The following is a 72089-nucleotide window of genomic DNA, read 5'->3' as shown; positions in this document are numbered from 1 at the left end:
TTTTCAGGGTTAAACTCCATCTGCCACTTTTCAGCCCAGCACTGCAACCTATCCAAGTCCCTTTGCAGACGACAATAGCCCTCCTCGGTATCCACAACTCCACCAACCTTTGTATCATCTGCAAATTTACTGACCCACCCTTCGACTTCCTCATCCAAGTCGTTAATAAAAATCACAAACAGGAGAGGACCCAGAACTGATCCCTGCGGCACGCCACTGGTAACTGGGCTCCAGGCTGAGTATTTACCATCTAAGACCACTCTCTGCCTTCTATCAGTTAGCCAATTCTTAATCCAACTGGCCACATTCCCCACTATCCCATGCCTCCTGACTTTCTCCATAAGTCTACCATGGGGGACCTTATCAAATGCCTTACTAAAATCCATGTACACCACATCCACTGGTTTACCCTCATCCACTTGCTTGGTCACCTGCTCAAAGAATTCAATCAGGCTTGTGAGGCAAGACCTACCCCTCACAAAACCGTGCTGACTGTCCCGAATCAAGCAGTGTCTTTCCAGATGCTCAGAAATCCTATCCCTCAGCACCTTTTCCATCAACTTGCCTACCACCGAAGTAAGACTAACTGGCCTGTAATTCCCAGGGTTGTTCCTATTCCCTTTCTTGAACAGGGGCACAACATTTGCCACCCTCCAATCACCTGGTACCACCCCCGTCAGCAGAGAAGATGAAAAGATCATTGCCAACGGCTCTGCAATTTCATCCCTTGCTTCCCATAACATCCTTGGATATACCCCGTCAGGCCCGGGAGACTTGTCTATCTTCAAGTTATTCAAAAACCCCAACACATCTTCCCTCCTAACGAGCACTTCCTCGAGCTTACCAGTCTGTTTCACACCGTCCTCTTCAGTAATACACCCCTTCTCATTCGTAAATACCGAAGAGAAGTACTCATTCAAAACCTCACTTATCTCTTCCGGCTCAACACACAGTCTCCCGCTATTGTCCTTGACCGGACCTATGGTCCCCCTGGTCATCCTCATATTTCTGACATACGCGTAAAAGGCCTTGGGGTTTTCTTTTATCCTACCCGCCAAGCATTTTTCATGCCCTCTCTTAGCTCTCCTAATCCCTTTCTTCAGATCCTTCCTGGCCATCTTGTATCCCTCCAGAGCTATGCCTGTGCCCTTTTTCCTCAACTTTATATACGCATCCTTCTTCTTCCTAACAAGACTCTCAACCTCTCTTGTCAACCACGGTTCCCTCACATGACCATCCCTTCCCTGTCTGACAGGGACATGCTTATCAATGGCCCCTACTATCTGCTCCTTGAAAAAGTTCCACATTTCGACCGTGCCCTTCCCTGCCAGCATATGCTCCCAACTTATGCTCCTCAGTTCCTGCCTGACAGCATCATATCTACCCTTCCCCCAATTGTAAACCTTGCCCTGTTGCACATACCTATCCCTCTCCATTACCACAGTGAATGCTACAGAATTGTGATCACTATCTCCAAAGTGCTCGCCCACCAACAGCTCTATCACTTGCCCTGGTTCATTACCTAGTACCAAATCCAATATTGCCTCCCCTCTGGTCGGGCAGTCTACATACTGAGTCAGAAAAGCTTCCTGGACATACTGCACAAACACTACCCCATCCAAACTATTCGATCTAAAGAGTTGCCAATCAATATTTGGGAAGTTGAAATCCCCCATAATTACTACCCTGTGACTTCTGCTCCTTTCCAAAATCTGTTTCCCAATCTGCTCTTCCACCTCCCTGCTGCTATTGGGGGGCCTATAGAAAACTCCCATCAAGGTGACTGCTCCTTTCCTGTTCCTGACCTCAACCCACAGTGCCTCAGTCGGCAGATCCTCCTCGAAAATTCTTTCAGCAGTTGTTACACTATTTCTAACTAACAATGCCACCCCCCCACCTCTTTTACCACCATTCCTAATCTTATGAAAACATCTATAACCAGGTACCTCCAAAAACCATTCCATTGTGGGTGCTGAAGCTGGAATCACTGGCCGAGGGGCTGCTGAGCCAGTGTCCACACTCCGAGTGCCCCGAGGGAAGCCAACAGATATGAGTAGCGGCCTCTCCGACTCCCTTTGAAGGCTCTCTTTACCCCCTCTGCTCACCAGAGAAGGAACAGGATCTTCAGAAGCCTCCAGGCCCCCGTTCCTTCTCTTGGCTTGCCACTGCTGCATTGAGCTCAAGGCCAGGTTGATAGTCCACAGGTGCACACGCGTCTGTGGGATCTGGCTCTTCTTGATGCTCGCCAACCTCTCAATGGAGGAATCAATGTACTGATAGGCCCGAGTCATGGCAGCAATCATATCATGAATAGACGCCTCCATCGTCTGCCCATGGCTGCGCATGACCTCTGGCATCTCCACCAGTTGTTGTCTTACCTCGCTCTGGAACTTCAGCATGCCCTGTGCCGTCAATACCAGAGCCTTGTCATCATCCTGGGGCTCGGTATGAGCCGGGCCAACCACAATACTCCAACAGTTGGAGATCTTGCCTGTTGCAGCTTCAGCTAGTGTGTGGTGCTCGCACCAGCTTGTGACCCTGACTTCAATGCCAACTGGGTACCCATTGAAGGGAAAGTATCTGTGGTGAGTGGTCCTGCTCCTCAGAGGTGGACATCTGCCCCTCTGTGGCCGTGAACCCCTGTGAATAGCTACCTACATAAGAGAAAACAAACATACGTGTGTTAAGCTGTGCAGATCTCCTGATGCCAACCAAGCATTATGTGGGTCTCCAGCATTGATGTTCATGCCAATGGGAGAATATCCTCACTCTCTTGTCCAGAGACTCCAATCCCCCCATCCAATATTGCACGGCTTCCCTGCATGCCCGCCAGCTCCAAGGCCTCTTCTTTGGCGGAGGTGAGTGAACATAGATCTGGGAGTGCGGCTTCTGTCCGGATCATCTCCCTCCTATTATTGAACCTCTTTTCCTGCAAAAGGAAGGATGGAGATGGTTGAGAATGGCACAGAATTTAACATGACAGTTCTCCTGATTTCAGTCCCTTATCCCCTACTGAGAAGTTGATGTCTCTCAAGCCGACACTGGCTGGCAGGGATCATAAGGGGGGTGAGCTACGAAGGAAGGTGGCCTGTAGCGATAGACAGCCAGTCATCTGTCAGCAAGAGGCGAAACACGAGCCACTCAGCCAATGCTGCATTCCTTTTACCCTCCCATGTCGTACAACCTCACGCACAGTCACATGTGAAGGGGAGAAAGGTGATTGGAATGGAACACTCACCTTGGCAGAACGCAGGAGGTCATTGAACCTCTTCCTGCACTGGACACAGTTGGACTGGGTGACCGCCACGGCTGGTCACCTCCACTGCGATCTCCTCCCAGGCTTGCTTGGCCAGGTGGGAGGACCCCTTCTTCCCATCCTGGTGGGAAGTGAACAGCCCGTCTTTCCTTTTCGGCTTGAAGGTGAATCTGCAGAGTAGCATCACTGAACCGTGGGGCCACCCTGAGCCTTGGCTCGTCCATTGTCTTCTGCCCTCCTCGTTGGGCGGGTGCACAGGAACCTGTCAGACAAATTTGTAGAATGCACCAAGCTGTCAATGAATCCAGGGCAGGAGTGAATGCAAGTATGACATGCCTTCAAATATGGCACCAGAACCTTCTCTAGAGTCATCTGAGGCTGGAAACAATGACTCGCCTCCCACCCCACCACGTGGTTTGGGGGGGGTGGGGACCCGCACCTCCCCTATGCAAATTGGCAGTCCACCGTGCAATCGTGGTGTGGCTGGCACCAACGTGACAGACGGGAAAGACGCCCTTTCCCAATCCACACTGGTCCCGGCCTTCGGGTCAGTAAATTCAGCCCAAAGCGTATCCAATGGGATATGGATCGGTTTAGTGACGAGGTACTATTTGGCAGATGGAGTGTAATGGGGGGAAATGTGAGTTTGTCGACTTTCAGGGGAGGGTGAAAAAACAGACAATTATTTAAATGGGGAGAAACTGCAGAATGCTGCGAGACAGAGGAATCTGTGTGTCCTTGTACATCACAACAAGTCAGCATGCAGGCACAGCAAGAAATTAGGAAGGCAAATAGAATGTTGTCATTTATTGCAAGGGGAATGGAGTTGAAAAGTAGAGAAGTCTTGCTACAACTGTACAGGGTGTTGGTGTGACCACACCTGGAGTACTATGAACAGTTTTGTTCTTCTTTCTGAAGGAGGGATCTACTTACATTGGAGGCAGTTCAGGGAAGGTTCACGAGTCGGATTCCTGGGACAAAGGGGTTGTCTTATGAGGAAAGGTTGAGCCGGTTGGACATGTGCGTATTGGAGTTTCGAAGAATGAGAGGTGATCTTATTGAAACATTAAAGATTCCGAAGGGGCTTGACAGGGCGAATGCTGAGAGAATGTTTCCCCTTGTGGAAGAATCTAGAACTAGGGTGCACAGTTTCAAATTAAGGGGTCTCCCATTTAAGAGAGAGATGAGCAATTTCTTCTCTCAGAGGGTGTCACTCTTTGGAACTCTCTTCCCCAAAGTAGTGGAGGCTGGGTCATTGAATATATTCAAGGCCGATTTAGACAGATTTTTGATTGAGAAAGGAGTCAAGAGTTATGGGGAGCAGGCAGGAAGGTGGAGATAGGCCACAATCTGATCAGCTATTGGATAGCGAAGCAAGCTTGAAGGGCCGAATGGCCTAAAGCTGCTCCTATTTCTTATTATTTTTATGAATGATAAAATAAATATAATCTTGTGTTGTCCTCATGTCTGATATTTTGATGGTGTCTTGTCCAGTTTGTTGGTTGACTTTTCATGCAATCCTGTTCAACAGAGCCCTGAGTACGGGATTGAAATGGTGCTGAATGAAGGCATCACGTTAGCTCATTGAAATATTAAATTTGCAAATACATTGGTTATCACTTCACATCATTCTTGTCAGACCGAGTGATTCGTATAATCTGTTATTCCCAATAGTTATTAAAATGTTAATTTTCTCTTGTTTGTGCAGTTAGTAATGTTGATCCTGTTAATACCGGAATTGAATGCTTGATGTTAGCAAATGTAGAACTGCAAAATATTGAAAATATACTGCATTACATTAAACATTGGGAAGAATACTGTGTGAACATGTTGGACTGGATTCTATGTTGCCACCGCCAAGTTGGGCCACCGCTGTAAAAGTTGGCGGCTTGTACAGGCCAGTTTCACTGCGTGGTGCGACCGTGATCTGAGATGCAGCACCTTATTAACATGGCCGGGCTGACTGCCCACCCGGTGCGGTGGAGGGGGCGAGAGAGCTGCCTTGGCAAACGTGTCCAGCGCCACTCCATAGGCTCAGGCGCCATGCTAAAGGGCTCAGAGAGACTATTATTATTCAGACTTGTGCTGTGTTCCAATTGTAACATTGTACAGGCCACTGACACACAGCAACCGGGCAACTGGAGAAGCAAAGAGTAAACAGTTTAACAACCTGCTCGCCAGAGTGTCTGTGAGCTGCAGCTGTGAAACCAGTGGAGATTTTAGCAGCTCTCTCTCCAAAGAAGGAAGCCATGCTGACTGTCAGACAGTCGTGGATGGAATAAATCCCCCTGCCAGCTGTTTAACAATGCCGTTCAGACCAGGGCCAGCATATTTCACCATTACCATTGCCAGGAGGACAAACCCCCTTGTGGGACTTGCAGAGATCCATCATCAGGTCCCATCCTGCGCTTTAGGCCATGTTATTGTGCATGGACTCATTATTTGTTCGAGCGAACAGTTCCTTTCGTCCCTCCTCACAGTTCACACACACACTGATGCTTTCAGATGTCTGAGCATCAACTGTCAAATCTCCATGCTCTGATTGGGCATAAGGACCAAAATCATTGAGCAGAAGAAGATTAACACAGGAGCTCAGTTGAATGAGGAAAACACTAAATAAATGTGGGCATAATGTAGTCACTGCCCTTGCTGACTTGGGGTGAGCTTTCAGCTGTTGCAGCCCACAGACTGTGTCCAAGGATTGAAGAATTGAATCCTGTGTCATGTTCTCTCTGACAGGACAGGTTCTGCAGATCCCAGCTGGTAACTGTTTGTTCAGCGTTTCCATCAGCTCTCCCATTGAACTCAGAGCACATTCTGTGTCCTTGGCCAGTGATCGCCAGACGTCACTGACATACTTGTCCAAAGGGACTGGGGAAGTGAGGAGACAGGACACAACTGTTGCTGTGTGTTTGTGAGGCCAGTTTGGAGACACACTGCAGAAGTGAAATTATCACCTGCTCGTGAGGAACTGATTGAAAATGAACCATCGGCACCTCAAGTATGTCCGAGTCTTGGCCCTCAAGTTCACTGCCATGTCATTTAAAGATGCTTGGCATGAGCACAGTGGCTGCACTGTAACAGCCGGGTTGCTGGTCAGACAGGCATTTGAAGAGCAGAAAGAACAAGTTGTCCAGCTGATTGTGGGGTAAACACTTGGATTTGACCTCTGTAATGTGGCAGCAGGTTTGAAAGAGAACTGAAATGTCAGGGATGGACAGTTACTGTAGAAGTGAGGTGAGTGATATATCTGGATGGGTAGTTACAGTACAGATGAATTCAGTGATATCTGAATTTGTCCTGACTGCAGATGTGAAGTCAATTATATGTTCAAATAATATATCAAACACAGCTTTTTCTGTGACAAGCAATGTTTTCTATTGCTTCAATTGAAACCTGCACAGAGACTCTCAGATTACATTATCCTATTAGTGCCAGTCAGTTGCACACAGCAAGAATAGGCCTTATTTGCCCCATGTTTATTGTGTATCACAATTTTTAAAAATATCTATATTTAGGAATGACAATCAGGAAAATCCTATTCTCCCAAAGATCAGTTTCTGAACATTCCAATTTTCCTATAACAAATTGTTGAGTCGGTCTTGCTGCACCAGGGAATTTTAAATGTAAGGAAAGCTTTCGCAGTTTGGGCCATTACACTTTGGCGTTAGAAGGAATGAGAGGTAATTTTCCTGAAAGATAACATTCTGAGGAGGTTTCACATGGTAGACACTGAGAGGATGTTTCCCCTGGTTGGGTAATCTGAACTATGGGGCAAGGTTCAGGCTAGAGGGTCACCCATTTCAGCCAGAGATGAGGAGGAATTTCTTCTCTCAAAGGGTTGTGAATATTAAAATTCCAAACCCCAGAGAGTTCCAATGAGTATAGGCCCAACCTGCTCAACCTTTCCTCATAGGAAAACCCCTTCATCCCAGGAATCAACCTAGTGATCCTTCTCTGAGTTGCTTCCAATGCCTGAGGAGGGTAGAAGACAATGTCAGAACGAAGACACAGGGTGACCTCACTGGCAGATTCTCCTCCAGCCTGCTTGGGAAAGGCAGGAGGCTCTTTTCTCCTGTGATGGCAAGAAAAGGCCTTCCAGCCTGACCATGCAAGCCTGGGTGGACATCACATCGGTGGTAAGTAGCTGTGAGGTCACCCAGTGCAACTGGTTCCAGTGCAGGAAGAGGGTCTGCCAAGGCGAGTGCTGCATTCCAATCAGCTTCCTGAAATTTGCATGTGACTCTGCGGGAGGTTGCACAACATGGGGAGGATAGCAGCGCGGAGCTGGCTGAGTGCCTCGGGTCTTGCCTCTTCCTGACAGATGCATGGCAGTCTCCCGGCCACAGGCCACCTTCATTCATAGCTGACCCACCTTAATCCCCCTGAAAATGAGTGTCGGTATGAAAGATATCATATTCCCCAGCAGGGGATGAGGGGTTGAAATGAGCAGAACTGTCATGTTGATTTCTGTGCCATTCTCAACCATCTCCATCCTGCCTATTGCAGGACAAGAGGCCCATGATAGGAGGGAGATGTCCCGGACAGGAGGAGAAGTCCCAGGTCTTTGTGCACTCACCTCCGCTGAGGAAGAGGTCTTGGAGCTGGTGGCCATCCAGGGTGTCCGGGGCAATATCGAACGGGGAGATTGGAGTTTCTGCACAAGAGAGTGAGGATTGCCTCCCGTCTGCAATGTGTATTAATATTGGAGAACCAGACAACACGGTTATGTATCAGCAGATGTGTGCATTCAAATCTACATACGTTCGTCTTCTCTCCTGCAGGTAGCCATTCGCAGGTGTTAACAGCCATAGATGGACAGTCGTTCCCCACCGATTGCACCGTCCAATCAGCCTCTTGCAGCCTCCACCAGTGCAGATACTTGCACCTCAGTGTGTACCACTTGGTATCACAATCAGGGTCACAAGCTGGTGAGAGGACCACAAATGCACCCGTGCCGAGTCCTCCAATAGTTGGAGGCCTGTGGGTGGCCAGGCCCATGACGAGACCCAGGCTGATGACGACTCTCTGGTGTGGACAGCACAGGACGTGCTGGAATTCCAGAGAGAGGTAAGGCAACATCTGGCAGAGATGCCAGATCTCATGTGCAGCCATGAGCAGACTATGGAGGAGTTTATCCATGCCATGACTGCTGCCATGCCTCAGGCCTATGAGGGCTGGGCTTGCTCGTTGAGTGGTCGGCGACCTTCATGGAGAGCCAGATCCCAGAGATGCGCGCAGACCTGCACAGCATCAACGTGACCATGATCTCAATGCAGTCGTGGCAAGATGAGGGAAGGAAAAGGAGCCCCGAGGCATTTGCAGGTCCTGGTCCTTCTGTAGTGAGCAGAGAGATACAAGAGTGACTTCAAAGGGAGGAGGAGAAGCTGTCATCCACATCTTGTGGCTCCTGCTGGGCGTTCCAAGTGTGTACACTGGCTCCTCAAGGCCTGAGGAGAGTCCTGCATCAGTCCAGGAGACATTGGTTCTCACGGGTGAATCTTACAAGTTTGTGTTAAATAATTAACAGATCCTTTGTTCAAACAAATCAGCTTTATTGTCTGAAATCTCTGCACCATTATACATTAATGGTGAGCTGCTGACTTCATCTTCCCCCTTAGTGTGATACCAGTGTGACCACAGCCCTCATTAACATGCCAATGTGATGAGAGTCTTCATTGACAGATGATCTACTCTGGTCACTCGCGGCATGCCAGCCGCTCACAAGGGACCACAATGGAAAGGAAATGACAGAGTTGAGGCATTAAGATAAGTCTTTATTTCACTCTGTGAATGGACACCAGGATGGCTGCAAATGAGTCGTTATGAGGTTGTCTATTGCCTCCTTCGCACATTACTGAACACCTCCGGCCTCCTGACTTGGCACCTGAGACAGATCTATTCTGTCGGTGCAGTCAGTGATGGTCCTCAGAGCACAACCTTGATGATGGTCCATCCTCTTTTCCAGCAGTGTGAGCAAACAGACCCATCACACAGCAGTTACCAACCCGATAGTGACCCCCCACTACTGCACACCCAAACACACACTTATCCTCTTGCAAAGGCCTTGGGGCTATTTTACGAGCCATTTTCCAACGTGGCAGGTTGGAAGCTGATTGGAGGGATTCAAATCAAGACGTCCAGGAACCACAAGCATGGATTTCTGATATGGCAATATATTCAAAGACTCTAAAGAGGAAAGAATTTGGAGATAGGGTGATTCCATGGACAGAGGGATGAAGGGTTGTTTTATTGAGGAGAGGTGTGATGACAACAAATTTTCAGGGAGAGACTGACAGTAGTTGAGGAGAGAGAACTGTTATCAGCAAACATGGGGACCAGGTCGGGACTCGGAATCCTCCATCTGAGCATCCACCAAGCTGAGGCACCAGGGCTGTCGGCTCCTGTACATTCCTGCACTCGGAATTCTGTGACCCGCCTCTGGGCTACGCTCAGATGCGTTGTTTATTAATTAGTTGAATAATTGATATAACCGGATATTTCACCATGCACTTAATCTGCTCTCTGAACTTCGACTGTGTTGTCACATAATTGAATGTGTTTTTCAGCAACTTAGAACCTGCAACATGTAACAATTTTGGCAACTTTCGGGAAGCCTGGATAACACGGGATATTGTGAACCTAGTCAAAAAGAAAAAGGAAGCATTTGTAAGGGCTGGAAGGCTGGGAACAGATGAAGCACTTGAGGAATATAAAGACAGCAGGAAGGAGCTTAAGCAAGGAGTTAGAAGGGCTAAAAGGGTCATGAAAAGTCATTGGCAAACAGGATTAAGAAAATCTAACACTTTTTGCACTTCCGGGGCCCATATCCCTCTATTTCCTTCCTGTTCATATATTTTTCAAGATGTCTCTTAAACGTCGCTATCGTATATGCTTCCACCATCTCCCCTGGCAGCAAGTTCCAGGCACTCACCACCCTCTGAGTAAAAAACTTGCCTGGTACACCCCCTCTAAACTTTGGCCCTTGCATCTTAAACCTATGTCCCCGAGTAACTGACTCTTTCACTGTGGGAAAAAGCTTCTGACTATCCACTCTGTCCACGCCGCTCATAACTTTGTAAACCTCTATCATGTCGCCCCTCCACCTCCGTCTTTCCAGTGAAAACAATCCAAGCTTTTCCAACCTTTCCGCATAGCTAATGCCCTCCAGACCAGGCAACATCCTGGTAAACCTCTTCTGTACCCTCTCCAAAGCCTCCATGTCCTTCTGGTAGTGTGGCGACCAGAATTGCATGCAATATTCTAAGTGTGGCCAAAGTAAGGTTCTGTACAGCTGCAACATGACTTGCCAATTTTTATACTCTATGCCCCGAAAGATGAAGGCAAGCATGCCGTATGCCTTCTGGACTACCTTATCCACTTGCGTTGCCACTTTCAGTGATATGCGGACATGTACACCCAGATCTCTCTGCCTGTCAATACTCCTAAGAGTTCTGCCAATTACTGTATATCTCCCACCTGCATTAGACCTTCCAAAATGCATTATCTCACATTTGTCCGATTAAACTCCATCTGCCATTTCTCCGCCCAATTCTCCAACCGATCTATATCCTGCTGCATCCTCTGACAATCGTCATCATGATCCACAACTCCACCAACCTTTGTGTCGTCTGCAAACTTACTAATCAGACCAGCTACATTTTCCTCCAAATTACTTATATAAACTACAAACAGCAAAGGTCCCAGCAATGATCCCTGCTGAACACCACTAGTCACATCCCTCCATTCAGCCAAACACCCATCCACTGATACCTTCTGTCTTCTATGACCGAGCCAGTTCTGTATCCATCTTGCCTGCTCACCTCTGATCCCGTGTGACTTCACCTTTTCTTCCAGTCTGCCATGCGGGACCTTGTCAAAGGCTTTACTAAAGTCCATATAGATAACATCCACAGCCCTTTCTTCATCAATCATCTTCGTCACTTCCTCAAAAAACTCAATCAAATTTGTAAGACACGACCTCCCCTTCAGAAAACCATGCAGTCTCTCGCTAATAAGTTCGTTAGTTTCCAAATGGGAGTAAATCCTGCCCCGAAGCATCGTCTCTAATAGTTTCCCTACCACGGACGTAAGGCACAGCGGCCTATAATTTCCTGGATTATCCTTGCCACCCTTCTGAAACAAAGGCACAACATTGGCTATCCTCCAGTCCTCTGGGACCTCACCTGCAGCCAATGAGGATGCAAAGATTTCTGTAAAGGCCCCAGTAATTTCTTCCCTTGCCTCCCTCAGTACTCTCGGGCAGATCCCATCAGGCCCTGGGGACTTATCTACGTCAATGCTTTGCAAGACACCCAACACCTCCTCCGTTTTGATAATGAGATGACTGAGACTATCTGCACTCCCTTCCCAAGCTCATCATCCACCAACTTCTTGTCTTTGGTGAATACTGATGCAAAATACTCATTTAGCACCTCGCCCATTTCCTCTGGCTAAACACATAGATTCCCATCTCTGTCTTTGAGTGGGCCAACCCTTGCCTGGTTAACCGCTTGCTCTTTATATATGTGTTAAAAGCCTTGGGATTTTCCTTAATCCTGTTTGCAAATGACTTTTCATGACCCCTTTTAGCCCTCCTAACTCCTTGCTTAAGTTCCTTCCGACTGTCTTTATATTCAAAGAACAAAGAACAAAGATAATTACAGCACAGGAACAGGCCCTTCGGCCCTCCAAGCCTGCGCCGATCCAGATCCTCTCTCTAAACATGTCGCCTATTTTCTAAGGTTCTGTATCTCTTTTCTTCTTGCCCATTCATGTATCTGTCTAGATACATCTTAAAAGAATCCATCGTGCCCGCATCTACCACCTCCGCTGGCAATGCGTTCCAGGTGCCCACCACCCTCTGTGTAAAGAACTTTCCACGCATATCCCCCCTAAATTTTTCCCCTTTCACTTTGAACTCGTGTCCTCTAGTAATTGAAACCCCCACTCTGGGAAAAAGCCTCTTGCTATCCACCCTGTCTATACCTCTCATGATTTTGTACACCTCAATCAGGTCCCCCCTCAACCTCCGTCTTTCTAATGAAAATAATCCTAATCTGCTCAACCTCTCTTCATAGCTAGCGCCCTCCATACCAGGCAACATCCTTGTGAACCTCCTCTGCACCCTCTCCAAAGCATCCACATCCTTTTGATAATGTGGCGACCAGAACTGTACGCAGTATTCCAAATGTGGCCGAACCAAAGTCCTATACAACTGTAACATGACCTGCCAACTTTTGTACTCAATGCCCCGTCCGATGAAGGAAAGCATGCCGTATGCCTTCTTGACCACTCTATTTACCTGCGTTGCCACCTTCCGGGAACAGTGGACCTGAACACCCAAATCTCTCTGGACATCAATTTTCCCCAGGACTTTTCCATTTACTGTATAGTTCCTCAAGTGCTTCATCCGTTCCAAGCCTTCCAGCCCTTACAAATGCTTCCTTTTTCTTTTTGACTAGGCTCACAATATCCTGTGTTATCCAAGCTTCCCGAAACTTGCCAAACTTGTCTTTGTTTCTCACAGGAACATGCTGGTCCTGGATTCTAATCAGCTGACGTTTGAAAGACTCCCACATGTCTGATGTTGATTTCCCCATCAAACAGTCGCCCCCAATCTAAATTCTTCAGTTCTTTCCTAATATTGTTAAATTAGCCTTCCCACAATTAAGCACCTTCACCCGAGGACTACTCTTATCCTTATCCACAAATACCTTAAAACTTATGGAAACTACTCCAGCAGTTCGAAATAAAACAAATTCTCAAATTAATACAGCTACTTAAACCAATATATTATCTTCTACCAATAGTGTCTCTCAAATTAATGCAGCACCTCAAAGTAATACAGCTGATCAGAATAATGCAGTCTCGGTAAAACGAGAACGTAGAGAAGTGTGAAGTTATTCACTTTGGTCATAAAAATAGAAAAGCAGAATATTTTTGAAAGGTGTGAAACTTGTATGTAGCGTTGTTCAAAGCGACTTCGGTGTGATCGTGCAAGGAAAGTAAAAGGTTAGCCTGCAGGTGCATCACGCAATTAAAAAGGCAAAAGGCATGTTGGTCTTTATTGCAAGGGGATTGCAGCAAATGAATAAAGAGGTCTTGCTACAATTGTAGAGGGTTTTGGTGAGACAACATCTGGAGTACTGTGTGCAGTTTTGGTCTCCACATTTAAGCCAAAATATACTTGCACTGGAGGCAGTAAAGCGAACATTCACTAAATTGGTGCCTGGGATGAGCGGATTGTCCTCTGATGAGAGGCTGAGTAAATTAGAACCATATTCTCTGGAGTTTAGAAGAATGAGTGCGATCTCACTGAAACATACACAATTCTGAACGGGCTGGATAGGGTAGATACTGAGAGATTGTTTCTGCTGGTCATGGAATCTAAAACACGGGGTCACAGTCTCAGGATTAGGGGCCGCTCATTTAGGACCGAGATGTGGAAAAATTACTTCAATCAAATGGTTGGGAATCTTTGGACTTCTCTACCCCAGAGGGTTGTGGTTGCTCCATCGTTGAATAGATTTAAGGATGGTATTGACATATCTTTAATCTCTCAGTGAATCAAGGGATATGGGGAGGGGCCACGAAAGTGGAGTTGAAGCCAAAGATCAGCCATGATCGCACTGAATGGTAGAGCAGGTTTAATGGGCCATATGGTTTACTCCTACTCCTATTTCTTGTGTTCTTGTGGAGGCAGCGTCGTGCAGTGGAGAGATCAGTCACTTGAAAGAATGATTTAAATGTAGAACACTTTGTTCCACTCCAGTTAGTGACCCAAACTCAGTAAATTTCTAGAGTGACCAATACTCCCAGTAATACAGGTCACTGGGATCAGGTGCTCTACTCCAGTTGGTGACCCACAATCAATACAATTCTACAGTGATCAATACTCCCAGTAATACATGGTCACTGGGATCAGGTGTTCCACTCCAGTTAGTGACCTGCACTTAATACAGTTCTGCAGTGATAGATATGCTCAGTAATACATTCCCTTGGAGATTTACTTGCGCTGAGGTCTTATTTAACAAAATTCAAGTGAAGGCAATAACGTTATAGTACAGCACAACTGTGAGCTACAAACAGAGGCTTAATTACAGTTGAGGTAATGTGATAAAACTGTGGAGATAATTCAACAAATCTGACGAAGTAAAATGATATCACTGATCGGTTGTCTGTATAACAGTTACCAGTAGACCAACATGTGACATTATCAATCACAGACCAAAACCATAGACCAGCTCTCACACTGATGTACACAACTTCAATGGTTATAGTCACTTACCAGGAACACCAACGATGGCGCGGTTGATAAAGTATATTTTCTGGATATTGTTAATTGGTTGATGCATTCTCTGTGTGACGTGATCTGTCACCTTCGTGCTGCAGGCAATCTCTCTGTATTAAATCCTGAGACAATACAGTCTCAGTGCCTTTAATTTATACTTCGCAGGAATAAATATATTATAAAATGTATATATTACATTTTAAACAAACAGATTACACTCGGCAAATGAAGTGTATCCTGTGATGGAATAGATTTAGGTCTGAGATTGCATAAAAACTTAGAAAATAGGAGCAGGAGTAGGCCATTCGGCCCTTCGAGCCTGCTCCGCCATTCATTATGATCATGGCTGATCATGCAACTAAGTAACCTGCTTCCGCCTTCTCCCCATACCCTTTCATACCTCTAGACCCAAGAGCTATATCTAACTCCTTCTTGAAATCATACAACGTTTTGCCCTCAACTGCTTTATGTGGTAGTGAATTCCACAGGCTCACCACTCTCTGAATGAAGAGTTTTCTCCTCATCTCAGTACTGAAAGGTTTACCCAACATCCTTAGACTATGACCCCTGGTTCTGGACTCCCCCACCATCGGGAACATCCTTCCTGCATCCACTCTGTCAAGTCCTGTTAGAATTTTATAGGTTTCCATGAGATCCCCCCTCACTCTTCTAAACTCCAGTGAATATAATCATAACCAACTCAATCCCTCCTCATACGTTAGTCCCGCCATCCCAGGAATCAGTCTGGTAATCAGTTTGCTGCACTCCCTCCAGAGCAAGAACATCCTTCCTCAGATAAGGAGACCAAAACTGCACACAATATTCCACGTGTGGCCTCACCAAGACCCTGTAAAGTTGCAGCAAGACATCCCTGCACCTGTACTCAAATCCTCTCGCTATGAAGGCCAACATACCATTTGCCTTTTTTACCACCTGTTGCACCTGCATGCTTACTTTCAGCGACTTGTGTACAAGAACACCCAGGTCTCGTTGCAAATTCCCCTCTCTCGGTTTATAGCCGTTCAGATAATAATCTGCCTTTCTGTTTATGCATTTGCCCACTCACTCAACTTATCCAAATCACCCTGAAACCTCTCTGCATCCTCCTCATAACTCAATCTCCCACCCACTTCTGTGCCATCCACAAATTTGGAGATATTACATTTAGTTCCCTCATCTAACTCTTTAATATACATTTTGAATAGCTGGGGTCCGAGCACTGATCCCTGCGGTACCCCACTAGTCACTGGCTGCCATTTAGAGAAAAGTCCCAAATATTCCTACTCTTTGCTTCCTGTTTGTCAATTGCTTCCTGTTTGTCAACGAATTTTCTATTCTTCGCAATGCACTACCCTCAATCCCATGCGCTTTAATTTTACATGGGACTTTGTCGAAAGCCTTCTGAAAGTCCAAATAAACCACATCTAATGGCTTCCGCTCATCAATTCTACTGGTTACATCCTCGAAGAATTAAAGTAGCTTTGTCAAGCATGATTTCCGTTTCGTAAGTCCATGCTGACTCTGGACAATTCGAGCACAGTTCTCCAAGTCTCTGTTACAAAATCTTTGATAATGGATTCTAAAAGTTTCCTTACCATTGACGTCAGATGACTTAAAACACTGCTTACTATATATGAAAATAAACTGTCGACCTTTCTTACCTTTGTTACTAATTTACTATTTAGAGCTATTCCCTCACAGCAGTTACTCGCCAACCATTCACCTTGCTGCTTTCCTGTGATGTCACTGTTGATTTTTTTTCCAAAGAGTAGATATGTAGACAAATCTCTGAGAAGTGCAAGAAGAATAGGGCAGTAATAGGAGAAAAATTTAACTACCCCGATATTTACTTGGATAATTTCAGTGTGATAGGAATTGAGGAAGCAGAATTCTTAAGTTGCATTCTGGAGAGCTTATTTGGCCTGTATTTAGCAAATGCAAGTGGAGAGAGTGCAGTTTTTTACTTAGTGTTAGGAAATGAAGATAGGCAGGTGCAAGAATTGGCAGTGTGAGCGCATTTTGCTGGTAGTGATCATAATTCAGTCGTTTCTAACATAATTATGGAAAAGGACAGAGATAGAACCAGAGTTAGAGTTCTTAATGGGAACAAGGCTAATTTTACTAAACTGAGGAGTGATTTTACGCAAGTGGACTGGGAACAGCTATTTGAAGGTAAATCAGTGTCATAACAGTGGGAATCATTCAAAGGGGAGATTCAAGGAGTTCAGAGTAAACATGTTCCCACAAAGTAATAGGGTGAAACAGCCAAATCTAGAGCCCTATGGATATCAAGGAGTTTACAGTGTAAGATAAAGCAGAAAGGGAAATCGCATGTCCAACATGGAGAACTCAATACTACAGAAAGCTGAGAGGAGTATGGAAAGTGGAGGGGTGAAATCAAAACGGAAATGAGGAAAGCAAAGAGAGGGCATGAAAGAATATTGGCAAGCAAAATCAAGGTGAATCCGCAGATGTTTTATCAATATATTAAGAGTAAGAGGATAACTACGGAGAGAATAGGGCCCACGAAAAGGCTAAAACGGTAACATGCATGCAGAGGCAGAAGATGTTGATATTGTTCTCAATGAATACTAGCATCTGACTTCACAAATGAGTGGGTTGACACAGGTATTGTAGTTAAAGAGGAGGAGTGTGAAGTATTGGGAGAGAGGAAGAGTTAACAGGATTAGCATCCTTGAAATTTGATAAATCACCAGGGCCGGATGAACTATACACCAGGCTGTTTAAAGAAGCAAGAGACGAAATAGTGGAATGTCTGACCATCATTTTCCAGTCCTCACTGGATATAGGTGCGATGCTGGTGGATTGGAGAACTGCTAATGATGTACCTCTGCTTAAAAAGCGATTGTGGGATGGACTGAATAATTACAGGCCAGTCCGTCTAACTTCAGTAGTAGGAAAATTATTGCAATCTATTCTGAGAGACAGGTAAGCTGTCACTTAGAAAGGCACAGGTTAATCAAGGATAGTCAGCATGGATTTGTTAAGGAAAGATCTTGTTTGGCTAACTTGATCGAACTTTTTGAAGACGTAACAAGGAAGATGGATGAGGGTAGTGCAGTTGATGTGGTCGACATGGATTTCAGCAAGGTTTTTGACAAAGTCCCACATGGCAGACTGGTTAAAAAATAAAATCCCTTGGGATCTAGGGAAATGCAGCAAGATGGATACAAAATTGGCTCAGTGGCAGCAAACAAAGGGTAATTGTTGATGGGTGATTTAGTGACTGGAGGACTGTTTCCAGTAGCGTTCCATAGGCTGAGTACTAGGTCCCCTGTTTTCGGTGGTATATATTAATGATTTGGACGTAAATGTAGGGGGCATGATCAAGAAGTTTGTAGACGATAAAAATATTGGCCAAGTGGTAGATAGCGAGGATGATACCTGTAGGTTGCAGGAAGATATTGATGGTCTGGACAGAAGAGCAGAAAGGTGGAAAATGGAATTCAACCCGGAGAAGTGTGAGGTGATGCGTGTGGGGAGGTCAAACAAGGCAAAGTAATACACAATGAATGGGAAAATATTGAGAAGTGTAGAGGAAGTGAGGGACCTTGGATTGAATGTCCACAGATCCCATGAAGGTAGCAGGACAGGTCAATCAGGTGGTTAAGAAGGCATATGGAATCCTTTCCTTTATTTTCCGAGGTACAGAATACAAGAGCAGGGAGGCAATGCTGGAACTGTATAACTCATTGGTTCGGCCACAACTTGAGCACGGTGTGCAGTTCTGATCACTTCATTACATAAAGGACCGAATTGCACTAGAGAGGGTACAGAGGAGATTTACAAGGATGTTACCAGGACTGGATAAATGCAGCTATGGAAAGGATTGGAGAGTCTGGGGTGGTTCTCCTTGAAACAGAAAAGGCTGAGCAGAGATCTGATTGAAATGTACAACATTTTGAGGGGCCTGGATTGAGTGGAGGTGAAGGGCCTATTCACCTTAGCAGAGAGGTCAGTGACTCGGGGGCAGAGATTTAAAGTGATGAGTACAAAAATTAGTGGGGAGATGTGGAAAAACTTTTTCACCCAGAGGGTGGTGACGGTCTGAAACTCACTGCCAAAAAGGGGAGTGAAGGCAAAGACCCTCAACTCATTCTGAATGAATCTGGATATGCACCTCAAGTGCTGTAGGAGGACGCAGTGGCAAAGTGGTATCATCGCTGGGCTAGTAACGTAGAGACCCAGCATATTGCTCTGGGGACATGGGTTCAAATTTCACCACAGCAGAATGTGGAATTTGAATTCAATTAATACAATCTGGAATTAAAAGTTCGTCTAAAGATGGCCTTGAAATGGTCAGAACTGCACACCGTGCTCAAGTTGTGGCCGAACCAATGAGTTAAATAGTTCCACCATGAGACGATTGTTGTAAAAACCCGTCTGGTTCACTAATATCCTTTCGGGAAGGAAATTTGCTGTCCTTACCTAGTCTGACCTACATGTGATGCCAGACTCACCATAATGTGGTTGACTCTTAAATGTCCTCTGTAATGGCCGAGCAAACCACTGAGTAGTATCTAACCGCTATGAAGTTAATAAAAAAAGCACTAAACCAGACGGGCCACTGGGCATCGACCAAGGCACCGGAAACGAAAACGGCAAATGCAGCCCTGTTGACCATGCAAAGTCCTCCTTACAAACGTTTGGGGGCTTGTCCCACAGAAGGAAGAGCTGTCCCATAGACTAGTCAAGAAACAGCCTGATATAGTCATACTCACCGAATGATGCCTTAAAGATAATATCCCAAACACCACCATCGCCATCCTTGAGATTGTCCTGTCCCACCGGCAGGACAGATTCAGCAGATGTGGTGGCACAGTTGTATGTACTCGAAGGGGCATGCCCTGGGATTCCTCAACACCAACTCCAGACCCCATGAAGTCTCATGGCATCAGGACAACCAGGGCAAGGAAACCTCCTAATGATTGCACCTACCGCCGTCCTCAGCTGATGAATCAGTACTCCTCCATGTTGAACACTCCATGGAGGAAGCACTGAGGGAGAGAAGGGAACAGAATGTACTCTGGGTCGGGGACTTCAATGTCCATCTCCGATAGAGTCGAGGTAGCACCACTACTGTCCGGCTTGCCAAATGCTAAAGTGTTGGTTTCCCAGCTTGATGGTAATGGTGGAGTGGGGGATATGGTGGGTTATGAGGTTACAGATTGTGGTTGAGTACAATTCTGCTGCTGATGATGGCCCACAGCGCATCATGGATATCCGGATTTGCATTAGCAGATCGCTTCGAAATCTATCCAATTTAGCACGGTGATAGTGCCACACAACACGATGGAAGGTATCCTCATTGTGAAGCTGGGACTTCGTCTCCACAAGGACTGCTGCTAGGCTGGGTATGCAGAAGGTGGGAGAGAACCAACAAGAGGGAAAACATACTTGACCTTGTCCTTCCCAATCTGCTTGCCGCAGGTACATCTGTCCAAGACCGTTTTGGTAGGGCTGACACCCGTACAGTCCTTGTGGAGACGAAGTCCCACCTTCACCATGAGGGTACCCTCCATCGTGTTCTGTGGCACTATCACCGTGCTAAATTAGATAGATTTCGAACCGATCTGCTAATGTTTCCACTGTTCGTGTCATCTGAACTATGGGGCAAAGTTCAGGGTATAGGGTCACCCATTTCAGCCAGAGATGAGGAGGAGTTTCTTCTCACAAAGGGTTGTGAATTTTGAAATTCCAAACCCCAGAGAGATCCAATGATTATTGGCCCAACCTGTTCAACCTTTCCTCATACGAAAACCCCTTTATACCAGGAATCAGCCGAGTGAACCTTCTCTGAACTGCTTCCAATGCCCGAGGAGCGCAGAAGACGATGTCAGAACGAAGACACAGGATGGCCTCACTGGCAGATTCTCCTCCAGCCTGCCAGGGAAAGGCAGGAGGCTATTTTCCCCTGTGATGGCAAGAAAAGACTATCCTGCCTGACCAAGCAAGCCTGGGTGGACATCACAGAGGAGGTTAGCAGCTGTGAGGTCACCCAGTGCAACTGGGTCCAGTGCAAGAAGAGGGACTGCTCAGGCGAGTGCTGCATTCCAATCAGCTTCCTGATCTTTGCCTATGACTATGCAGGAGGTTGCACAACATGGGGAGGGTAGCAGCGCGGAGCTGGCTGAGTGCCTCGGATCTTGCCTCTTCCTGACGGATGAATGGCTGTCTCCCGGCCACAGGCCACCTTCATTCATGGCTCACCCACCTTAATCTCCCTGAAAGTGAGTGTCGGCATGAAAGATATCACATTCCCCAGTAGGTGATGAGGGGTTGAAATGAGCAGAACTGCCATGTTGATCCCTGTGCCTTTCTCAACCATCTCCATCCTTCCTCTTGCAGTGCAAGTGGCCCATGATAGGAGGGAGATGTCCCGGACATGAGGAGAAATCCCAGGTCTATGTGCACTCACCTCCACCGAGGAAGAGGTCTTGGAGGTTGTGGTCATCCAGGGTGACAGGGGTCATATCGAACGGGGAGATTGGAGTTTCTGCACAATAGAGTGAGGATGGCCTCCCGTCAACATGTGTATTAATATTGGAGAGCTGGACAACACGGTTGTGAATCAGCAGATCTGCTTATTCAAACCTACATATGTTTGTCTTCTCTCATGCAGGTAGCCATTCGCAGGGGTTCACAGCCACAGAGGGACAGTCGATCACTACTGAGGCGCAGGATGCACTGTCCAATCAGCCTCTTGCAGCCTCCACCAGCAGATACTTTCACCTCGGTTTGCACCCACTTGGTATCACAATCAGGGCCACAAGCTTGTGAGAGGACCATAAATGCACCCGTGCCGAGTACTCCAATACTTGGAGGCCTGTGGGTGGCCAGGCCCATGACAAGACCCAGGATGACGACGACTTTCTGGTGTGGACAGCACAGGGCGTGCTTGAGTTCCAGAGAGAGGTAAGGCAACATCTGGCGGAGATGCCAGAGTTCATGTGTAGCCATGAGCAGACGATGGATCAGTCTATCCATGCCATGACTGCTGCCATGTCCCAGGCCTATTAGGGCAGGGCTTCGTCATTGAAAGGATGGCGACCTTCATGACGAGCCAGATCCCAGAGATGCACGCAGTCCTGCACACCATCAATTGACCATGATCTCAATGCAGTAGTGGCAAGGTGAGGGAAGGAAAAGGAGCCCCGAGGCTTCTGCAGGTCCTGGTCCTTCTGCAGCGAGCAGAGCGACACAAGAGTGACTTCAAAGGGAGGAGGAGAAGCTGTCATCCGCATCTGGCGGCTCCGTCCCACTGCTACACACCCAAACACACATTATCCTATTGCAGAGGCCTTGGGACAAGAATACGTTACAAGTGTGGACAGGGGCTCCTCACGGCCTGAGGAGTGTCCTGCACCAGTGCAGGAGACATTGGGTCCCACGGGTGAATCTTACAAGCTTTGTGTTAAATAATTATCAGATCCTTTGTTCAAACAATTCTGCTTCTGAAAGCTTGTCTGAAAGCTCTGCGCCATTCTTCATTAATGGTGAGCTGCTGAGCTCTCCCTTCCCCCTTAGTGTGATACCAGTGTGACCACAGCCCTTATTAACATGCCAATGAGATGAGAGCCCTCATTAACATATGATCTACTCTGGTTACTGGCGGCCTTGCAGCCGCTCACAAGTGACCACAAATGGAAAGGACGTGAAAGAGTTGAGGCATTAAGATAAGTCTTTATTTCACTCTGTGAATGGACACCTGGATGGCTTTAAATGAGTCGTTATGAAGTTGTCTATTGCCTCCTTCGCACATTGCTGAACACATCCGGCCTCCTGACTTGGCACCTGAGGACAGACCAATCCTGTCGGTGGAGTCACTGATGGTCCTCAGACCCCACCCTTGATGATGGCCCATCCTCTTTTACAGCGGTGTGAGCAAACAGACCCATCACACAGCAGTTACCAACCCGATAATGACCCCCCACTGCTACACACCCAAACACACACTTATCCTCTTGCAGAGGCCTTGGGGCTATAATACGAGCCATTTTCCAACGTGGCAGGTTGGAAGCTGATTGGAGGAATTCAAATATAGACGTCCAGGAACAACAAGCATGGATTTGTGAGATGGCAATATCCTCAAAGACTTTAAAGAGGAAAGAAGTTGGAGATAGGGTGATTCCACGGACGGAGGGATTAAGAGTTGTTCTGAGGAGAGATGTGATGACAGCAGATTTTAAAGGAGAGAATGAAAGAAGCTGAGGAGAGAGAACTGTTATCAGCCAACATGGGTAGGGACTCGGCCTCCTCCATCCAAGCAGCCATCAAGCTGAGGCACCAGGACTGTCGGCACCTGTACGTTCATGGACTGGAAATACTGTGACCCACCTCTGGGCTGCACTCAGTTGCGTTGTTTATTAATTAGTTGAATAATTGATATAACCGGATATTTCACCATGCACTTGATCTACTGTCTGAACTTGGACTGTGTTGTCACATAAATGAATGTGTTTATGCAGCAACTTAGAACCTGCAACATGAAACCAATTTGTCCAAAGATATAGGAAGGATCAGTGTCATCCTCAAGATTTTCCCCTGCTATGTTACAAATTGAGAAATATATAAATTATGTCAACCACAGAAGTATGAAGCTGCCGGATATTGTGAAGAGTAAAATCACAGACTTCCTTCTGCTCTCCATCTCTGGGTCATTGCGATTCTCTCCCTTGCTCTGACCCCTCAGTCCCTTCCGGACTCGACTGGCCACTAAAATGTGCCTGACTGTCAGAGCGTTGAGAAACAGAATTAAAGTGAATGGGACAAATGGGGTTAAAATCACATCAAACCAGTCAAATGCCATCCATCCGGGCTCAGTATAATAGCTTGGCTTTACATAACACCCCCATGGTACATTGTCAATTACCTCTCCAGGCTCACATGTAAAGTAGAAAGGGGATGTTTTGTAAACAGAGCAGAATGCAGGTTGTTGCGAGAACCACAGCCGCAGTTTTCTCGGTGCAATATTTAGTTTTCAGCTTCTGGCAACAAATGGCCACAAATCGATCAAAGGAGAAAGTGACGGTGAACCAGGCAGACCAGTCTGATGCTACATTACGGAGGGCAGCGATAACACTATACACAGGAGTGATGTTCAGGAAAGATCCCGGGAAAAAAATAATAACTGCTGCTCCACAGTATGACATCAGTGATAATGGCCAATAGATCCGCCATTGCCATGGCCATCAGGTAGCGAGTGGTGCAGGTGGAGAGTCCGCACTTTCCCCGGCACAGGATCACACTCGCCAGCAAATTAACTGTAAAAGAGAAAGGAAAAGAGACTGGAAATTATTGATCAAACATTCTCCGTGCCTGAGCTCAACACCTCCAAACTGTTAATTGCCAGGATTAAAAGGGTTAGGACAGGAGACGAACGCCAATCATACCCAGGAGGCAGGTCAGCTGGTTAAATATGAGGTTTCCCATTGACGGGGCAGGTTTATCCATCAGACACTACCCTCCTCACAAAGACACTCTGAATTGACAACCACCTACCTCCTCCCAGGATTTGAATCCCTCTGTGATCTGACAGTGAATCGAAAGACCGGATCGACACTGCAACATTTTCTTCATGGATCGGACACGACAAGGATGTGTCTGATGGGGAAGCCCAGCAGATTAGTTCAAAAGGTAAGGCTAAAGCATTTGCAACAATCTTCAGCCAGAATTGCCGAGTTGATGATCCATCTCGGCCTCCTACTGATGCCAGATGCCAGACTTCAGCCAATTCGATTCACTCCATTGTGATATCACCAAGGGACTGAAGGCACTGGATCCTGCAAAGGCTGTGGACCCTCATAACATTCCAGCAATAGTACTGAAGGCCTGTGCTCCAGAACTTGCTGCGCCCTTAGCCCAAGCTGTTCCAGTGCAGCCACAACTCTGGCATCTGACTGACAATGTGGAAAATTGCCCAGGTATGTCCTGTAAACAAAAAACAGAACAAATACAACCCGGCCAATTACCATCAGTCTACTCTGGTTCATCAATAAGTGGTGGAAGGTGTCATTGACAGTGCGATCAAGCAGCACTTGCTTAGCAATAACCTGCACGGTGACACTCAGTTTGGGCTCTGCCAGGGCCACTCAGCTCCTGACAAATGAGCTGAACTCAAGAAGTGAGGTGAGAGTGATTGTCCTTGATTGAATATGGCACCAAGGAGCCCGAGCAAAACTGGAGTCAATGGGAATCAGGGGAAAAGCTCTCCACTGGTTGGAATCGTACTTAGCCCAAAGGAAGATGGCTGTGGTTGTTGGAGCTCTAGGACATCTGTACTCTAGGACATCACCGCAGGAGTTCCTCAGGTTAGTGTCCTAGGCCCAACCATCTTCAGATGCTTCATCAACGAATTTCCTTCAATCGTTAGGTCACAAGTGGAGATGTTCACTGATCTTTGAACAATGCTCAGCACCATTCATGACTCCTCACATACTGAAGCAGTCTGTGTAGAAATGCAGCAAGATCTGGACAATATCCAGGCTTGTGCTGATAAGTGGCAAGTAACATTCGCACCACACAAGTGCCAGGCAATGAACAAGATGCACATCAGCAATGCACCGTACCTCAATCAACAGCACTGTCCAAAACCGCGACCTCTACCACCTAGAAAGACAAGGGCAGCAAATACAAGGGAACACCACCACAATCCTGACTTGGAACTATATCACTGTTCCTTAACTGTCGTTGGGTCAAATTCCTGGAACTCCCTTCCGAACAGCACAGTGGGTGTACCTACCCCGCATGGACTGCAGCGGTTCAAGAGGACAGCTCACCACCAACTTCTCAAATGAAATTAAGGATTCTATAAATGCTGTCATGGCCAGGGACAACCACATCCCATGAAATGAGAAAAGAAAAGGATTGGACCAAGGTACGTGCTGCCAGGGATTTACACCATCCCAGTATCTGTGTACTTCAGAGCGAGTAAGGGAGAGAGGAATTCCAATGGAAAAGACAAGCAAACAGAGGTAAATTAATAAATTCCAAAATGGCACCCTCTGTATGTACCCACCGGAGACGGTCAAGGGAAAGTGGTCAGGAAATGACCTACTGCTGTGAGGCAGGAAAGATCCCGTCTGCTGTGAGCTAAAGGGCAGTTCGGGTTACCGGACTTTGGAGCAGAGAGGGGCGGAGTGACATGGAGAGAAATATAAATGGACGTCTGGAGAGCAGCTCCGAGCTCAAAAGGAAGGAAGACATACGTGTTGTGGGACAGTCGGGGCAGAATGGAGCAGTTGGTGAGGATTCAGAGACTGAAGAAGTGAGAGGAACATGAGAGGGGAGGAAATAACTGAAATAATTGAAAGATTTCAACAACCAACTCCACGAAATGTAATGTAGAAAGGCAACAGATATTTGATAAATTAATCAAAGGGACTACAGATTCACAAATTATTTAATTTAGAATGGAAGGTTACAAGATTATGGAAATAGGATCAAAACACAGGGAATTATTTCTAAAGTAAGAGAAATACAAGCACAATATCATTCCTCTACATAAGAGAAGGCTGAAGGATGTTCGAATAGAGGCCATTAAAATGATTATTAGTTTTCAGAGAGGATACATGGAATGATTTTGTGATATGTCTTTATAAATCCTATTCATTAATTCATTAATAAAGTTACAGATATTGAAGTGGTTTATTTATTGATACAGCACACTATTTATTTCATTATTAACAGTTCACTAATGATATTATTTACTGCAGACGGATAGATCAGTGTGTTATGAAAACCAAAAATGCATGTTCCTCAGTTACAGGTGTCTCTCCTCACAGGAACACACCTCACTGAGCTCAGGTTAGCGAGCACTGCAGGTCACATGTGTAAAGACTCTGAATCATAGATAAGATCTGGTTCATCAAACCTGACACCATTCCAGAATTGGAATAGCCACGAACCAAAGCCAAACATTCATCCTGTGTAACAGCAAGATAATAACATTTAACACCCATGACCCATAGATTCTCAGGACCGTGCTGGGAAGGAGATTAATCGGCACCAGACAGTGTTTACAGTGACTATACTGACAGTAAGAATAAGTAATTATCTAGAGGATTAGAATACTGTAACAGTGCTGTGCTGCTGTTTACCTGTCAGTTAATAGTTAACATCTGTTTCAGTTGATGCAGTTCAAGAGGAAACCGAGCAACATCAATGCATTTCACATCGCACAACATCTTCAACCAACAGAGAAAAACATCCCCTTCATCACCGATTCCATTCACAAAACAAACACGGAGACATTAAACAAATATTTTGCGCCTGTTTTTCGGCAGAAGATATAGGTGTAATATCAGAAATAGACGGCAAACTCGGGCTTAAAAAGTGAGGAAATTAAGAAATTTATTATCAGCAGCGAAGAAGTAATGGAGAAATTTACGGGAATAAAATCTGACAAATCCCCAGGACCTGATGGCCTACACCCTCAGGATCTAAAAGAGATAGCTGCACAGAGAGTGGATGTAGCAGCTATGAACTTCAAAAATGCCTGAGATTTGGGAACGGTCCCATCAGATTGGAAGTTTACAAATGTTACACTTCTTTTCAAGAAAAGAGGAAGAGAGAAAACAGTGAACCACAAGCCAGTTCACCTGACATCATCTTTGGAAAAATGTTGGAAACTATTATGAAGGCAGTCTTAACAAGGCACTTAGAAAGCCGTGTATGATCAGAACAAGTCAACATGGTTTTACAAAAGCAAAATCCTGCTTGACAAACTTATTAGGTATTTTTGAGCATGTACCGAGTCCGGTAGATCAAGGGGAACCTGCAGATGTAGTATTCCTGGATTTTCAAAAAGGCAGTCGATAAGGTGCCACACAAACGTTTAATAGACAAGATTAGGGCTCATGGATTCGGGGGTAATATATGAGCTTGGATAAAGGAGTGTTTAATGGGCAGGAAGGAAAGAGTGGACATTAACGGGGCATTTGCCAGTTGGCAGGCAGTGAATAGTGCAGTGCTGCAAGGGCATCAGCCACTTACAATGTATGTCAATGAATAAGATGAAGAGACAGAGAGCATTTTATCTCAGTTTGCTAATGATCAAATCTAAGTGGAAGGGGAAGCTGTGGGGATGACACAGAAAAGCTACAACGCGATCGTGACAGGTTAAAGATAAAGCTGGTGTGGACGTTCTAAATTGGGGGAGCGCAGCCCTTACAAATCTGAGAGGTGATCTGGCGAAAGCAGACCACACACAGCTGGAAGGAAAATCAGTCGCATACCATTAGCAGGAATTCCAAAGTGAGATTCTACAGGCACAATGTTGACTTGTCACCATAAAGATAAAGGGTGGTCCGGCCAAATCTAGAGCCCCAGTTATCTAGAAGCATACAGGATAAGATAAAGCAGAAAACGAAAGCTTTTGGCAGTCACAAAAGACTGAATACTTTATGAAGTGGTAAGGAGCAGCTCAAATTAATACAGTCTCTCAAATGAACAGAACATCGGAAGTTAATACAGTCCCTCAACCTAATACATCCCCTAAATTAACACATTCGCTCCAATAAAAACATAACCTCAAACTAATAAATTCTCTCAAACAAATACATTGCCTCAATTTAATATTGCAGCTCCAACTAACAAATCACCTCGAACTAAGACAGTCCCTCAGACTAATACAGGATCTTAAACAAATAAAATCTGTCCAGCCAGCACAGCACCTCAAACTAATACAGCAGCTCAAATTAATTCAGAACCTCAAACTAATACAGCAAGTCAAACTACTCGAGCAGTTCGAAATAAAACAGATTCTCAAATGAATGCAGCAACTTAAACCAGTTCACACTCTTTTGCCAATAGTGTCTCTCAAATTAATACAGCACCTCAAAGTAATACAGTTGATCAGAATAATACAGTCTCAGTAACACTACAATGTAGGGAAGTGTGAAGTTATTCACTTTTGTCATAAAAATAGAAAAGCAAGATATTTTTGAAAGCTGTGAAAATTGAATGTCGTGTTGTTCAAAGAGACTTCGGTGTGCTCCTATAAGGAAAGTAAAAGTTCAGCCTGCAGTTGTATCAAGCAATTAAAAAGGCCAATGGCATGTTGGTCTTCATTGCAAGGGGATTGGAGCAGATGAATAAAGAAGTCTTGCCACAATAGTACAATGTTTTGGTGAGACAACATCTGGAGTACTGTGTGCAGTTTTGGTCTCCACATTTAAGCCAAAATATACTTGCACTGGAGACAGTAAAGCAAACGTTCACTAAATTGGTGCCTGGGATGAGGGGGTTGTCCGATGATGAGAGGATGAGTAAATTGGGACTAAATTCTCTGGAATTTACAAGAATGAATGCGATCTCACTGAAACATACACCATTCTGAAGGGGCTGGATAGGGTAAATGCTGAGAGGTTGTTTCTGCTGGTCAGGGAATCTAAAACACGGGGGCACAGTCTCAGGATTAGGGGCCGCTCATTTATGACTGAGATGCAGAGAAATTACTTCAATCAAATGGTAGCGAATCTTTGGAATTCTCCACCCCAGAGGGTTGAGGAGGCTTCATCGTTGAATACATTGAAGGCTGGGATTGATATATCTTTAATCTCACAGTGAAACAAGAGATATGGGGAGGGGCCAAGAAAGTGGAGTTGAAGCCAAAGATCAGCCATGATGGCATTGAATGGCAGAGCAGGTTTGATAGGCCATTTGGTCTAGTCCTGCTCCTATTTCTTCTGTTCTTGTGGAGGCAGCTTCGTGCAGTGGAGAGATCAGTCACTTGAAGAATGATTTAAAAGTAGAACACTTTGTTCCACTCTGGTAGTGACCCAAACTTAGTACAGTTCTACACTGACAGATACTCCCAGTAATACATGGTCACTGGGATCAGGTGTTCCACACCAGTTAGTGACCCACACTCAATACAGTTTTGCAGTGACAGATGCTCCCAGTAATGCATGGTCACGGGGATCAGGTGCTCCACTCCAGTTGGTGACCCACACTCAATACAATTCTACAGAGATCAATACTTCCAGTAATTCATGGTCACTGGGATCAGGTGTTCCACTCCAGTTCGTGACACACTCTCAGTACAATTCTACTGTGACCAATACTCCCAGTCATACATGGTCACAGGGATCAGGTGTTCCACTCCAGTTGGCGACCCACACGCAATACAGTTCTGCAGTGACAGATATGGCCAGTAATACCTTCCCTTGGAAATTTACTTGTTCTGAGGTCTTATTTACCATTTCACAAAATTCAAGTAAAGGCAGCAACGTTATAATAGAGCACGACTGTGAGCTACAAACAGAGGCTTAATTTCAGTTGAGGTAATGTAATAAAAATGTGGAGATAATTCAACAGATATGACGAAATGAAATAATATCACTGATCAGGTGTCTGTATAACAGTTACCAGTAAACAAACATGTAACATTTTCAGTCACAGACCAAAACCACAAACCAGCTCACACATAGATATACACAACGTCAATGGTTCTCGTCACTTACCAGGAGCACCAACGATGGCGAGGATGATAAAGTACATCTTCTGGAGATTGTTAATTGGTTGATGCATTTTCTGTGTGACGTGATCTGTCACCTTCGTGCTGCAGGTAATCTCTCTGTATTAAACTCTGATATGATACAGTCCCAGAGCCTTTAATTTATACTTTGCAGGAACTCCATGGGGACATTGAGGTTGCAACTTTCATCAAATTATATATATATATATAACATTTTAAACAAACAGGTTACACTCGACAAGTGAAGTCACTCTTGTGATGGAATATATCTAGCTCTGAGATTGCATATAAACAAATAAAATAGGAGCAGTACTAGGCCATTCGGCCCTTCGAGCCTGCTGCTCCATTCATTATGGTCATGGCTGATCATCCAACTCAATAACCTGTTCCCGCTTTCTCCCCATACCCTTTGATACCTTTATACCCAAGAGTCATATCTAACTCCTTCTTGAAAACATACAATGTTTTGCCCTCAACTGTTTTCTGTGATAGCGAATTCCACAGGCTCACCACTCTGTGAATGAAGGGATTTCTCCTCATCTCAGTCCTGAAAGGTTTACCCCATATCCTTAGACTATGACCCCTGGTTCTGGACTCCCCCACCATCGGCAACATCCTTCTTTTATCTACCCTGTCAAGTCCTGTTAGAATTTTATAGGTTTCCATGAGATCCCCCCTCACTCTTCTAAACTCCAGTGAATATAATCCTAACCGACTCAATCTCTCCTCATACGTAAGTCCCGCCATCCCAGGTATCAGTCTGGTAAATATTCACTGTACTCCCTCGATAGCAAGAACATCCTCCCTCAGATAAGGAGACAAAAACTGCACAGAGTATTCCTGGTGTGGCCTCACCATGGCCCTGAATAATTGCAGTAAGACATCCCTGCTCCTATAATCGAATCCTCCCGCTATGAAGGTCAACATAACATTTGCCTTTTATGCCACCTGTTGCACCTGCATGCTTCCCTTTAGTGACTGGTGTACGAGAACACCCATGTCTCGCTGCATATTCCCCTCTCAGTTTATAGCTGTTCTGATAATAATCTGCCTTCCTGTTTTTGCTACCAAAGTGGATAACTTCACATTTATCCACTGCATCTTCCATGTATTAGCCCACTCCCTGAACCTGTCCAAATCACCCTGAAGCCTCTCTGCATCCTCCTCACAACTCACCCTCCCACCCAGTTTTGTGTCATCTGCAAATTTGGAGATATTACATCTCGTTCCCTCATCTAAATCATTAATGTATATTGTGAATAGTTGGGGTCTTAGCACCGATCCCTGTCGTACCCCACTAGTCACTGCTTGCCGTTCGGAAAAAGACCCATTTATCCCTACACTTTGTTTCCTGTCTGCCAACCAAATTTCTATCCATCGCAATACACTGCCGCCAAATCCATGTGCTTTCGTTTTACCAGCTCATGTCTTATGTGGGATTTTGTCGTCAGCCATCTGAAAGTCCAAATAAACCACATCCACTGGCTCCCCCTCATCAACTCTACTAGTTACATCCTCTTGTAGATTTTTCAAACATGATTTCCCTTTCGTCAATCCATACTGTCTCTATCCGATTCTACCACTGTTCTCTAGGTGTTCTGCTATGAAATCTTTGATAATGGATTCTAGAATTTTCCCCACTATACGACGTTAGGCTGCCTTTAGATTAGATTAGAGATACAGCACTGAAACAGGCCCTTCGGCCCACCGAGTCTGTGCCGAACATCAACCTGTTCTATAATTCCCCGCATTCTCTCTACCTCGCTCTTTAAGTGAGGGTGGCACAGTGGCGCAGTGGTTAGCACTGCAGCCTCACAGCTCCAGGGACCCGGCTTCGATTCTGGGTACTGCCTGTGTGGAATTTGCAAGTTCTCCCTGTGTCTGCCTGGGTTTTCTCCGGGTGCTCCGGTTTCCTCCCACAAGCCAAAAGACTTGCAGGTTGATAGGTAAATTGGCCATTATAAATTGTCACTAGTATAGGTAGGTGGTAGGGAAATATAGGGACAGGTGGGGATGTTTGGTAGGAATATGGGATTAGTGTAGGATTAGTATAAATGGGTGGTTGATGGTCGGCACAGACTCGTTGGGCCGAAGGGCCTGTTTCAGTGCTGTACCTCTAATCTAATCTAATCTAAATAATGGGGTACAATATGTAGGAACTGTTCCAGAGTCTATAGAGTCTTGGAAGATGACCACCAATGCATCCAATATTTCTAGGGCCACTTCTTTAAATACTCTGGGATGTAGATTATCAGTCCCGAGGGATTTATCAGTCTTCAATCCCATCAATTTCCCCTACACAACTTCTCTGCAAACACTTTTTACTGATGTTAATTAATTTCGAACAACCCAAAGACTGACGGTTCTGATCAGATAAATTAACACATGATAATTAGAATTTATAATCAATCAAAAATGGTGATGTTCCATCAAACACCATCACATATATCGATATTTCTCAAATGGTTCAGTTTCGGCTTTCATTCTGCTGTGACCATCAGACATTAAATTCCGAATGTTGCTCTGTCCTATCAGGACTGCTATACTGTCATCTGGGAGTTCACTGCTCTCTTACACTGTCAACATTCAGGGAAATTATTAAAGAAGGAAATTGTGCATGCGACAACACAAAGAGAAAAAGTCCTGCAAACTCATACAGCCACGAAATTAATGCAACCCCTCAAATTAATACAGCCCATCAAACTAATACAGCCTCTCACACCAATACACAACCTCAAATTAATACTGTCGCTCAAATTATTACAGCCCCTCAAAAACTAATACAGCCCCTCAAACTGATACAGCTACTCAAAGTAATGCATCACCTCAAACTAACCCAATCCTTCAAACTAATACAGTACCGCAATCAAAGACAGCACATGAAGTAAATACGGTACTAGAAGCTAATACATTCCCCCAACTATTACATCCCCTTGTACATGGGAAACAGGCATCACTGGCTCGGACAGCATTTATTGCCCATCCCTAATTGCCCTTGAGAAGGTGGTGGTGAGCCAACTTTTTGAATCATTGCTGTCCATGTGGGGTCGGTACATTCACAATATGTAAGAAAGTGAGTTCTCGGATTTAGATCCAGTGACAGTGATGGAGCAGTTGTTTAGTTCCAAGTCAGGATGGTGTGTGACTTGGAGGGGAACTTGCAGGTGGTGGTGTTCCCATGCATTTACTGCCCTGTAATTTCTGGTGATAGAGGTCGCGGGTTTGGAAGGTGTGGTCGAAGGAACATTGGTGCATTGCTGCAGTGCATCTTGTAGATGGTACACACTGCTGCCACTGTGCATTTGTGGTGGAGGGAGTGAATGTTTGTGGATGGGGTGCCAATCAAGTGGGCTGCTTTCTCCTGGATGGTGTCGAGCTTCTTGAGTGTTGTTGAAGCTACACCCATCCAATCAAGTGGAGAGTATTCCACCACACTCCTGACATGGTTGTATCAGTTTGAGGGCTTTTTTAGTTTTTGAGGGGCTGTATTAATTTGAGCGACTCAATTATTTTGAGTTGATAAATTGATGTGAGTGGCTGTATTACTTTGACGGGTTGTCGATGCTGGACAGGCTTTGGAGAGTCAGGAAGTGAGTTACTCGCCACACGATTCCTAGCCTCTGACCTGCTCTTATAGCCACGATAGTTCAAGTGCTATTCCAGTTCAGTTTCTGGTCAATGGTAGCCCCTAGGATGATGATAGTGGAGGATTCAGCGATGGTAGTGCCATTGAATGTCAAGGGCAGATGGTTAGATTATCTCTTGTTGGAGATGGTCATTGCCTGGCACTTGCGTGGCGTGACTGTTATTTGTTACTTAACAGTCCAAGGCTGGATATTGTCCAGTACTTGCTGTATTTCTAGACCGACTGCTTCAGTATCTGAGGAGTCACGAATGGTGCTGAACAAAGTGCAATCATCAGCGAACATTCTCACTTCTGACCTGGTGATCGAAGGAAGGTCATTGATGAAACAGCTGGAGATGGTTGGACCGAGGACACTACCCTGAGGAACTCCTGCAGTGATGTCCTGGAGCTCAGATGATTGTCCTACAACCACTACAACCATCTTTCTTTGTGCTAGGTATGGCTCCAAGCAGCAGAGAGTTTTCCCCCTGATTCCCATTGACTCCTGTCTTACTAGCTCTCCTTGACACCATACTCGGTCAAATGCTGTCTTGATGTCAAGGGCAGTCACTCTCACCTCACCTCTGGAGTTCAGTTCTTTTCTCCATGTTTGGACCAAGGCTGTAATGAGGTCAGGAGCTGTGTGGACTTGGCAAAACCCAAACTGAGCATCACTGACCAGGTTATTGCTAAGCAAGTGCCGCTTGATAGCACTGTCGAAGACACCTTCCATCACTTTGCTGATGATTGAATGTAGACTGATGGGGCGGTAACTGGCCGGGTTGGATTTGTTCCGATGAAGGATCACTGACCCGAAACGTTAACTCTGCTTCTCTTTCCACGGATGCTGCCAGACCTGTTGAGTGATTCCAGCATTTCTTGTTTTTATTTTGGATTTGTCCTGATTTTTGTGGACGGATCATACCTGAGCAATTTTTCACATTTCAGGGTAGATGCCAGTATTGCAGCTGTACTGGAACAGCTTGGCTCGGGGCACGGCAAGTTCTACAGCACAAGTCTTCAGTATTATTGCCGAAATATTGTCAGGTCCCGTCGCCTTTGCAGTACCCAGTGCCTTCAGTCATTTCTTGATATCACGTGAAATGATTCGAATTGGTGGATGACCGGAATCTGTAATGCTGGGGACTTCAGGAAGAGGCTGAGATGGGTTATCCACTCGGCACTTCTGGCTGAAGATTGCTGCAAATGCTTCAGACTTATCTTTCACACTGTTGTGCTGGGCTCCACCATCATTGAGGATGGAGATATTTGTGGAGCCACCTCCTCCAGTTGGTTGTTTGATTGTTCACTACCATTCACGACTGAATATGGCAGGACTGCAGAGCTTAGATCACATCCGTTCGGTGTGAGATCGCTTCGTTCTTTCTATTGCATACACTTACACTGTTTGGCATGCAGGTAGTCCTGGTTGTAGCATAACTAGGTTGACACCTGATTTTGAGGTATGCCTGGTGCTGCTCCTGGCATGCACTCTGCAGTCTTCATTGAACAGGGTTGATCACCCTGCTTGATGGTAATGGTAGAGTGGGGGATATGCCGGACTATGAGCGTACAGACTGTTTTTGAATACAATTGTGCTGCTGTTGATGGCCCACAGTATCTCATGAATGCCCAGATTTGAGTTCCAAGATTAGTTGGAAATCTATCCCATTTAGCACGTTGGTAGTGCCACAGAACACGATGGAGTGTATCCTCAATGTAAGATGGGACTTTGCCTCCACAAGGACTGTGCTGTGGTCACTCCTAATGATACTGTCATGGACAGATGCATCTGTGACAGTCACATTGGTGTGGACGAGGTCAAGTATCTTGTTGATTCCCTCACCACCTGCTGCAGACCCAGTCCAGCAGCTATGTCATTTAGGACTCGGTCAGCTCTTTCAGTACTTGTGCTACTGATCCACTCTTGATGATGAACATTGAAGTCCCCCACACAGAGTACGTTCTGCCCTATTGCCACCCCAAGTGCTTCCTCCAAGTGATGTTCATTTGAGCAGTGGGAGCGGTGAGAGCGCGAGCCAGGCGGCAGCCGGGAATGTAAGTTGAGCTATAAAGTACTTCCCTCATGATTCGGCGGATGCGGACACGGGGACTGCTGGGTAAGTGAACTTGTATATTCGGGCAGTGGCTCAACCTGAAACACTACACGTGTAGTATCTCCCACCCATCCTCCTCTTCTAACCAAAAAAAAGGACTCTTGTGTGGAGGGTTTTGTAAGGTAAGGTTTTCCTTTATTTTTCTTTAAGTCTCTTTTGTCAATTTAGAGCGGAGGGGATGGAAGCTAGGGCAGTTGCATGCTCCTCTTGCAGGATGTGGGAGGTAAGGGTCACAACTTGTTTCCCTGCTGACTTCACCTGTGAGAAGTGCACCCAACTCCAACTGTTTACAGACCGCGTTAAGGAACTGGAGCTGGAGTTGGATGAAGTTCGGATCATTCAGAAGGCAGAGGGGGTGATAGAGAGCAGTTATAGGGAGGTAGTGACACCAAAGTTACAGGATAAAAGTAGTTGGGTGACCGTCAGGGGAGGGAAAGGGAATAGGCGCACAGTGCAGGGATCCCCTGTGGCTGTTCCCCTCAATAATAAGTATACCGTTTTGGATACGGTTGGGGGGGGGGGTACGATCTAGCAGGGGAAAGCCACAGCGGCCAGGTCTCTGACACTGAGCCTGGCTCAGAGGCTCAGAAGGGAAGGCGGGAGAATAGGAGAGCGATAGTGATAGGAGATTCAATGGTTAGAGGAACAGACAGGAGATTCTGTGGTCACGAACGAGACTCCCGGATGGTATGTTGCCTCCCGCGTGCCAGGGTCAGGGATGTCTCGGATCGAGTCGACAGGATTCTTAAGGGGGAGGGGAAGCAGCCAGAAGTCGTGGTGCACTTCGGTACCAATTACATAGCTAGGAAAAGGGATGAGGACCTGAAAAGCAAATATAGGGAGTTAGGTTGGAAGCGAAAAGGCAGGACGAGCAGAGTAGTAATCTCAGGATTGATACCGTTGTCACGTGCTAGTGGCGAGAAACAGACAGCGAGTGCAGCTGAACAAGTGGCTACAGAGCTGGTGTCGGAGAGAGGGCGTCAGATATGTGGATCATTGGGATACCTTCTGGGGAAGGTGGGACCTGTACAAGGAGGACGGGTTGCATCTGAAATGGAGGGGCACCAATATCTTGGGCCGGCTGTTTGCTAGAGCTCTTCGGGAGGGTTTAAACTAGTTTGGCAGGGGGATGGGAACCGGAGCCACGGATCAGTGGATGGGGTAGCTGTTGAACAGGAGGATACAGAGCGCAGAGAGTATGTGAGGAAGGTTGGACAGTTGACAGGGAAAAGTTGCAGCCAGTCTGATGGGTTGAAGTGTGTCTATTTTAACGCAATAAGTGTCAGGAATAAGGATGATGAACTTAAAGCATGGATCAGTACTTGGAGCTCTGATGTTGTGGCCATTACGGAGACGTGGATATCACAAGGGCAGGAATGGATGTTGGATGTTCCAGGGTTTAGATGTTTCAAAAGGAATAGGGAGGAAGGTAAAAGAGGTGGGGGAGTGGCATTGTTAATCAGGGATAGTATCACAGCTGCTGAAAGGGAGGTCGTCGAGGAGGGTTTGTCCACTGAGTCATTATGGGTGAAAGTCAGAAACAGGAAAGGAGCAGTCACTTTATTGGGAGCTTTCTATAGACCCCCCAATAGCAACAGAGACACGGAGGAACAGATTGGGAGGCAGATTTTGGAAAGGTGCAGAAGTAACAGGGTTGTTGCCATGGAAAACTTCAACTTTCCTAATACTGATTGGAACCTCCTTAGTGCAAATAGTTTGGATGGAGCAGTTTTTGTCAGGTGTGTCCAGGAAGGTTTACTGACTCAATATGTAGATAGGCCGACTAGAAGGGAGGCTATATTGGATTTGGTGATTGGCAACGAACCAGGCCAGGTGGCAGATCTCTCGGTGGGAGAGCATTTCGGTGATAGTGATCACAACTCCCTGACCTTTACTATAGTCATGGATAGGTTTGGAGCAGACGGGATGGAAAATATTTAATTTGGCGAGGGGGAATTACAATGCTATTAGGCAGGAACTGGGGAGCTTAAATTGGGAACAGATGTTCTCAGGGAAATGCACGACAGAAATGTGGAGGTTGTTTAGGGAGCACTTGCTGCGACTGCTGGATAGGTTTGTCCCGATGAGGCAAGGAAGTGATGATAGGCTGAAGGAATCCTGGATGACAAGAGATGTGGAACAGCTAGTCAAGAGGAAGAAGGAAGCTTATTTAAGGTTGAGGAAGCAAGGATCAGACAGGGCTCCAGAGGGTTACAAGGTAGCCAGGAAGGAACTGAAGAATGGACTTAGGAGAGCTAGAAGGGGACATGAAAAAGTCTTGGCGGGTAGGATTAAGGAAAATCCCAAGGCGTTCTACACTTATGTGAGGAACAAGAGGATGGCCAGAGTGAGGGTAGGGCCCATCAGGGATAGTGGCGGGAACTTGTGCCTGGAGACGGAGGATGTAGGGGAGGTCCTTAATGAATACTTTGCTTCAGTATTTACTAGTGAGAGGGACCTGGACGTTTGTGAGAACCACGTGAAACAGGCTGATATGCTCGATCAGGTTGATGTTAAATAGGAGGATGTGCTGGAAATTTTGAAAGACATGAGGATAGATAAGTCCCCGGGGCCAGATGGGATATTCCCAGGGTGAAAACGGGAAGCGAGGGAAGAGATTGCCGCGCCTTTGGCGATGGTTTTTGCGTCCTCACTTTCCACTGGAGTACAAAGAACAAAGACCAAAGAAAATTACAGCACAGGAACAGGCCCTTCGGCCCTCCAAGCCTGCGCCGATCCAGATCCTCTATCTAAACATGTCGCCTATTTTCTAAGGGTCTGTATCTCTTTGCTTCATGCCCATTTCTGTATCTGTCTAGATACATCTTAAAAGACGCTCTCATGCTCGCATCTACCACCTCCTCTGGCAATGCGTTCCAGGCACCCAGCACCCTCTGCGTAAAGAATTTCCACGCATATCCCCCCAAAACATTTCCCCTCTCACTTTGAACTCGTGACCCCTAGTATTTGAATCCCCCACTCTGGGAAAAAGCTTCTTGCTATCCACCCTGTCTCTACCTCTCATGATTTTGTACACCTCAATCAGGTCCCCCTTCAACCTCCGCCTTTCTGATGAAAATAATCCTAATCTACACAACCTCTCTTCATAGCTGGCGCCCTCCATACCAGGCAACATCCTGGTGAACCTGCTCTGCACCCTCTACAAAGCATCCACATCCTTTTGGTAATGTGGCGACCAGAACTGCACGCAGTATTCCAAATGTGGCCGAACCAAAGTCCTATACAACTGTAACATGACCTGCCAACTCTTGTACTCAATACCCCGTCCGATGAAGGAAAGCATGTCGTATGCCTTCTTGACCACTCTATTGACCTGCATTGCCACTAGTAGTACCAGATGATGGGTGGGTGGCAAATGTTATTCCCTTGTTCAAGAAAAGGAATAGGGATAACGCTGGGAATTACGGACCAGTCAGTCTTACGTCAGTGGTGAGCAAATTATTGGAGAGGATTCTGAAAGACAGGATTTATTATTATTTGGAAAAGCATAGTTTGGTTCGAGATAGTCTGTATGCTTTGTGAGCGGCAGGTCATGCCTTACAAAACTTATTAAATTCTTTGAGGATGTGACAAAACACATTGATGAAGGAAGAGCGGTGGATGTGGTGTATATGGATTTTAGCAAGGCGTTTGACAAGGTTCCTCATGGTAGGCTCATTCAGAAAGTATGAAGGCATGGGATACAAGGAAATTTGGCTGTCTGGATACAGAATTGGCTGGCCCATAGAAGACAGAGGGTGGTAGTAGATGGAAAGTATTCAGCCTGGAGCTCGGTGATCAGTAGTGTTCAGCAGGGATCCGTTCTGGGACCTCTGCTCTTTGTGATTTTTATAAATGACTTGGATGAGGAAGTGGAAGGCTGCGTTAGTAAGATTGCCGATGACACAAAGGTTGCTGGAGTTGTGGATAGTGTGGAGGGCTGTTGTAGGTTGCAACGGGACATTGACAGGATGCAGAGCTGGGCTGAGAAGTGGCAGATAGAGTTCAACATGGAAAAGTGTAAAGTGATTCATTTTAAAGGTCGAATTTGAATGCAGAATACAGGCTGAAAGACAGGATTCTTGGCAGTGTGGAGGAACAGAGGGATCTTGGGGTCCAGGTCCAAAGAGCCCTCAAAGTTGCCACCCAAGTTGACAGGGTTGTTAAGAAGTGTGTTGGCTTTCATTAACAGGGGGATTGAGTTTAAGAGCCGCGAGGTGATGCTGCAGCTCTACAAAGCCCTGGTGAAACCACATTTGGAATATTGCGTTCAGTTCTGGTCGCCTCATTATAGGAAGGATGTGGAAACTTTAGTGAGGGTGCAGAGGAGATTTACCAGGATGCTGCCTGGACTGGAGGGCATGTCTGATGAAGAAAGGTTGAGGGAGCTAGGGCTTTTCTCATTGGAGCGAAGAAGGATGAGAGGTGACTTGATAGAGGTGTACAAGATGATGAGAGGCATAGATAGAGTGGATAGCCAGAGACTTTTTCCCAGGGCGGAAAGGGCTATCACCAGGGGGCATAATTTTACGGTGATTGGAGGAAGGTTTAGGGGAGATATCAGAGGCAGGTTCCTTGCACAGAGAGTGGTGGGTGCGTGGAATGCACTGCCAGCGGTGGTAGTAGAAGCAGATATATTAGGGATATTTAAGCGACTCTTGGATAGGTGCATGGATGATAGTAGAATGAAGGGTATGTAGGTAGTTTGATCTTAGAGTAGGTTAAAGGTTCGGCACAGCACCGTGGGCCGAAGGGCCTGTACTGTGCTGTACTGTTCCATGTTCTATGTTCCATGTTCTATGCTCTTTGAACTGGAAAAGAACAAAATGGAGGGAGACAGAAAACAGAAAACGATAGGGCAGTAGGCCTAAGATCTATCTTTGGCAAAATACTGGAATCCAATATTAAGGGAGTCGTAGCAGGACTTGGAGGAAATCAGAAAACATCAAGCAGAGTCAACATGGTTTTATGAAAGGGAAATCGTGTTTGACTAATTTATTAGAGCCCTTTGAGGAAGTATCAAGCAGGTTGATTAAGTACTTAAGTAGTTAAATATCCCTGTCTCCTCACCTACCCAGTCCCTGTGGACCAGTACGTCCATGACATCTGGGAATCACTGGCTGAGGACACAGAATGTGCTGCAAGTGCAATGGGGCAACTGCTGGACACTTATCACCTGGGATCAGCAAAATCTGTTCCATCAGAGAGAACGTGATACAGGATTCAACTCCTCAAAGTCAGTGACTAAATTATTCCCACAGTTATTTAATGCCTTCCTCATTGATTTGAGATGGTGAGTTAATCTTTCTCTACTCAATGTTTTTGTTCCTTATGACCAATCAGAGCACTGAGAAATTACAGTTGGTGCTCATACATCTGAATGCATCAGTGTGTGTGTGAATTGTGTAGAGACACGAAAGGAACTACTAAATCGAACAAATAATGAGTCCGTGCTTATTGCATGGTGGAAAGCGGAGGATGGAACCTGATGATGGATCTCTTCAAGTCCCACAAGGGGGTCTGTCCTGCTGGGCAGGGTAATGGTGAAATATGTTGGCCCTAGCCTGACTGGCATTATTAAACAGCTGGCAGTGGGGATTTATACCATCCAAGACTGTCAGACAGTCACCATGGCTTCCTCCTTTGGAGAGAGAGCTGTTAGAATATCCACTGGTTCCAGAGCTGCAGCTCACAGACACTCCACCAAAGCCATCCACGACCAATCAGGTCAGGCTGCTAGCACAGAAGTGGCACGCGAAGGAGCACGATCAAGTGTTCCAAAAAACACCATGACACGAATGGGTCTGCAGGGGTGGCACAACATTGTGAAAAGTTAAATCTCTGGGAAGTCAGGGAGGAGATTGCAGAGCCTTTGTCCTTGATCTTTATGTCGTCATTGTCAACAGGAATAGCGCTGGAAGACTGGAGGATAGAAAATGTTGTCCCCTTGTTCAAGAAGGAAAGTAGAGACAGCCCTGGTAATTATAGACCTGTGAGCCTTACTTCGGTTGTGGGTAAAATGTTGGAAAAGGTTATCAGAGACAGGATTTATAATCATCTTGAAAATAATAAGTTCATTAGCGATAGTCAGCACGGTTTTGTGAAGGGTAGGTCGTGCCTCACAAACCTTATTGAGTTTTTCGAGAAGGTGACCAAACAGGTGGATGAGGGTAAAGCCGTGGATGTGGTGTATATGGATTTCAGTAAGGCGTTTGATAAGGTTCCCCACGGTAGGCTATTGCAGAAAATACGGAAGTATGGGGTTGAAGGTGATTTAGAGCTTTGGATCAGAAATTGACTAGCTGAAAGAAGACAGAGGGTGGTTGTTGATGGCAAATGTTCATCCTGGAGTTTCGTTACTAGTGGTGTACCGCAAGGATCTGTTTTGGGGCCACTGCTGTTTGTCATTTTTATAAATGACCTGGAAGAGGGTGTAGAAGGGTGGGTTAGTATATTTGCGGATGACAGGAAGGTCGGTGGAGTTGTGAATAGTGCCGAAGGATGTTGTAGGGTACAGAGGGACATAGATAGGCTGCAGAGCTGGGCTGAGAGATGGCAAATGGAGTTTAATGCGGAAAAGTGTGAGGTGATTCACTTTGGAAGGAGTAACAGGAATGCAGAGTATTGGGCTAATGGGAAGATTCTTGGTAGTGTAGATGAACAGAGAGATCTTGGTGTCCAGGTACATAAATCCCTGAAAGTTGCCACCCAGGTTAATAGGGCTGTTAAGAAGGCATATAGTGTGTTAGCTTTTATTAGTAGGGGGATAGAGTTTCGGAGCCACGAGGTCATGCTGCAGCTGTACAAAACTCTGGTTCGGCCGCACCTGGAGTATTGCATGCAGTTCTGGTCACCGCATTATAGGAAGGATGTGGAAGCTTTGCAAAGGGTGCAGAGGAGATTTACTAGGATGTTGCCTGGTATGGAGGGAAGGTCTTACGAGGAAAGGCTGAGGGACTTGGGGTTGTTTTCGTTCGAGAGCAGGAGGAGGAGAGGTGACTTAATAGAGACATATCAGATTATCAGAGGGTTCGATAGGGTAGATCGTGAGAGTCTAGATGGTGATGACAAACACGAGGTGACATAGCTTTAAGTTGAGGGGTGATAGATATAGGACAAATGGCCGAGGTAGTTTCTTTACTCAGAGAGTAGTAGGGGCGTGGAATGCCCTGCCTGCAACAGTAGTGGACTCGCCAACTTTAAGGGCATTTAAGTGGTCATTGGATAGACATATGGATGAAAATGGAATAGTGTCGATCAGATGGTTTCACAGGTCGGCGCAACTTCGAGGGCCGAAGGGCCTGTACTGCGCTTTAATGTTCTATGTTCTCAATCTTCTTCCCTAACATGTGTGTTGCTTTTACTGTGTGAATGAAGTGTGCCAGCATTTACCAATCATGTCTCCTCCCATTACATCACTGGACGTTTATAACTGCCGATGTATGAAATGACATCATTGCCATGCCAGTATTACTCATGCATCTCTCTGGATACAGTAACATGGACAATGGTTCCGTTTGCTACTGCCTCTAATGGTTCAGACAAAGATGTTGCAGCTGCAGACTGCTGCATAGCAGCTGATCGAGGGTGTTGTGTGACTTGCAGAGCGCATGGTGGTTCCTATGCAGCAGAGGCCCTTTGTCTGATAAGCCACAGCCAGGCATCCCTAACATGCTGCTCGCCCTGACAGAGGAACCTTTGTGCCCTCTGCCCTCCCATTCCTGTTGTCGGTCCTCAGCATCCTCTTCGTCAGAGGAGGATTCCTGCTGACGTCTCTCCTCATCATGCCAGGCCTGTCCCCCTTTGGGTGCATAGTTTTGCAGAGCACAGCGAGCAGCAAAGAATGAAGCTGCCCTTTGTGGCTTGCAGTACAGGCACGAGCCGATCTTGCCAGATAATGGGAGCCCATTTTGAGCATGCCAATAGCCTGAGCAATTGTGGCACTTGTAGCTCCATGGCTGGCGTTGAATCTTTCCTCTGCAGCAGTGATCTCACAACCAGTGTCTTGCTGGTGTCAGGAGCCATGTCTGGAAGGTTAACACTTGTCTCCAAGAAGTCACCCTCCATCTGAGCAAGTTCAGTGAACAGCAGCAGCTGCTGGATCTGATGGAGGATCTGGTCATCATGGCAGCTGCTTGAGAAGTGGACACAAATTTAGGAACGCAGGAATGTAGGGGCAGGAGTAGGCATTTCAGCCCATCGAACATGCCCCGCCATTAATTATGATCATCCACTTCAATGCCTTTTTCCCACATGATCCTTATATCCCCTTTTGTCACTTGTATGTAGAAATCTGTCAATCTCTGCTTTGAACATACTCAATGACTGAGCTTCCACAGCCCTCTGGGTTAGAGAATTCCAAAGTTTCTCAGCCCTCCGAGTAAATAAATTTCTCCTCATCTCTGTCCTAAGTGGATTCCCCCTTATTTTGAAATTGTGTCCCCCGGTTCTAGACTCTCCAACCAGGGGAAACAACATAGCTTTATCTACCCTGTCTACCCTTTTAAGTATTTTGTCGGTTTCAAAGAGATCATCTCCCATTCTTTGAAATTCTAGAGAATACAGTCACTCTTCATAGGGCAGTCCAGCCATCCTGGGAACAAGTCTGGTGAACCTTCGTTGCACTCTCTCTCAGGAAATCATATCCTTCTTAAGGTAAGGGGACCAATACTGCACAGAGTACTCCAGGTGCGTTCTAACCAAGGTTCTATACAATTGAAGCAAGACATCATTGCTCCTGTACTCAAATCCAGTTGTCGCAGTTCATGTGGCAACCAACAATGTCGAGCCAGAAATAATGTTCTGCTTCGATAATTTGAGGAATTAGGGTCCAAACTAAAATGTTGATCAATAAGGTAATCATCTCCGGATTGCTGCTGAGCCATGTGAAAATTGGCATAGGGTCAAGCAGTTTATCGAACTAAACACATGACTCAAAGGGTTGTGCGGGAAGAAGGGGTTTTGAACCTTGTGGCACTGGTACCAGTCTTCAGGGAAGGGGGTGCTATTCCATTGGGATTGGCTTCACTTGAACCTGACTGAGTCCAGTCCCCTAGCCAATCATATAACAACGGCTGTGAGAAGGGCTTTAATCTAATGGCGGGTGTCGGGTGGTGGAGGGTTTGGGTAAAGGGAAATTTAGAAATCCAAAGAGAGGGTCAGGATATCGGAGCAGGCTAGTGCTGTGGGTAAATGACAGCAGAATGGGACAGGAACCGACAGAGAGATTTACTTAAATTGTACATCAGCAAATAAGGTCATTGAGGGAATAGAGGTAAACAAACAATGACATTGAAGTTCATTTATCTGAATGCACCGAACAACTGGAATGAGATGGATGAACTAGTGGCACAAATAGAGGTAAATGATCTAGACCTAACTGCCATTACTGAGACATGGTTGCAAGGAGATTAAGTTTGGGAAATGAATATTCCAGGGTACACAATATATCAGAGAGACAGACAGAATGGCAAAGGAAAAGGGGTAGCCCTGATAGTAAAGGATGACATAAGGACATTAATAAGAAGGGATCTGGCCTAAGAAGATCATGAAGTAGAATCATTTTGGGTGGAAATTAGGAATAGTAGGAATCATGCCCCTTAACATTATTTAGATTATTGGACCGAACAATGAATGGGAAATTATTGGAGCTTGTAACAAAGGCAATGTATTAATTGTGGTGGATTTTAATCTTCACATAGAATGCTTCAGACAAATTGGCAACAGTGGTTCAGGAGTTGAAATTGTACTATATTTTTGCGACAGTTTCCTGCAGAAATGCTTTGTAGTACCGACTGGTGATAAAGCTATCTTTGGTCTCGTATTGTGTAATGAAACAGGGTTAATTCGCAATTTCAGAGTAAATGATCCACTGGGAAATATAGATCATAATAGTATTGAATTTCATGTTAAGTTTGAAAGTGACACATTTCGATCACAAACAAGAAACTAAAATAAAACAAGGCCAATTACGACGGTATGAAGGGACAACTGGCTAAGGTTAATTGGGTAAATAGACTAAAAGGTACAAAGTCAATAAGGAATGAAACGAGACTTACTACACAGTATAGACCTGGGCACTGGAAGCAACAACGGCAAACCCGGCCCTGTCGACCCTGCAAAATCCTCCTTACTAACATCTGGGGGCTTGTGCCAAATTTGGAAGAGCTGTCCCACAGACTAGTCATGCAACAGCCTGACATATTCCTATTCACGGAATCATACCTAACAATGTCCCAGACACGGCCATCACCATCCCCGGTATGTCCTGTCCCACTGGCAGGTCAGACACAGCAGAAGTGCCGGCACAGTGGTATACAGTCGGGAGCGAGTTGCCCTGGGAGGCCTCAACATTGACTCCAGACCCCATGAAGTCTCATGGCATCAGGTCAAACATGGACAAGGAAATCTCCTGCTGATTACCACCTACCACACCCTGCCCCAAACCTTCAGCTGATGAATCAGTACTCCTCCATGTTGAACACCACTTAGAGGAAGCACTAGGAGTGGCAATAGGGTAATGTGCACTCTTGGGGGGGACTTCAATGTCCATCACCAAGAGTGGCTTGGTCGCACCATTACTGACCGAGCTGACCGAGACCTAAATGACATAGCAGTTAGACTGGGTCTGCAACAGGTGGTGAGGGAACCAACAAGATACTTGATCTCGTCCACATCAATCTGCCTGTCACAGATCCACCTATCCATGACAGTATTATTAGGAGTGACCACCGCACAGTCCTTGTGGAGGCAAAGTCCCATCTTACATTGAGGATACCCTCCATCGTGTTGTGTGGCACTACCACCGTGCTAAATGGGATAGATTTCCAACAGATCTAGGAACTCAAAACAGGGCACCCATGAGGTGCTGTGGGCCATGAGCATCAGCAAAATTGTATTCAGCCACAATCTGTAACCTCGTGGCCCGGCATAGCCCCCACTCTACCATTAACATCAAGCAGGGTGAACAACCCTGTTTAATGAAGAGTACAGGAGGGCATGCCAAGATCAGCACCAGGCAGACCACAAAATCAGGTGTCAACCTGGTGAAGATACAACCAGGACTACTTGCATGCCAAACAGGGTAAGTGCATGCGATAGAGAGAGCAAAGAGATCTCACAACCAATGGATGTGATCTATGCTCTGCAGTGCTGCCATATTCAGTCATGAATGGTAGCGAACCATGAAACAAATAACTGGAGGAGGTGGCTCCACAAATATCTCCATCCTCAATGATGGGGGAGCCCAGCACATCAGTGTAAAAGATAAGTATGAAGCATTTGCAGCAACCTTCAGCCAGAAGTGCCGAGTGGATGATCCATCTCGGCCTCCTCCTGAAGTCCCCAGCATTACAGATGCCGCTTCTCCGCCAATTCGAAACATTCCACGTGATATCAAGAAACGATAGAAGGCACTGGATACTGCAAAGGCTAAGGGACCTGCCAATATTTCGGCAATAGTACTGAAGACGTGTGCTCTAGAGCAGCCGTGCCGCTACCCAAGCTGTTCCAGTTTAGCTACAACACTGGCATCTCCCTTGCAATGTGGAAAATTGCTCAGGTATGACTCGTCCACAAAAATCAGAACAAATTCAACCCGGCCAGTTAGCGCCCCATCAGTCTACATTCAATCATCAGCAAAGTGATGGAAGGTGTCATCGACAGTGCTATCAAGCGGCACTAGCTTAGCAATAACCTGGTCAGTGATGCTCAGTTTGGGTTTTGCCAGGGCCATACAGCTCCTGACCTCATTACAGCCTTGGTCCAAACAGGGATAAAAGAACTGAACTCCAGAGGTGAGGTCAGAGTGACTGCCCTTGACATCAAGACAGCATTTGACCGAGTATGGCATCAAGGAGACCTAGTAAGACAGGAATCAATGGGACTCTGGGGTAGATCTCTCCGCTGCTTGGAGCCATACGTGGCACAAAGGAAGATGGTTGTAGTGGTTGGAGGCCAATTATCTGAGCTCCAGGACATCACTGCAGGAGTTCCTCAGGGTAGTGCCCGAAGGTGCAACCATCTCCAGCTGCTTCATCAATGACCTTCCTTCAATTACCAGGTCAGAAGTGAAAATGTTCGCTGATGATTGCACAATGTTCAGCACCATTCGTGACTCCTCAGATACTGAAGCAGTCCGTGTAGAAATGCAGCAAGACCTCGACAATATCCAGCCTTGGGCTGTTAAGTGCTAAATAACATTGACGCCACACAAGTGCCAGGCAATGACTATCACAAATAAAAGAGAATCTAACCATCTCCCCTTGACATTCAATGGCATTACCATCGCTGAATCCCCCACTATCAACATCCTAAGGGCTACATTGACCAGAAACTGAACTTAAATAGCACTTTAACTACCGTGGCTACAAGAGCAGGTCAGAGGCTAGGAATCGTGTGGCGAGTAACTCACTTACTGACTCTCCAAACCCGGTCCACCATCTGCAACCCGAAAAGTAGCATCGCCCCTCACACCAATACATCAACTCAAAATAATACTGTAGCTCAAATTAATACAGACCCTCAAAAACTAATACAGCCCCTCAAACTGATACATCAACGCCGAGTGTGTTGGAATACTCTCCTTTTGAGTGAATGGTTGTAGCTCCAACAACACTCAAGAAGCTCGACACCATCCAGGAGAAAGCAGCCCATTTGGTTAGCACCCCATCCACAAGCATTCACTCCCTCCACTACAAACGCACAGTGGCAGCAGTGTGTCCCATCTACAAGATGCACTGCAGCAATGCACCAAGGCTCCTTCGACCGCTTCTTCCAAACCCGCGACCTCTACCACCTGAAATTACAGGGCAGCAAATGCATAAGAACACCACCACGTGCAAGTTCCCTCCAAGCCACACACCATCCTGACTTGGAACTATATCACTGCTCCTTCACTGTCGTTGGATCAAAATCCTAGAACTCCCTTTCTAACACACTGTGGATGTACCGACCCCACATGGACTGCAGTGGTTTAAAAAGTTGGCTCACCACCACCTTCTCAAGGGCAATTAGGGATGGGCAAAAAATGCTGTCCTAGCCAGCGATGCCTGTTTCCCATGAACAAAGCTCGAATAGTTGGGGGGAGTGTATTAGCTTCTGATCCAGTATTTACTGCATGTGCTGTCTTTGATTGAGGTAGATTAGATTAGAGATACAGCACTGAAACAGGCCCTTCGGCCCACCGGGTCTGTGCCGAACATCAACCACCCATTTATACTAATCCTACACTAATCCCATATTCCTACCAAACATCCCCACCTGTCCCTATATTTCCCTACCACCTACCTATACTAGTGACAATTTATAATGGCCAATTTACCTACCAACCTGCAAGTCTTTTGGCTTGTGGGAGGAAACCGCAGAACACGGAGAAAACCCACGCAGACACAGGGAGAACTTGCAAACTCCACACAGGCAGGACCCAGAATCGAAGCCGGGTCCCTGGAGCTGTGAGGCTGCAGTGCTAACCACTGTGCCACTGTGCCGCCCCAGGTACTGTATTACAGGTACTGTATTAGTTTGAAGGACTGTGTTAGTTTTGAGGTGATGCATTAGTTTGAGATGCTGTATCAGTTTGAGGTGCTGCATTAGTTTTTGACGGGCTGTAATAATTTGAGCGACTGTATTATTTTGAGTTTGTGTATTAGTGTGAGAGGCTGTATTAGTTTAATGGTCTGTATTAATTTGAGGGGTTGCATTAATTTCGTGGCTGTATGAGTTTGCAGGACTGTATCACTTTGTGTTGTCACATGCACAATTTCCTTCTTTAATAACTTCCCTGAATGTTCACAGTGTAAGAGAGCAGTGGCATCCCAAAATACAGTATAGCAGTCCTGATAGGACACAGCAACATTCGGAATTTAATTACTGATGGTCACAGCAGAATGAAAGCCATAACTGAATCCATTTGAGAAATTTCGATTTTTGTGATGGTGCTTTACGGAATATCACCATTTTTGGGTGATTTTCCATTTCTAATTACCATGTGATAAGTTATCTGATCAGAACTGTCCAATCTTTGGGTTGTTCGAATTTAATTAACATTAGTAAAAATTGTTAGCAGACAAATTGTGCAGGGGAAATTGGTGGGATTGAAGACCGATAAATCCCCAGGGCCAGATGGTCTGCTTCCCAGATACTTAAGGTTTGCACTGGAGTGCTGACTTGGGTTGCATTAGAGTGCTATTGTGGAAGTTTGGTAACTGAGGAAGTTCGGTGAGGAGAGAGCGAAGAGCTTCCTTCATTTCCTACCTGTCCTCAGAGTGAGGGGAACCGAAAGTTTCCAAAGAGCACAGCTGTCTGGTATTTAAGGCCTAGTGGGTATTTTTCAAACTGGATTGAATTGTTAGTCATTGTTTTAGCAAGACTTAATTGTTTTTTTTTAATTCTAATTGTCTATAGTTTCAAATTTAAGGGTTTAGCCATGGCAGGAGAGCTTGAAGCCATGGTTTGCTCCTTTTGCTGCTTGTGTGAATCCGGGAACATTTCCAGTCCCCGGGACCAGCATGTGTGCAGGAAGTGTGTCCAGCTGCAGCTCTTGGAAGGTCGGGTTTCAGATCTGGAACGGCGAGTGGAAGCAGTGTGGAGCATGACGAGTCTGAGACCATTGTGGATAGCACGTATAGAGATGTGGTCACACCGCAGCTGAAGGAAATTGAGGATGGAAGGGAATGGGTGACCACCAGGCAGTCCAAGAGAAACAGGCAGTTAGTTCAGAAATCCCCTGGGGTCCCGCTTGCAAATCGGTATTCCATTTTGGAGGCTGATGAAGCTGGTTCCTCCAGGGAGTGCGGACAGAGCCAAGCTTCTGGCACCGCATGCAGCCTGTCTGCACAGGAAGGGGGAAAGAGAGGAAGAGCAAAAGTAATAGGGGATTCTATAGTCAGGGGAACAGATAGACGCTACTGTGGCCCTCAATGTCGCTCCTGGATGGTGTGTTGCCTCCCTGGTGCCAGGGTCCGGGATGTCACTGAACGGCTGCAGGGCATCCTGAATGGGGAATGTGATAAGGCAGAGGTTACGGTACATGTTGGTACCAATGACATTGGTAGAAAGAGGGATGAGGTCTTGCATCAAGAATTCAGGGAGTTAGGCAGTAGACTAAAAAGCAGGACCTGTCGGGTTGTAATCTCTGGGTTACTCCCAGTGCCACGTGCTAGCTTGCATAGAAATAGGAGAATAGCACAGATGAATGCGTGGCTTACGAGTTGGTGCAGGAGGGACGGTTTTAGATTCCTGGACCACTGGGACCGTTTCTGGGGAAGGTGGGACATGTGCAAGTGGGACGGTCTACATCTTAACCAGAGGGGGCTAACATCCTTGCTGGTGGGTTTGCTAGTGCTTTTGGGAGGAGTGTAAATTAATTTGGCAGGGGGAGGGGACGCAGACTCCTAGCACAATAGGGACACAGCTAAGCACAGAAAGTAAACAAGTCAGAGGGAATACAGAGGTAGTACATTTCAAGGGTGTAAGACCAGGATGGAAGGCCTCTACTTTAATGCCAGGAGTATTGCAGGTAAAACGGATGAGTTAAGGGCAATGATTGACACCTGCAATTGTGATATGTCTCACGGAGACATGGTTGAGGGAGAGTCAGGATTGGCAGCTAAATATCCCGGGATACAGAATCTTCAGGCGAGAGCGAGGAGAGGGTAAAAGAGGAGTGGGCATTGCAATGTTAGTTAAGGAGTCAGTTACTGCAGTAAGGAGAGATGATATCTTGGAGGGGTCATCAAATGAAGCTTTATGGGTAGAGTTTAGGAATAAAAAAGGGACAGCCACATTGCTCGGTGTTTATTATAGACCCCCAGATATTCAGCGGTAAACTGAGGAGCAAATATGTGTGCAATTTGCAGAGGTGTGTAAAAATAATAGGGTAATTATATTAGGTGATTTCAACTTTCCCAACATTAATTGGGATAGTCATCGTGTTAAGGGCTTAGTTGGAATGGAGTTCTTAAAATGTATACAGGTAACGTTTTAGCTTAATATGTAGAGGATTCAACAAGGGAAGGTGCAGTGCTGGACCTAATTCTGGGGAATGAAGCCGGACAGGTGGTTGATGTGTTGGTTGGGGTGCATTTTGATGATAGCGACCATAACATGGTACAATTTAAGCTTGTTATGGAGAAATAAATAGACAAGTTGCAAAAACAGATTTTGGATTGGGGGAGAACGATTTGTAGTAAAATTAGTCAGGATCTGGCCAAGGTAGACTGGAAAGAGTTACTTGTCAGGAAATCTACAGAAGAGCAGTGGGCGGCATTCAAAAAGGAAATGGGGAGAGTACAGGCCCAACATGTTCCCTCGAGGCTAATAGGTAGGAGCAACAAGCCCAGAGAACCATGGATGACCAGAAACATTCAGGGTATGATGAGAAGGAAAAGAGAGGCTTTTAGCAAATACAAGGAGAGCAAATCAATGGAAGCATTAGTGGAGTACAGAAAGTGTAGGATGAAGGTTATGAAAGCAATTAGGAGAGCAAAGAGGGGATATGAGAAAGCTCTGGCTGGTAAAAGTAGGGACAATCCGACGATATTCTATAAGTATATCAATGGGAAGAGGATAACCAGGGAACGTGTCGGACCCATTCGGGACCAAGGGGGAGATATGTGGGTGCAGCCAGAGGACATTGGTATGGTGTTGAATGAATACTTCACATCTATCTTCACCCAAGAGAACGAGAATGTAGATATGGAACTTAGAGAGAGAGACTGTGAGGTTCTTGAGCAAATTGTCATAGCGAGTGACAAGATATTGGAGGTTTTGGAAGGCTTAAAAGTGGCCAAATCGCCAGGTCCGGACGATTTGTGTCCCAGGATGCTGTGGGAGGCGAGGGTGGAGATTGCAGGGGCTCTGACACTAATTTTTAATTCCTTTCTGGCCACAAGGGAGGTGCCAGAGGACTGGAGAACAGCTAATGTGGTGCCACTATTGAAGAAAGGTTGCAGAGATAAGCCAAGGAACTACAGACCAGTGAGTCTCACGTCAGTGGTAGGGGAACTATTGGAGAAAATTCTGAAGGAGATAATCTATCTCCACTTGGAGATGCAAAATTTGATTAGGAATAGTCAGCATGGCATGTGAGGTGATATACTTTGGAAGGAAAAATGTGAGACGGAAGTATTCAATGAATGGTCTGACACTGGGAACTTCCGAGGAACAAAGGGACCTTGGCGTGTTTGTCCATCGATCTCTGAAGGCAGAAGGGCAGGTTAATAGGGTGGTGAAAAAGGCATATGGGACACTTGCCTTTATCAATCGAGGCATAGATTACAAAAAGCAGGGAGGTCATGTTGGAGTTGTATCGAACTTTGGTCAGGCCACAGCTGGAGTACTGTGTGAAATTCTGGTCGCCATATTATAGGAAGGATGTGATTGCATTGGAGGGGCTGCAGAGGCGATTCACCAGGATGTTTCCTGGGATGGAACATTTAAGCTATGAAGAGAGGTTGGATAGGCTTGGGTTGTTTTCACTGGAGTAGAGAAGACTGAGGGTTGACCTGATCGAGGTGTACAAGAATTATGGGCATGGACAGGGTGGATAGGGAGCAGCAGTTCCCTTCGTTGAAGGGTCAGTTACAAGGCGTCACAAGTTTAAGGTGAGGGGCGGGAGGTTAAAGGGGGACTTGAGGAAGAACTTTTATACCGAGAGGGTGGTGACGGTCTGGAATGCTCTGCCTGGGAGGGTGGTAGATGCAGGTTGCCTGACATCCTTTAAAAAGTACCTGGATGAGCACATGGCACGCCATAACATTCAAGGCTATGGGCCAAGTGCTGGCAAATGGGATTGCGTAGACAGGTCAGCTGTTTTTAATGCATCTTTGCAGACTCAATGGGCCAAAGGGCCTCTTCTGCACTGTATTATTCGATGATTCAGTGATTCTGTGAAGTGGCCCAAGAAATAGTGGATGCATTGGTGGTCAACGTCCAAGATTCTATAGCCTCTGGAACAGTTCCTACAGATTGGAGGGTAGCTAATGTAACCCCACTATTTAAAAAGCGATGTAGTGAGAAAGCAGGGAATTATAGACCAGTCAGCCCAACGTCCGTAGTGGGGAAAATTCTAGAGTCCATTATCAATGGTTTTATAGCACAGCACCTGGAGAACAGTGGTAGAATCGGGCAGAGTCAGCATGGATTTACAAAAGGGAACTCATGCTTGACAAATCTACGAGAGGATGTAACTAGTAGAGTTGATGATGGGGAGGCAGTGGGTGTGGTTTATTTGGACTTTCAGATGGCTTTCGACAAATTCCCACCTCAGAGATTAGCATGTAAAGCTAAAGCACATGTAATGGGGCGTAGTGTATTGCGATGAATAGAAATTTGGTTGGCAGAGAGGAAACAAAGAGGAAGGATAAATGGTTCTTTTTCCGAATGGCAGGCAGTGACTAGTGGGGTACCGCAGGAATTGGTACTAGGATCCCAACTCTTCACAATGTATATGAATGATTTAGATGAGGGACCTAAATGTAATATCTAAATTTGCAAATGACATAAAACTGGGTGGGAGGGTGAGTTGTGAGGAGGATGCAGAGAGGCTTCAGGGTGATTTGGACAAGTTCAGGGAGTGGGCTAATGCATGGCAGATGCAGTGGATAAATGGGAAGTTATCCACTTTGGTCGCAAAAACCGGAAGGCAGATTATTATCTGAACGGCTGTAAATTGAGTGAGGGGAATATGCAGCGAGACCTGGGTGTTCTCGTACACAGTCGCTGAAGGTAAGCATGCAGGTGCAACAGATGGCTAAAAAGGAAAATGGTATGTTGGTCTTCATAGTGAAAAGATTCAAGTATTGGAGCAGGGATGTCTTACTGCAATTATACAGGACCTTGGTGAGGCCACATCTGGAATATTGTTTGCAGTTTTTGTCTCCTTATCTGAGGAAGGATGTTCTTGCTATGGAGGGAGTGCAGCGAAGGTTTACCACACTGATTCCTGGGATGGCGGGACTAACATATGAGGAGGGATTGAGTTGGACAGGATTATATTCGCTGGAGTTCAGAACAGTGAGGGGGGATCTCATAGAAACCTATAACATTCTAACAGGACTTGACAGGGTGGATGCAGGAAAGATGTTCCCGATGGTGCGGGAGTCCAGAACTAGCGGTCATAGTCTAAGGATGCGGGGTAAACCTTTCAGGACTTAGATGAGGAGAAGTCTCTTCATTCACAGAGTGGTGAGCCTATGGAATTCACGACCACAGAAAGCAGTTGAGGGCAAAACGTGGTATGTTTTCAAGAAGGAGTTAGATATAGCTGTTGGGTCTAAAGGCATCAAAGGGTATGGGGAGAAATCGGGAACAGGTTACTGCATTGGATGATCAGCCATGATCATAATGAATGGCGGAGCAGGCTTGAAGGGCCGAATGGCCAATTCCTGCTCCTATGTTCTATGTTTTTATACAATCTCAGAGCTAAATATTTTCCATCACAAGAGGGACTTCACTTGTCGAGTGTGATCTGTTTGCTTTAAATGTACTATACATATATAATTTGATGAAAGTTGCAACCTCAATGTCCCCTTGGAGTTCCTGCAAAGTATAAATTAAAGTCTCTGGGACCGTATCATCTCAGAATTTAATACAGCACGAAGGTGACAGATCATTTCACACAGAAAATGCATCAACCAATTAACAAAATCCAGAAGATATACTTTATCATCCTGGCCATCGTTGGTGTTCCTGGTAAGTGACTATAACCATTGAAGTTGTGTATATTTGTATGTGAGCTGGTCTATGGTTTTGGTCTGTAACTGATAATGTTACATGTTGGTCTACTGGTAACTGTTGTACAGACACCCGATCACTGATATCATTTCATTTCGTCTGATCTGTTGAATTATCTCCATAGTTTTATTACATTACCTGAACTGAAATTAAGCCTCTGTTTGTAGCTCACAGTCGTGCTGTATTATAACGTTATTGCCTTAACTTGAATTTTGTGTACTGTTAAATAAGACTTCAGCGCAAGTACATTTCCAAGGGAAGGTATTACTGGGCATATCTGTCACTGCAGAACTGCATTGAGTGTGGGTCACCAACTGGATGGAACACTTGATCCCAGTGACCATTTATTACTGGGCATCTCTATCACTGCAGAACTGTATTGAGTGTGGGTCACTAACTGGAGTGGAACACCTGATCCCCGTGAACATGTTTTCCCGGGAGTATCTGTACTGCAGAACTATATTGAGTGTGGGTCACTATATGGAGTTGAGCACCTGCTCCCAGTCACCATGTTTAACTGGGAATATCTGTCACTGTAGAACTGTATTGAATGTATGTCAGTGTAGAATTGTATTGAGTATGGGACACTAACTGGAGTGGAACAGCTGATCCCAGTGACCATGTATTACTAGGAGTATCTGTCAGTGTAGAGTTGTATTGAGTGTGATTCACCAACTGGAGTGGAACACCTGATCCCAGTGACCATGTATTACTGGGAGTATTGGTCACTGTGGAATTGTATTGAGTGTGGGTCACCAACTGGAGTGGAACACCTGATCCCAGTGATCATGTATTATTGGGATTGTTGGTCTCTGTAGAATTGTAATGAGTATGTGTCACCAACTGGAATGGAACACCTGATCCCAGTGACCATGTAGTACTGGGAGTATCGGTCACTGTAGAATTGTACTGAGTGAGGGTCACGAACTGGAGTGGAACACCTGATCCCAGTGACCATGTATTACTGGGAATATCTGTCATTGCAGAACTGTATTGAGTTTGGGTCACTACCAATGTGGAAAAAAGTGTTCTACTTTGAAATCATTCTTTCAAATGACTGATCTCTCCACTGCACGAAGCTGCCTCCACAAGAACACAAAAATAGGAGCAGGACTAGACCATATGGCCCATCAAACCTGCTCTGCCATTCAATACGATCATGGCTGATCGTTGGTTCAACTCTACGTTCTTGGCCCCTCCCCATACCCCTTGATTCACTGAGAGATTAAAGATATGTCAATACCAGCCTTAAATGTACTCAACGATGGAGCAGCCACAACCCTCTGGTGCACAGAATTCCAAATGATTCGCAACCATTTGATTGACGTCATTTCTCCTCATCTCAGTCCTAAATGAGCGGCCCCAAATCCTGAGACTGCCCCCGTGTTTTAGATTCCCCGATCAGCGGTAACAATCTCTCAGCATCTACCCTATCCAGCCCCTTCAGAATTGTGTATGTTTCAGTGATATCACAGACATTCTTCGAAACCCCAGAGAATAGAGTCCCAATTGACTCAGTCTCTCATCAGAGAACAACCCCGTCATCCGAGGCACCAATTCAGTGAACCTTCGCTTCACTGCCTGCAGTGCAAGTATATTTTGGCTTAAATGTGGAGACCAAAGCTGCACACAGTACTCCAGATGTAGTCTCACCAAAACCCCGTCCAATTGTAACAAGACGTCTTTATTCATCTGCTCCAATCCCCTTGCAATAAATACCAACATGCCATTTGCCTTTTTAATTGCTTGATGCACCTTTTACTTTCCTTGTACGAGCACACCGAAGTCTCTTTGAACAACACTACATACAAGTTTCACACCTTTCAGAATTATTCTGCTTTTCTATTTTTATGACCAAAGTGAATAACTTCACACTTCCCTACATTGGAGTATTACTGAGACTGCATTATTCTGATCAACTGTATTACTTTGAGGTGCTGTATTAATTTGTGAGACACTATTGGCAAAAGAGAATGTATTGGTTTCAGTTGCTGTATTCATTTGAGAATCTGTTTTATTTTGAACTGCTGGAGTAGTTTGACTTTCTGTATTAGTTTGAGCTGCTGTATTAGTTTGAGGTGCTGTGCTGGCTGGAGAGATTTTATTTGTTTAAGATACTGTATTAGTCTGAGGGACCGTATTAGTTTGAGGTGATTTGTTAGTTGGAGCTGCAATATTAAATTGATGCAATTTATTTGTTTGACTTTATTAGTTTAAGGTGATGCTTTTATTTGAGCGACTGTATTAATTTGAGCGGATGTATTAGTTTGAGGGATTGTATTAATTTGCGATGTTGTGTTCGTTTGAGGGACTGTCTTAATTTGAGCTGCTCCTCACAGCTTTCTGAAGTATTAAGTCTTTTGTGACTGCCATAAGCTTTCTTTCTCTGCTTTATCATACCCTGTATGCTTCTAGATAACTGGGGCTCTAGGTTTGTCCGTGCCACCTTTATCTTTATGGTGACAAGTCAACATTGTGCCTGTCGAATCTCTCTTTGGAATTCCTCCTAATGGTTTGCAACTGATTTTCCTTCCAGCTGTGTCTAGTCCGCTTTCGCCAGATCACCTCTCGGCTTTGTAATGGCTGTGCTCCCCCAATTTAGAACTTTCACACCAGCTTTATCTTTAACCTGTCGTGATCGCTTTGTAGCTTTTCTGTGTCACCCCACAACTTACCCTTCCACTTGGATTTGTATCATTAGCAAACTTAGAGACAATACGTTCTGCCTCTTTTACTAATTCATTGACATACATTGTAAGTGGCTGTTGCCCAGCACTGATCCTTGCAGCACTGCACTATTCACTGCCTGCCAACTGGCAAATGCCCCGTTAATGTCTACTTTTGCCTTCCTGCTCATTGAACAGTCATTTATCCAAGCTCATATATTACCCCCGAATCCGTGAGCCCTAATCTTGTCTATTAAAACTTTGTGTGGCACCTTATCGAATGCCTTTTTGGAAATCCAGCTTTACTAAATCTACAGGTTCCCCTTTATCTATCCGACTAGGTACATGCTCAAAAAACACCTAATAAGTTTGACAAGCAGGATTTTGCTTTGGTAAAACCAGGTTGACTTGTTCTAATAATCGGATGCTTTCTAGGTCCCTTGTTAAGACTGAATAAATAATAGTTTCCAGCATTTTCCCACTGATAATGTCAGTTTAACTGGCTTGTAGTTCACTGTTTTCTCTCTTCCTCTTTTCTTGAAAAGTAATGTAACATTTGTAAATTTCCAATCTGATGGGACCTTTCCCAAATCTAAGGCATTTTGGAAGTTCATAGCTACTGCATCCACTCGCTCTGCAGCTGTCTCCTTTAGACCGCCGAGGGTGCAGGCCATCAGGTCCTGGGGATTTGTCAGATTTTATTCCCGTAAGTTTCTCCAATACTTCTTCGCTGCTGCTATTAATTTTCATAATTTCCTCACTTTGTTAGCCCGAGGTTGCCGTCTATTTCTGGAATGAAACCTATGTCTTCTATTGTCAAAACAGACACAAATTATTTGTTCAATGTCTCCGTGTTTTGTGAATGGAACCTGTGATGAAGGGGATGTTTTTTTCTGTTGGTTGAAGATGTTGTGCGATGTGAAATGCATTGATGTTGTTCGGTTTCCTATTAAACTGCACCAACTGAAACAGATGTTAACTATTAACTGACAATAAACAGCAGCACCGCACTGTTACAGTATTCTAATCCTCTAGATAATGACTTATTCTTACTGTAAGTATAGTCACTGTAAACACTGTCTGGTGCTGATTAATCTACTTCCCCAGCACGGTCCCGAGAACCTATGGGTCATGGGTGTTAAATGTTATTATCTTGCTGTGACACAGGATGAATGTTTGGCTGTTGTTAGTGACTGTTCCAATTCTGTGATGGAGTCAGGTTTGATGAACCAGCTCTTATCTATGATTCAGAGTCTTTACACATGTAACTTGCAGTGCTCTCTAACCTGAGCTCAGTGAGGTGTGTTCCTGTGAGGAGAGACACCTGTAACTGAGGAATATGCATTTTGGGTTTTCATAATACACTGATCTATCCGTCTGCAGTAAATAATATCATTAGTGAACTATTAATAATGAAATAAATAGTGTGCTGTATCAATAAATAAACCACTTCAATATCTGTAACTTTATTAATGAATTGATGAGTAGGATTTATAAAGGCATATCACAAAATCATTCCATGTACCCTTTCTCAAACCTAACAATCATTTTAATGGCCTCAATTCTGTCATCCCTCAGCCTTCTGTTATGTAGAGGAAAGACCTTTATGATTGTATTTATCTTCCTTTTGAAATAATTCCCTGTGTTTTCATCGTATTTCCATCGTCTTGTAACCTTCCATTCTAATTTAAATCATTTGTGAATCTGCAGCCCCTTTGATTAAATAATCAAATATCTGTCCTCTTTCTACCTTACATTTCCTGGAGTTGGTTGATGAAATCTTTCAATTATTTCAGTTAGTTCCTCCCCTCTCACATTCCTCTCACTTTTCCAGTCTCTGAATCCTCACCAACTGCTCCATTCTGCCCCAATTGCCCCACAACACGTGTGTCTTCCTTCCTTCTGAGCTCAGAGCTGCTCTCCAGATGTCCATTTATATTTCTGTCCATGTCACTCTGCCCTTCTCTGCTCCAAAGTCCAGTAAACCCGAGCTGTCCTTTAACTCACAGCAGACGGGATCTTTCCTGCCTCACAGCAACAGGTCATTTCATGGCCAATTTCCCACAAACGTCTCCCATGGGTACGTACAGAAGGCGCCATTTTGAAATGTATTAGTTTGCCTCTATTTGCTTCTCATTTCCACTGGAATTCCTCTCTCTCTCACTCGCTCTGAAGTACACAGACAGTGGGATGTTACAAATCCCTGGCAGCACATACCTTGGTCCAAACATTTTCTTTATTCATTTCATGGGATGTGGGTGTCGCTGGTCAGGCCTACATTTATTGAGCATCCCTAATTGCCCATGAGAATGTGGTGGTGAGCTGCCTTCTTGAACCGCTGCATTCCATGTGAGGTCGGTGCTGTTAGGAAGGGAGTTCCAGGAATTTGACCCAGCGACATTTAAGGAACTGCAATATCGTTCCAAGTCAGGATTGTGGTGATTTTCCCTTGTACTTGCTGCCCTTGTCCTTTAGGTGGTAGAGGTCATGGTGTTGGATGGTGCTGTTGAATGAGGTATGATGCGCTGCTGATGCGCATCTTGTAGATGGTACACACTTCTGCCACTGTGCATCGGGGGTGGAGGAATTGTATATTTGTGAACGGGATGCGAATCAAGTAGGCTGCTTTGTCCAGGAAGGTGTTGAATTTCTTGAGTATTGTTGGAGCTGCACCCATCCAAGCAAGTGGACAGTATTCCATGAAACTCCTGACTTGTGCCCTGTAGATGGTGGACAGGCTTTAGGGAGTTAGGAGATCAGCTGATCGCCACAGGATTCCGAGCCTCTGACCTGCTCTTTTTGTCATTGTAATAATATGGATTCTAGAGTTCAGTTTCTGGTCAATGATAACTGTCAGGATGTTGCTCGTGGGGGTTTAAGCGATCGTAATGTCATTGAATGTCAAGAGGAGATATTTGGATTCTCTCTTGCTGACGATCTTCATTGCATGGCACTTGCTTGGTGTGAGTGTTACTTGCCACTTTTCAGCCCAAGCCTGGATATTGTCCAGGTCTTGCTGCATTTCTACACAGACTGCTTCTGTATCTGAGTAGTCGTGAATGGTGCTGAGCATTGTTCAAAGATCAGCGAACATCCCCACTTGTGACCTAACGATTGAAGGAATGTCATTGAAGAAGCAGCTGAAGATGGTTGGGCCTAGGACACTAACCTGAGGAACTCCTGCGGTGATGTCCTGGAGCACAGATGATATACCTCCAACAACCACAGCCATCTTCCTTTGTGCTAAGTACGATTCCATCCAGTGGAGAGTTTTCCCCCTGATTCCCATTGACTCCAGTTTTGCTAGGGTTCCTTGGTGCCATATTCGATCAAGAACAATCACTCTCACCTCACTTCTTGAGTTCAGCTCCTTTGTCCATATTTGAACCAAGGCTGTAATGAGGACAGGAGCTGAGTGGCCCTGGCGGAACCCACACTGAGTGTCACTGAGCAGGTTATTGCTCAGCAAGTGTTGCTTGAAAGCACTGTCAATGATACATTCCATAATTTATTGATGAACCAGAGTCGACTGATGGTAATTAGCCAGGTTGTATTTATTCTGCTTTTTGTGTGCAGGACATACCTGGGCAATTTTCCACATTGTCAGTTAGATGCCAGGGTTGTGGCTGCACTGGAACAGCTTGGACTAAGGGCGCAGCAAGTGCTGGAGCACAGGCCTTAAGTACTATTGCCGGAATGTTGCGAGGGTCCACAGCCTTTGCAGTATACCAAGCAGTCGTTTGGTGATATCACATGGAGTGAATCGAATTGGCTAACGTCTGGCATCTGACACCATGAGGAGGCCGAGCTGGAACATCAACTCGGCAATTCTGGCTGAAGATTGTTGCAAATGCTTCAGCCTTACCTTTTGAACTAATGTGCTGGGCTTCTCCATCAGACACATCCTTGCCGTGTCTGATGCATGAACAAAATGTGGGATTATCGATCCGGGTTTTCGATTCACTGTCACATCACAGAGGGATTCCATTCCTGGGAGGAGGTAGGCGATTGTCAATTCAGAGTGTCTTTGTGAGGAGGGTAGTGTCTGATGGAGAAACCTGCACCGTCAATGGTAAACCTCATATTTAACTGGCTGACCTGCCTTCTGGGTATGATTGGTGTTCCCCTCCTGTCCCAACCCTTTTAATCCTGGAAATTTTCAGATTTGAGGTGTTGAGCTCAGGCACAGAGAATGATTGATCAGTAATTACCACTGTCCTTTCCTTCTATCTCTTACAGTTAATTTGCTGGTGATTGTGATCCTGAGCCAGGGAAAGTGCGGACTCTCCACCTGCACCTCTCGCTATCTGGTGGCATGGCAATGGCGTTTCTATTGGCCATTATCACTGATGTCATACTGTGGAGGAGCAGTTATTATTTTTTTCCCGGGATCTTTCCTGAGCATCAACCCTGTGTGTAGTGTTATCGCTGCCCTCCGTTATGCAGCCTCGGATTGTTCTGTCTGGTTCACCGCCACTTTCTCCTTTGATGGATTTGTGGCCATTTGTTGCCCGAAGCTGAAAACTAAATATTGCACCGAGAAAACTGCAGCTGTGGTTCTCGCAACAACCTGTATTCTGCTCTGTTTACAAAACATCCCCTTCTACTTTCCATATGAGCCTGGAGAGATAATTGACAATGTACCATGGGGCTGTTATGTAAAGCCAAGCTATTATACTGAGCCCGGATGGATGGCATTTGACTGGTTTGATGTGATTTTAACCCCATTTGACCCATTCACTTTAATTCTGTTTCTCAACACTCTGACAGTCAGACACATTTTCGTGGCCAGTCGAGTACGTAAGGGACTGAGGGGTCAAAGCAAGGGAGAGAATCGCAGTGACCCAGAGATGGAGAGCAGAAGGAAGTCTGTGATTTTACTCTTCACCATATCCGGCAGCTTCATACTTCTGTGGTTGACATATTTTATATATTTCTCAATTTGTAACATAGCAGGGAAAGTCTTGACGATGACACTGATCCTTCCTATATCTTTGGACAAATTGGCTGCATGCTGGAGGTTCTCAGTTGCTGCATAAACACATTCATTTATGTGACAACACAGTCCAAGTTCAGACAGTAGATCAAGTGCATGGTGAAATATCCGGTTATATCAATTATACAACGAATTAATAAACAACGCAACTGAGTGGAGCCCAGAGGTGGGTCCCAGTATTTCCAGTCCATGAATGTACAGGAGCCAACAGCCCTGGTGCCTCAGCTTGTTGGCTGCTTGGATGGAGGAGGCCGAGTCCCTATCAGGTCCACATGTTAGCTGATAACAGTTCTCTCTCCTTAGCTTCTGTCAGTCTCTCCCTTAAAATCTGCTGGACTCACACCTCTCCTCAATAAAACAACCCTTAATCCCTTTGTCCGTGGAATCACCCTATCTCCAAACTATCTCATCTTTAAAGTCTTTGAGGATATTGCCATCTCACAAATCCATGCTTGTTGTTGCTGGAAGTCTATATTTGAATCACTCCAATCAGGTTCCAACCTGCCACGTTGTGAAATTGCTCGTATGATAGTACCAAGGCCTCTGCAAGAGGATAAGTGTGTGTTTGGGTGTGTGGTAGTGGGGCGTCTCTATAGGGTTGGTAACTGCTGTGTGATGGGTCTGTTTGCACACACTGCTGGAAATAAGGATGGGCCATCATCAAGGTTGTGCTCTGAGGACCATAAGTGACTCCAGCGACAGAATTGGTCTGTCCTCAGGTGCCAAATCAGGAGGCCGGATGTGTTCAGCAATGTGCGAAGGAGGCAAGAGACAACCTCATAACGACTCATTTACAGCCATCCAGGTGTCCATTCACAGAGTGAAATAAAGACTTATCTTAATGCCTCAATTCTGTCCCGTCCTTTCCATTTGTGGTCCCTTGCGAGCGGCTGCAATGTCGCTAGTGACCAGAGAAGATCATCTGTTGATGAGGACTCTCATCACATTGGCATGTTAATGAGGGCTGTGGTCACACTGGTATCACACTGAGGAGGATGGGGGAGGTCAGCAGCTCACCATTAAAGTATTATGGCGCAGAGCCTTCCTACAATGAAGCTGAATTATTTGAACAAAGGATCTGTTAATTATTTAACACAAAGCTTTTAAGTTTCACCCGTGAGACCCAATGTCTCCTGGGCTGGTGCAGTACTCTCCTCAGGCCTTGAGGAGCCAGTGCCCACACTTGGAGCACCCTGAGGGAGCCGCCAGATGTGGATGACAGCTTATCCTACTGCCTTTGAAGTCACTCTTGTGTCTCTCTGCTCACTGCAGAAGGACCCGGAGCTGCAGAAGCCTCGGGGCTCCATTTCCTTCCCTCATCTTGCTACTACTGCATTGAGATCACGGTCAGGTTGATGGTGTACAATTCTGAGCGTATCTCTGGGATCTGGCTCGCCATTAATGTCGCCAACCTCTCTATGAGTAAGCCATACCCTCATAGGCCTGAGACATGGCTGCAGTCATGGCATGCATAGACTGCTCCATCGTCCACTCATGGCTGCACACGAGCTCTGCCACCTCTCTCTGGAACTCCAGCATGTCCTGTGCTGTTCGCACCAGAGAGTCGTCATCATCCTGGGCCTTGTCATGGGCCTGGTCGCCCACAGGCCTTCAATTATTGGAGGACTCGGCACGTGTGCATTTGTGGTCCTTTCACCAGCTTGTGACCCTGATTGTGATACCAAGTGGGTGCACACCGAGGTTAAAATATCTGCTGGTGGAGGCTGCAAGAGGCTGATGGGGTGTGCATCCTCCTCCTCAGTGGTGAACTACTGTCCCTCTGTGGCTCTGAACCCTCTGAATGGCTACCTGCATGAGAGAAGACAAACATATGTAGGTTTGAATGTGCAGATCTGCTGATTCACAACCGTGTTATCTGGCTCTCCAATATTAATACACATGCCGACGGGAGGTAATCCTCACTCTCTTGTACTGAAACTCCAATTTCCCCATTCGATATTGCCCCGGTCACCCTGGATGCCACCAGCTCCAAGACCGCTTCCTCGGCGGAGGTGAGTGCAAATGGACCTGGGAGTTCTCCCCTGTCCGGGACATCTCCGTCCTATCATCGGCCGCTTTTCCCGCAATAGGAAGGATGGAGATGGTTGAGAATGGCACAGAGATCAACATGACAGTTCTGCTCATTTCAACCCCTCATCCCCGACTGGGGAATCTGATATCTTTCATGCCAAGACTAACTTACAGGGGGATTAAGGTGGGTGAGCTATGAATGAAGCTAGCCTGTGGCCGGGAGACAGCCATGCATCCGTCAGGAAGAGGCAAGACCCGAGGTACTCAGCCAGCTCCACACTGCTACCCTCCCCATGTTGTGCAAACTCCCGCATAGTCACATGCAAAGCTCAGGAAGCTGATTGGAATGCAGCACTCGCCTTGGCAGACCCTCTTCCTGCACTGGACCCATGTTGCACTGGGCGACCTCACAGTTGCTGGTCTCCTCTGTGATGTCCACCCAGGCTTGCTGGTCAGGCAGGAGGGCCTTTTCTTGACATCACAGGGGAAAAGAGACTCCTGCCTTTCCCTGGCAGCTTGGAGGTGACTCTACCAGTGAGGGCACCCTGTGTCTTCGTGCTGACATCGTCTTCTGCTCTCCTCGGGCATTGGAAGCAGTTCAGAGAAGGTTCACTCGGCTGATTCTGGGATGAAGGGGTTTTCTTATGAGGAAAGGTTGAGCAGGTTGGGCCTATACTCATTGGAACTCTCTGGGGTTTGGAATTTCAATATTCACAGCCCTTTGAGAGAAGAAATTCCTCCTCAACTCCGGCTGAAATGAGTGACCCTCTATCCTGAAACTTGCCCCATAGTTCAGATTACCCAACCAGGGTAAACATCCTCTCAGTTTCTGCAATGTGGAACCCCCTCAGAATCTTACCTTTCAGTAAAATCACCTCTCATTCTTCCTAACGCCAAAGTGTAATAGCCCAAACTGCGAAAGCTTTCCTTACATTTAAAATTCTCTGGTACAGCAAGACCGAATCAACAATTTGATATTGGAAAATTGGAATGTTCAGAAACGGATCTTTGGGAGAATAGGATTGTCCTGCCTGTCATTCCTAAATATAGATATTTAAATAAATTGTGATGTACAATTAACACGGGGCAAATAAGGCTTATTCTTGCTGTGTGCAACTGACTGGCACTAATTGGATAATGTAATCTGAGAGTCCCTGTGCAGGTTTCAATTGAAGCAAAAGAAAACATTGCTTGTCACAGAAAAAGCTGTGTTTGATATACTATTTGAACATATCACTGACTTCACATCTGCAGTCAGGACAAATTCAGATATCACTGAATTCATCTGTACTGTAACTACCCATCCAGATATATCACTAACCTCACTTCTACGGTAACTAACCTTCTCTGACATTTCAGTTCTCGTTCATACCTGCTGCCACATTACGAGGTTAATTCCAAGTTTTTACCCTACAACCAGCTGGACAACTTGTGCTTTTTGCTCTTCAAATGCCTGTCTGAACAACAGCCCAGCTGTTCCAGTGCAGCCACTGTGCTCATGCAAACCATCTTTAAATGACGCGGCAGAGAACATGGGGGCCAAGTCTCAGAGATACGTGAGATGCCGAGGGTTCATTTGCAATCAGTTCCTCATGAAGAGGTGAAAATTTCAGTTCTGCAGAGTATCTTCAAACTGGCCTCACACACACTCAGTAACAGTTGTGTTCTGTCTCCTCACTTACCCAGTCCCTTGAAACAAGTATGTCAGTGACGTCTGGCGATCACTGGCCGAGGACACAGTATGTGCTATGATTTCAATGGGGGAGCTGCTGGACACGCTGAACACCTGTTACCATTTGGAATCAGCAGAACCTGTCCTGTCAGAGAGAACGTCACACAGGATTCAATTCTTCAATCATTGGATACAGTCTGTGCGCTGCACCAGCTGAAAACTCACCCCAAGTTAGCAAAGGCAGTGACTTTATTATTCCCACATTTATTTGGTGCCTTCCTCATTCAACTGAGCTCCTGGGTTAATCTTTCTCTGCACAATTGTTTTGATCCTTATGCCAAATCAGAGCAGTGAGAATTTACAGTAGATGCTCAAACATCTGAAAACATCAGTGTGTGTGTGAACTGTGTGGAGGCACAAAAGGAACTGTTCGCTTGAACAAATAATGAGTCCGTGCTTAGTAACATGGTGGAAATCGGAGGTTGGGAGCTGGTGATGGATCTCTACAAGTCCCAAAAGGGGTATGTCCGGCTGGCCAGGGCAATGGTGAAATATGCTGGTCCTCGTCTGACTGGCATTGTTAAACAGCTAGCAGGGGGGGATTGATACCATCCAAGACTGTCAGACAGTCACCGTGGCTTTCTTCTTTGGAGAGAGAGCTGTTAAAATCTCCACTGGTTTCACAGCTGCAGCTCACAGACACTCTGGCGAGCAGGTTGTTAAATTGTTAGTTCTTTGCTTCTCCAGTTGACTGGTTGCTGTGTGTCAGAGGACTGTACAATTTTAAAATTGGAACACATCACAAGTATGAAAGATGGTGTTCGAGAGTGATGTTCACAGTGATTAGTCTGCGGGGGAATACAGAGAATCAGAATGAGGTGCTAATATTTAAGGTGCTGACGTGCCTGTCTAGGCACTCAATACAGCTGAGGGCAAACGGCATCCAAACCTTTGCAGAGAAAATCCTGATCGGAATTCACCCCCTGTTCGAGGTGAAATGTGATGAAGTGCGGCTGAAGCTTTCAGCGTATTGGGAATCTTGACCAAATGTGGAATCGGAGTTTCCCGGTCCACCCTCTGCCAAGACATCCATTCCAACCTGGTGAACTTGTTGTTATACCTGGATCGAAAGAATGAGGAGGACACCATGGTTTGTAGTTTAACACTGCAGTCACTCTTCCCACTTACTGGATCTGCCAAAGCTGCCTTATTGATTGTGAAAAGTCAGGAGGGGGCCACCAGGAGCTACAAGGACTACCCCAGGGATCCTTCTCAGCAGTTGGTTCAAGACGTCCCCAAGTGGATCAGCTCATACAGCACGGATTGTGAGTCTGACTGAAGATTAACCACACAGGACAGCAACCTTCTCCACCCCCTCTTCCTGTTAACAGATAACTCATCAATCATTGGAGCAATTGTTGGGATGACATCTGTGGGGAACAGAAGTCTCAGTATCTGCTCAAGCACAGCTGGTCCTGAGTGAAGGAGTCCTGGATAGCTCCTCCCTACCTCCTCCTCCTCTCCACTCCCTCCTACTCCCACTGGGAACATCTTACCCTCTCTGCTGCCTCTGCTCCATTTCCACAACATGCTTCACCCCAAGAGCTGCTGCAGCTGCAGCCTCCATTACTGAAGCAGACTCTCTCCTGAAAGGCCTTCCAACTCCTCTCTCCTCCTCGTCAAGATCCAGCACCACTCCCTTCAAGTTCCAAAAATTTAGCAAAATGCATCCAATACAATCAACACAGAACTTCCACTAACACTGGAGCAGAAAACTAACTCACGAGGACCTCACCTGGGCGTTGGATGGTTTTCCCTTTTAATAGCGCTAGTTGGGTGGGTCCCTCGTGCAGCTGAACATAGATCACTTTTTGAGAGAAACATTAGTTGGATGTGCGAAGACATAAATGGCAAATTGTGGAACAAAATCAACATTAGAGGCTGATTAACCTCACGATGGGCCTACTCTGCATGCTTCAAGCAAACCCACGCGAGCACACTGTCATTCAGGACTTCTTTAACTGCAGAACTGGCAAGACTACAGAGCCCATTTTCACAGCTCTGTGCGTTTATTCACACTTTTCTGGAATTCACTGTTTCTAACAGCGTAAGATCTTTGTTTGCCTGTCTGAGGCAGCTGGGCACCCAGATCTCACACTGCTCAATATGAGGTCCCAGAGGACTGGAGAATTGCGAATGTTGTCCCCTTGTTTAAGAAGGGTAGCAGGGATAATCCAGGTAGTTATAAACAGGTGAGCCTGACGTCAGTGGTAGGGAAGCTGCTGGAGAAGATACGGAGGATACGAAGATACTGGAAGAAAATGAGCTTATCAGTGATAGGCAACATGGTTTTGTGCAGGGAAAGTCATGTCTTACCAACATAATAGAATTCTTTGAGGAAGTGACAAAGTTGATTGATGAGGGAAGGGCTGTAGACGTCATATACATGGACTTCAGTAAGGCATTTGATAAGGTTCCCCATGGTAGGCTGATGGAGAAAGTGAAGGCGCTTGGGGTCCAAGGTGTACTAGCTAGATGGATAAAGAACTGGCTGGGCAACAGGAGACAGAGAGTAGCAGTGGAAGGGAGTTTCTCAAAATGGAGAGGTGTGACCAGTGGTGTTCCACAGGGATCCGTGCTGTGACCACTGTTGTTTGTGATATACATAAATGATTTGGAGGAAAGTATCGCAGTGGACCAAGCTGTTCTACTTTGAAATCATTCTTTCAAGTGACTGATCTCTCCAGTGCATGGAGCTGCCTCCACAAGAATGCAAGAGCACAAGAAATAGGAGCAAGAGTAGACCACATGGCCTGTCGAACCTGTTCCACCATTCAATATGATCATGGCTGATCTTAGACTTTAATTCCACTTTCCTGCCCACTCACAATATCCCTTGATTCGTGAGAGGCCAAAAAACCTGTCTGTCCCAACCTTAAAACGCTGTAACAGTGGAGCATCCACAACCCATTCTAGTCGAGAATTCCAAGGTTTCATAACCCTTTGACTGAAATAATTTCTCCTCATCTCAGTCATAAATGGTCGGCGCCTAATGAGACTGCACCCCAGTGCTTTCAATTACCGAACCTGCAGAAACAATCTCGGGGAGGATCCAGTCGTCCAGGCCCTTGTAGGTACCAACAACACAGGCAGTACAAAGAAAATGGTTCTGCATAGTCAGTATGAGGAGCTCAGCACCACATTAAGAAGCAATACTGCTGCAGTCCGTGTGGGGTAGGTACGCCCACAGTGCTGTTAGAAAGGGAGTTCCAGGATATTGACCCAGCGACAGTGAAGGAATGGTAATATAGTTCCAAGTCAGGATGGTGTGTGCTTGGAGGGAAACTTGCAGGTGGTGGTTTTCCAATGCATTTGTTGCCCTTGTCCTTATTGGTGGTAGACGTCGCGTGTTTGCAAGGTGCTGTTGAAGGAGCCTTGGTGCGTTGATGCAGTGCATCTTGTCGATGGTACACATTGTTGCCACTGTGCGTCGATGGTGGAGGGAGTGAATGTTTGTAGATGGGATGACAATTGATCGTGTTGTTTTGTCCTGGATGGTGTCGAGATTCTTCAGTGTTGTTGGAGCTGCACCCATCCAGGAAAGTGGAGTGTATTCCATCGCACTCCTGGCTTGTGCCTTGTAGGTGGTGGACAGGCTGTGGGAGTCAGCAGGTGAGTTACTTGCGGCAGTATTGCGAGCCTCTGACCTGCTCCTGTAGCCATGGCATTTATATGGCTACTCCAGTTCAGTTTCTGGTAAAAGGCGATGCCCAGTATGCTGATCGTGGGAGATTTTGCGAAGGTAATGCCATTGAAAGTCAAGGGGAGATGTACAGATTCTATCTTGTTGGAGATGGCCATTGCCTAGCACTGGTGTGGCACGAATGTTAATTGCCAGTTATCAGCCCAAGCCTGGATATTGTCCACGTCTTGCTGCATTTCTATGCAGACTGCTTCAGTATCTGAGGAGTCACGAATGGTTCTGAACATTGTGCAATCATCAGCGAACATCCCCACTTCAGGCCATATGATTGAAGGAAGGTCATTGACAAAGCAGCTGAAGATGGTTGAGCCCAGGACACTATCCTGAGGAACTCCTGCATTAATGTCCTAGGGCTTTGATGATTGACCTCCAACAACCACAACTATCTTCCTTTGCACTAGGTATGAGTCCAACCAGAAGAGAGTTTCTCCCTGATTCCCATTTACTATAGTGTCGCTAGGGCTGCTTGATGTCATACTCGGTCAAATGCTGCCTTGATGTCGACTACAGCCACTCTCATCTCACCTCTTGAGTTCAGATCTATTTTCCATGCTTGAACCAAGGCTGTAATGAGGTCAGGAGCTGAATGGTGCTCGCAGAACCCAAACTGAGCATTACTGATCAGGCAAGTGCTGCTTGACAGCACTGTCGACGACACCTTCCATCACCTTACTGAGTAGACTGATTGGGCAGAATTGGCTTTGTTGGACTTGTGCTGCTTTTTGTGTACAGGACATACACAGGCAATTTTTACATTGCCAGGTAGATGCCAGTGTTGTAGCTGTACTGGAACAGCTTCACTAGGGGCGCCACAAGTTCTGGAGCGTAGATCTTCAGTAAGATTGCCGGAATATTGTCAGAACCCATAGCCTCTGCAGTACCCAGTGCCTTCAGTCGTTTTTCGATATCAGGTGGAATCAATCGAATTGGGTGAACTCTGGCATCTGTGATGCTGGGGACTTCAGGAGGAGGCTGAGATGGTTCATCAACTTGGCACTTCTGGTCTTATCTTTTGCACTGATGTGCTGGGCTCCCCCATCATTAAGGATGGGGATGCTTGTGGAGCCACCTCCTCCAGTTAGTTGTTTAATTGTCCACTGCCATTCACGACTGGATGTGGCAGGGCTGCAGATCAGAAATCTAATCCATTGGTTACGGGATTGCTTGGCTCTATCTATTGCATGATAATTATGTTGTTTGGCACGCAAGTCGTCCTGGGTTGTATCTTCACCAGGTTGACACCTCATTGTGAGCTATGCCTGGTGCTGCTCCTGACATGCCCTCCTGCACTCTTCGTTGAACAAGAGTTGGTCTCCTGGCTTGATGATTCTGGGAGAGTGGGGATATTGTGGGTTATGAGGTTACAGATTGTGGTTGAGTACAATTCTGCTGCTGCTGAGGGCCCACAGTGCATCATGGATACCCAGATTTGCATTA

Source organism: Heterodontus francisci, chromosome 44 (assembly GCF_036365525.1).
Source record: "Heterodontus francisci isolate sHetFra1 chromosome 44, sHetFra1.hap1, whole genome shotgun sequence".
In the NCBI taxonomy this organism is placed as follows: Eukaryota; Metazoa; Chordata; class Chondrichthyes; order Heterodontiformes; family Heterodontidae; genus Heterodontus; species Heterodontus francisci.
Note: the sequence above shows the minus strand (reverse complement) of the source record.